The sequence below is a fragment of the Erigeron canadensis genome, chromosome 6, assembly GCF_010389155.1.
Source record: "Erigeron canadensis isolate Cc75 chromosome 6, C_canadensis_v1, whole genome shotgun sequence".
NCBI classification, from domain to species: Eukaryota; Viridiplantae; Streptophyta; class Magnoliopsida; order Asterales; family Asteraceae; genus Erigeron; species Erigeron canadensis.
In genome coordinates this window covers 10,979,934-11,052,022 of record NC_057766.1, presented here as the reverse complement: position 1 = coordinate 11,052,022, position 72,089 = coordinate 10,979,934, and the positions used below count along the sequence as shown (strand labels likewise).

The 72,089-nt window shown below is 34.4% G+C and overlaps 1 protein-coding gene across 1 annotated transcript; it reads left to right on the top strand.

The window, feature by feature from the left end:
• Positions 1 to 46,558: 46,558 nt before the first annotated feature.
• On the top strand, positions 46,559 to 51,854 carry LOC122603911 (zinc finger CCHC domain-containing protein 7-like). The gene is made up of 7 exons (XM_043776765.1): positions 46,559 to 47,044; positions 47,626 to 47,784; positions 47,884 to 48,042; positions 49,092 to 49,253; positions 49,418 to 49,534; positions 50,317 to 50,433; positions 50,883 to 51,854. Exons 1-7 carry the CDS (start codon positions 46,679 to 46,681, stop codon positions 51,471 to 51,473), a joined length of 1,671 nt encoding a protein of 556 aa, XP_043632700.1. The 5' UTR covers positions 46,559 to 46,678; the 3' UTR covers positions 51,474 to 51,854.
• The last annotated feature ends 20,235 nt before the right edge of the window (positions 51,855 to 72,089 follow it).

Sequence of the window (72,089 nt, the reverse complement as noted above, 5' to 3'; positions counted from 1 at the left end):
AAGGATAGTTGTAAGATAATTTTTTGCATGAAAAGATGAACATGTTTATGTAATCTATATACTCATAATTTCTGGAAATTTTCATAAAAATATGTTTTTATGTTGATGGATTATAGATGGATAAAGATTTATTGTTAAATTGTTGAGATAATTTCATGAATGCTAGATTTAAAAAGGTTGGATTTGTTGTTGGATTATGATATGGATATGGACTTGTCATAACTGAAAAATATGTTAGTATTGATGTTAATAGTCTGGAAAAATTGATAAAATATCAAGGAAATAAAGCTTGGATCAAAACATGTTAAAATATGTTTGAAATCGTAAACAGAAAGCTTGTAAAAATGCATATTGAGCACACACATGCACCACAATCTTTTGAACATGAAAATATGATAAACCTACTGGAAATATGATGTATCCAAAGTATAGAACACAAGTCACTTGATGCATGGCAAGAATAAGCTAAAAAATCATTATTTCGGGTCAATTTATCACTAACTAAAAGCACAAAATTGCACATTTCACACTACCACCACTATCACGACTTGAAACACCATAATATGATGGACTTACTGTAAATATTGAAATAAGGATGAAAACCCATTTTGAAGTACTCAAATTGCTTGAGAAATGAGGTTTAAAACGCGTTTTCGATAAACGATTTTTGATCAAAAAATCCTCAAACAAGCAAGGCACAAGAGAAGTTAAGTTGATATGAAATTTTTTTGTTAAAAAAGTTGCCTAGAAAGGCCTGAAATTTTTGGACAAATGGTTGTGTGGTAATTTCCAAGTATTTTTATGATTTAATGGATTAAAATGGTAATTAAAAGATATATAAATTAATTAATAAATCATATAAATCATAAACTTAATCAAATTTATATAACTAATGGTGAAAGTAACTAAAACCTACTGTAGAAAAATAGTTACAAGTGAAGAATCAAGTTTTATACAATTTAAAGGTAATTTATTAAGTAAAAATCACTAATTAATCACTATTATTAAATAAATAGAAATAATGCATAAATAAATGTATAAAGCATAATGTTATAAATTAAAAAGAATAAAAATCAATAAATCATCCATGTATAATTATCTATGAATGTTAAAGATAATTTAAGGACTTAAAAATAATTATAAGGAATTATTTAATTAATAAATCAATAAAATAAATAAATAATTAATTAAATAATAGTAAATTAAATAAATGAATAAGAATCAGAGTTATATATATTATAAGATCACAAATTTCAAATATTATTATTAAACAAAGTATGCAAAGGAAATTATATATAAAACAAAGTCAAACTACCGAAATTCCAATAAACGTACAAAATCGTATAATGAGAAATAACTTTCACCACCAAATATCTTCCAACCAAATGATGTGAACAATATAATGCACTTGGATTTCATAATTAAAAAACAACCAAAGATGGGCAAGTCTACTAGCATACATCTCATTATTAGCTTACTAGTTCATGCAACACACACTTACGTTATGTATATTTAAATACCATGGTTTAGACTTGCTTGAGGGGCGACACCACTAGGCGAAGTTCACAAATTTGATCAGCCCTCTTTAACTCTCGAAACAAGTGAGTCATAGCCCCCTTTCAACTCTTTTATGTGTTATATTTTCGGGGTGAAAAGCATGATAAATAAAATTGCTTTCTATATATGAAATGATTCCTGAAAGAATGTTTATGATATGGGATTATGTTGTATGTTCAAAGTGATAAATGTTATATGATGAGCTTGAGTACTGTCAAACGGTAGTCCCCAGTACACTACTATTAACTCATTGAGGCCTATAGTTAGAAGGTTGCTCAACCAGGATTCGTCCCTCACTCACGGAGATGGTCACAGGTTGATTGGTCGCCTTTGTGGCCACCCTCGGAAGCTGTCGACCTAGGGGTGCTCTAGTCTACTTTATATTCTAATGGTCGTCTCCATGGCACGACCCAATTATGGTTAACACACACATGATTGACAGCATGTGCGATTATATGAGGTTTTATGTTGGTTTGGACATGAAAGGGTCTTAGTAGTGGCTCAAGTTAAACTCATCGGAAATGTTGAATATGAAAGTCTTAAATAAATGATGTGGGACATAATATGGATTGTTATTATGGTTGTTGAACATACAGTTTGGGTGTACATATTATGACGGAAATACTTGGAAACTTTTGATTAAACTCGTAAATTAAAGTGGTTGTATGTATATGTAGTAGTATATACCTATGAACTCACTCAACCTTCGTAGTGACACTTTTTCTTCATGCTTTTTAGGTCTAGAGAAGTAAGTTAGCCTTATGCACCGCCTCATGGATTGTATTTGCTTGTTGCTTGAAGGACTTGTAATGCAAACAAATTAACCTTTTGATTACGACTTTGGTTATGTAATGATATTTAAACGTCAACTTGAACTTATTATCTTTTGAATTTGAATGGCATTTGAAACTTTATGTTGATTTTTTATCTTTAAATCTTTTGTACCATGTCGTTCTGTAGCACTTCATGTTTCTGCCTTAGTCGGGGTGTTACAATAAGTCCATGGCAACATTGTGATAAAGGCAACATTGTGACAAGGCAACATTGAGTATACATGAAATGCATCATGTTAACCTCATAACAAAATCCTACGAACTCACCAACCATTGTATTGACGCTTTTAAGTATCCTTTCAGGTGCACAGGTTAGAGGTGGCTCAGGAGAGTAGCATGGAGCCTTTATAGCAGACTTTGGACTATAGGATTCCTTGTTGCTGCTATGTTATCTTATGTTCTCTTTCATGTTAGTATGGCATTATGCCTAACCTTTGATCCCCTGCGTGGGAGTTGGATTATGTTCTATTTGTGTTTGGATTCATGTTATTTATTTGTGTTAATATATGCTAAAACTTTCCATATCTATGGAATCATTTAGTCTTCCTATGTAATATCCATGACGCGTGTACTATGCATCATATCCCGAGATTTCCGCCTTAGTCGGGGTGTGACAGCCAGTATACTTTTCTTGCTGCCAAAGTCGATATCTTCGTAATAAGGGAAATGATGATCTTCATTCTGATCCCATAGTCTAACAGATAGTTGTAAACTTGAGATGATATAAATTGATTTTTATGAGAGAGGAAAAGTTGATATATAAAGTTGTAAACTTGAGATGATATAAACTAATGGTTATATATGATAGAGGAAAAGTTGATATATAATTAAGTTTTGTAATTTTTCTATGTCCAAGTCAATTCAATTTATTACGCCTATGCAAGCCGCGAAACATCATGCATGTGTTGTTTTATAAGTGTTAGAAATATTATTTGTAGTAGCTGATTTGTATTAATAATACCTTCGTACTTATATTGTAATATTCATAAGTATGGAAGGGGGATAAGTGTAAATTGTATAGAAGTATATAAACCCCCTTCATAGGTTTGTTTTGTAACCTTTTACCCATAATACAATCTAATCTTTCCCTTACACTCTAACTTTCTCTCTCGACACACACACACTCTTACACACACTAAACCACCATTAACACACACTAAAACACACACACAAGCTCAATTACACATCATTACGGTAAGCTAGGCTCGCTTGAGTTGATAAAAGGGTTTTGTTTTGAGATTTTGAGATAGTTTCAAGGGTTTTCAGATTTTGAGATAGATTGAAGAAAAGTTGATAGTTTTTTTTTTTTTTTTGTGTTTCATTCGAGTAATAATTTTTTTTAATTGAAGTTTTATATGAACTTAAATCTGTACACCACTGCGTAATGCGTACCTTGTTCATATTGGTTATAACCGGTTATAAGTTTTTAGAATACATTCATGGATTTTAATACAAACTTTTGTAGTGCATAACTGCATATCCTTAAAAATTATTATAAGGAAACAAAAAAAAAGGTTTAGAAAGGAAAGAAAATAAAATAAAAGAAAAAAAATAGTAAACATAAAAAACATTATTGATTTGAAGCTAAATATAAAAATAAAATAATAAATAGTTAATTACATTCTCGACATACAAGGAAGTGAGAACAAAAGAAAAACATATATATAATTTGACAAGTATGTTATTAATAAATAATTATGAACATAATTAGGTTCACGGATAGATTAGTAATATCTTAGAAGCTCATAATGTTTTCCTTCCCAATCAATCCATATTTGAAAGGGTAACTGTTTACATTCTCGATTTTGAAGTAGCAAAAGAATACATTGAAAAAAAATATATTTTAAGTTAAAGAAAGTTAAAAAAAAAAGGAGAGGATTAAACTCATACAACTTTATGGTTGTTTTTTTTTTTTATTATTATTTACTGCGTAGAGTTAAAATAACAAATTAATAAATATACTAGTTTTTACATCTTAATCACTCTATATTTGGAAGGAAATTTTTTGGGATAAAAATCATGACTTTCCCTTTCTTTCCCATTTTTTTTCCTTTTAAATAGAACTCAAAAATGTTTTTCGTTTTTTTTTTCCTTTTCTTCATTTCCTATAAAAACCAACTCAAAAATGCAACTTAAGACATGAGATAACACACCGTCTAGTGTTTATGAGTTCGAACAAAAAAATGGTCTCCAAAATATTATTAAACTTTGCATCATTGCATACCTTGTTATACTTTTCTAGATTTGCTGGCTAGCTTGTTATCATAATATAAGACTTTGATACATATATAATTTTGCTACATCAATTAGCATTTGGTTTCACAAAGGTGATATCCCTACTCATAAAAAAAACTAGACTAATACCCGGTCGGTGACCGGGTTATCAAATAACTTAAAAACCCGAAAATAAAAATTAATATTGAATCGAGCCTAATGTTAAAATAAAATCTTAAATTTTGTATAGTTATAGATGTAACTTATATAGAGTTGGTTTAATATGTATTAAATTTGTCAATACTTGACCTCACCCGAAATTTGAGTTGAAACCAACCTAAAAATCTGGGATAGGGATGTGAATTCTCGACCCGGTTACCCGCCAACTGTAGATGCAGATTCGTTGTCACAATTGCAACATAGATTTGATTATCGTTTATGTTTTAGGAACTATGATTGTAATCATTTAAATAAGAACTTGTGTTGATATTTAATGATTACCTTTGAACTTCAATATTATATTTGTTTATGTTTTGGTTTGTGTTTGTGTGTTATATATTGTTTTGCAGGTACAAGAACATAGAACCAAGGTTTATAAGTGTCGTAGAATACTTAAACGATGGTTGGATGTTATGTACATGTCAAACGAAGTCAAACAAGACACCAAAGGGTCGAACCTCGTGCTGACGTCAGCACGAGGCAGATCGGTTGGTTGTTGAATCGGGCCTAATTCATCAATTAAGGCCTAAGCCCACACGAACCAAAACCCTATTAGTATATATACAAACCTAAATCACGAAATTAGGTAACGTTTTTGAATCAATTATTCACAATTTACGAATTCGGTTGACTTGTTGCTCGTGTGACCTCATACACGAACCACAAGCTTCGTGCATCTCCTTAGGTTGATTACTTACTCATTAATCAGCAAAAGGCAATAGCAATCTAGTTATCTCAAGAGGATTCCACACTCTTGACATAACGAATCGCGTCTTATTATGATCCACGCAACAATAGGGTACCTTACACCAACTTGATTTTTTTTTGTCCAACTCGGGTTAGCATTTTGGTTAAAAGATCAGCCCACCAACCCAAAAAGATTTATATTTATATAACATTTTTAATAGGTCGAATCCAACTCATTTGATTTGACAACTCGCAACCCATTTGACGTAAGATCAACCCGTCAACCCAACAACTCATATGAGTATATGACTTGAGAAAAACCCACAAACCCATTTAGTGCGTCAACCTGCCAACTCGATCACCAACCAATGTGACTTGAAATCAACCCACCAACCTATTCAACTTGCCAAGTCGATTTCTTTTGGGTTGGTGGTTGGGTTCAGGTTGACAGGTTGACGGATTTTGTGACATTTCCATGTTGACTTTGATATCATGGCCGGTTAGATATTTTCAACACGCCAACCAGAATCCGTTATAATTATGCTATAATTATACTTACTTAAATTTTATTTATTGTTTTATATAATGTTATTACCCGTGTAATATGAATTTTAAAGTCAACGTTTGGTGAAGTACACCGTTGTCACCCTTATCCGTTTTCGTAAGTAAATTTTAGTAGGTTGAGTTAGGTTCAAAGTTTTTTTACCTGCAAACCCAAAACCACCAACCCGAACCCATTGACAGCCCTATACAAAAATAATAATAATTAGATAATTTAGATGCCTCGACCATATTAAAGTATATCCCTTATTTATTAGAATATTTTCTTTAATAGGGTGTTATGAGATTGTTTATCAAACAAATGACCAAAGAGGTGTTTGGGATGTCGTTCATAAAGTAAATTATGCGTTTAAAAATTGCGTTTATAATCAACTTATTTCGCCTAACGCATTTTTTCAAAAACTACATTATTCAAACGCAATACCCTTAGATGTTTGAAATTGGAAACTTTTGGTTCTAAACTTTCCAAATGCATACTTGAGAGTAACAGCAACAATGTATGACCAAATCATTTATGTATCGTGTAAAATTTAAGGATCATGGCATGTATACATGAAAATGTTTTGCCTTCTTTTCAAGGAGTTATGCTTCTATTTTGCCATGTTTCTTTTTAAATGTAGTCTACAAGTTGTACCATATATTTTGAATGTATTTAAAGAGTTACCATGTTTATGATATGTAAACTTTGACTTTTTATTTAAATAGTTAAGATTATTTTGTGATTCATTTTCAATGGTTTGAATCAAAACTTAAAATTAATTTTTTCTTTTAGCTCTACCAACAATATATATATATATATAATATTTGTTATTATCATTTTACCTCATTTACATTTACAAGCCTAATTAACTCCTCTCTTATTTCATTCTTAAATCTACTTTTTACTATTAATGGAAAAAAAAATTCTCTCAACATAAAAGATTAAGTTTTAATTTTTTCAAATAGTATTTTGAATGGTAGGCAGTATAGACAAACATGACATTTATTAGACAAACTAAGCTAAATATAGATTTGCTTTAATCAATTTGTTTGTAAATCATTTCATCTTTGCAAATATGGGAAAAGAAGGACAAAAGAAGAAGCAAGCTTCCAATGAACGGGCCGGAGAGAGTGCCATGAAGACTGAGCTGCACTGGGCCCTTTTTGGTCGTGAAGATAGCCCAATGACGTCCTCCCCTGACACCCCCAAGATCACTTCACCACCACTGCAACACATTGGTAGTAGTAGTACTGGTACATCGCATAAGTTCCAGAACTCCAACGCATTCATTAAATTAGAAGAAAAAGAGTACCACCACTAATGATCCACTAAAGTATATCAGGGGCGGATTTAGCTTGGGGGCATTGGGGTGCCCCCACTTTGATTTTGGTACTATGTAAAATTTTTAAATTTATTTTATATATATACTTGGAATTTTGCCACTAAAAATGAAAAGATACTATATAAATAATAATGGAAACATATTTTATGTAGGTAAAAGCTTATTGTATAAGTGATAATGGATTTATTAATTTATTTTTTAATGGTGGTTGTGTTTAAAGGTAAAGTTGCAAAGAGATAGAGAAGAAGATGATCTACTTTTAAAACATAGGGCAAATAGGTTTAAAAGATATCATACTCATCGACTTTTGCTATGTAAAGTATCATCCCTAAAAACCTCTTAATGTAAGCCAACTGTTTGTAAACAGGATCTATTATGGATATCAAAACCACTATCCGGTTTTATTTGACCGGCTTTGTGCTTGTTTTCGTTTGACTATTGACTTTGACTGACATGTAGACATGTTGACCATTTATGGCAACAAAACCTATAACTTACCTCTGCAATCTATAATATAAATAATCTTTCTATATCTATATACCAACTTTATAAAGCTTTTCCAATCGTATATAACAATCGAAGCGCGTAACCCGACCAGGGAAAAAGTAGTAACCTGACCACCCACTATTAGCAGCGACGTCGCCGCAAATAGTGGGTCCCCCCACTACGGACCCATCGTCGATATAAACAAGGCAGCACTCTTGATCTTCTTCTTCATTCGTCTTCTCCATTTTACTCCTCCGTAAAAACTTTTAATTTCTCCAAAAAATCCATTCTTCTCCATTGCTATAACTCACAAATCCGACCATCTATCCCCTCATCATCATTATCAACGTTCTTTTTTACACCACCTACGTTTTCCGGCCTCCCGGAGTCCTTTTTCAGGCGTATTTTTAGCGGCGACATTTTTCCGGCGATTATATTTTCCGGCGTATCAGTTTTGCGGGGAACCTATTTTCCACCATTGATATACGGGAAAACAGATTTGAAACTTTTCCGGTTTACTCCGGCGATATTGTTTTCCGGCGACTAATATTTTTGCCGGCCAGCCATCCGTTATTTGTTCTACTCTTTTTTCCGGTAAACCATTTTTTAGACGAGGTAACACTCATTTACCTTTTTATATATAATAATGTTATCAAATTTTTATTTCTTATAGAAATTATTAGTTATAGAATTGTTATATTTTTTTGTTAGAAAATATATGTTGAAAAAAAAAGTTAGAAAAAATATGTGTTAGAAAATATGTGTTATAAAATATTAGTTATATAAATGTTATAGTTTAATGTTATATAAAATATATGTTAGGAACAAGTGTTAGTAAATATATGTTAGAAAGTATTAGTTATAGAAATGTTATAGTTTTATAGTTAGGAAAGATTACTTATGTTATTATAGTTAGGAATGATATGATTTTTAGAAATTCATAAATATTTAAGAAAACATTTGTAGTTATAATTATTGTTTATTATAGTTCAAAGTATGATTCTTAGTTAGAAAACACTTTTTAGTATGATTGTAATTGTTAATATAGTTGTTATTAGGTTAGTATTAATGTTATAAACGAAGGTTTGAAAAAAAGTTGCAAAAAAGTGGTCATTTTAGGTATAATAATTTTGGAAAACAAATTTGTGTCCAAAATATGTTAATTTAGGTCGCACCTTTTTTATGACTTTTATGTTTGTTTATGTTATTTTATAAATTGGGACGGCTGATGTAGGTTAAAATTGCTGCACTTCACGGAGGAGATGGTGGCAACGACCCTCCAAACTGGGGGTGGAATCCCGAATGGGGTTGTAGGCGTACGGGTGGTAAGTATATATTAATGTACGATGCATATAAATATATGGTACATATGTATATATATATATATTTGTTATTTTATTTTGTTTTGCAGGTAAGTATATATTTTATCGTTGTTAGCTGCTGCTGCTAACAACGATCTGGAGCGCGAGTTTCAGAATTCGGGACGCCGAATCTCGCTTATGTTGAATAACGATCTAAGTAGGTGGCAGGCAATCGGGGACCACGCCAACTGGTACAAGAGCTATTTGGGAACCTATGTCGCTACCGTCCCACATAGTTACGAGTCGTGGGATCAGGTGCCCCAGCCCATCAAGGATGGACTTACTGACTGGCTTATGGTATAAAACTAATTTTTTTTACTTTTTAAATACTTTATTTAAAAAAAATGGTAGATGCTAACTATTACTTGGTACTATTGCAGAGACGGTTCTACACTTAGAACCATATCTAGGTCACCCAGAAAATCACCCGTTACGAGAGGCCGTGACCAGGATGATACGTCAGGATGCCCTGAAGATCTACAGGGATAAAAAAGCAAAATTCAAGAAGACTTGGTTCACTGACAGGGGTGGGTCCCAGAGGCTGGCAGAACTGGAGGGTCAACCTCCGTATGGGATGCCTCCACAGGCGTGGAGTTATCTACTGGGTTACTGGACCAGCGAGCCCCGGATGATTGCTGCCCAAAGAAACACGACAAACAGGCAGCAACAAAATAATTTTGTCAGTACTCACGGTCGGCAGTCATACGCTCAGCGTGAATGGCGTTATGTTGTAAGTTATACGTAATTATTTATATCCACGTACTTAAACATATATCTATACAGAGATACACATACAAATATATAACTTTGATTAATGTATATACAGGAAGATAATGACGGGCGACGTGAGGAGCCGCCCGAGTTTTATTTGCGGGCCCACACGAGACGAGATGGGATGGTGCAGGACGCAGTTATGCCCATTTATGTAAGATCTTGCACAAATCCTGGAGAAAGAATTTTTTTGGTATATTTATATTAAGTATAACTAATTTTTAGTAATTATTAACTTAATTTTCATGTGCTACAGGAGCGGCTTCTTGATACCCACCAAAGACTTTCCCAAGTGCCCAATACACCGCCTACGCAGACATATGTGGACGCTTTAGGGACACGATCGGGACATACTCGTGTGGTTGGGCGTGTAGTTAGGGGAACACGTGGACTGAATGTCCCCCTCCCAGAGGATATAGAGCAACCCTTCCCAGCCCAGCAGTCACCGTCCTTTAACATCAATGATATGTTCGCCAAGGGTAGCCCTTGGACCCAGTCATCATTCGAAGCCGGACCTAGAACGTCATCATCCCATGCTGGGCCTAGCACATCACGGGCCCCCACACAGCGGTTGGGTAGTGATAGTGATAGTGATAGTGATGATGAAAGTGATTAGTTTTCCCTTTTTTTATTGTTTGTATTCATCGTTCAACTGAAGTGTGATTTCCTTTTGTAATCTTGATTTCCGTGATATAATCATTTGTAATTTTTTATGTTTTTATACATTTGTTGATAAAAAAATGATTGGAATCAACTTTAGAAGAGTATTATAGAGTCAATGTATGTACAACAGAAAAGTATGAAAAATTATTGATTGAAACTTGTTTTGGAACAACAACTTAAATAAATAAAAAATATATACAATAAAAAAAGTATACATACAAACAACCTATATAAAACATTGAAAGAATTTAATCATTTATTATAATAGGAGGGCCTGGTGGTACTCTTGGCATGTTTGCGTACAACCAATTTTGATACGCATCTTCTTGATTTGCGTACGTTAATGCTAGTCGACGTGCAGGATCGGTTGCGTGAAATTCCCATTCCGGATTCTTGTAGGCCATTGGGTAGTCGCCTGCTAATTTCACTGCAACAAAATGGGTTTCGTTGTTTATCAGAGCAATACTTATCGGTTGTTTGAATAACAGCTGATCTAAGCCGTGATGCATCGGAAATACTGTGCGGGGGTCACGTAGGCTAACGCAGTTGACTATTATACCCAGCTTATTAGTCAGGAGGATATGGAACCACACTTTACTCATCCAATGATGTGTGGGCCGGCTTCGTCCATAATAAGATGTTCGCAGCGCCGACAACATTCGGTTGCCCTCTGTTTGCCCAAACATTTGCATGTACCCATCGAGGTCAGATTCAAACTCCGCGAGCATCTGCGTACGAACCCACTCTGTACCCATCTCCTCATCTAGCCCCAAAGCTACAGCGGTAGCTCGAAATCCACAGTTACCGTCTCCTTTGACATTTTGTGCGCCTACAACGTACGGCCTTAAGTACGATGGTATCTCACCTAGTACCCAATCGTAATTTTTGGAAAGACTGGAGCTATACGGTTCCGCAACATACCCAACCCAACTGGCCGATGACTGTGCCTCTGACTCCGGATCCGAAACCTGCGCCTGCCTTGATTCATATATGGGTGCATTTCTAGATTGTGTAGGTGGTGGCCCGAAGATGTCATCTACTAAGTTGGAATATGGTTGGTCATAAATGAGCCAATGGTCTTGGGACGTATCGCCGAATCCATATAATTTTTGTGTCACATATGGTGTATCTCCGACCACGTAGGATTGCGACGGGTCCCCCCACGTATATATATCATCAAGACCTGGATATGGGTGCAGGTTTCCGAAAATGTCAGGATTATCTTTGACCCATTCTGATTCAGGGTGGGATTGATCGTCGAACAATTTTCGGTTTTCGGGACAACGACAGGACTGGGACGGCTCGTACGTACTGTGTCTGGCGGGATGCGCAGGTGGGGGTTTATTCAAATCTGGCACCTTGTATTCCCCAGGTCGACTGGACTTGGATTTTCGTAGCCTAGGTGGGTTGGTGTTGAGATCCGGCACCTAGACCATTAGTAAGAATCAGTTTCCTTAACTGAGGTAGTTATATATACTTTATTTATTGAATAAGACAAATATTTTTTTAGATGTATTATGTATACCTTTGGCGGCTTTTGTTTCGAGCCGACTGGTCTTCCGCGTGTGGTCTTTTGACAAGAGGATCTTTCACTTGTGTCTTACCAGGCTTAAACATGTCTTTAATTTTTGACAACCAATGTTTCTTTTGAGCCTTGGGTTGCTGATCCAAGAAATTCGTAAGACCATCAACGACTTTATGGACATCATCTTCTTCGTCTTCGTCTTCTACGTATGTCCACGGTGTTAAGTCAAGCTTTTTCCAAAAAGGGTCTATGACATGAGGCTGTATACGAGTCCCTACATTTTTTTTATATAAATAAGTGTACGAAATTATGTCCTTTTGATGAAAAAATACAAGTAATAAATCGTACTAACCGTGCTGCATGTACTCGGCAATCTTACAGGCACATGGTAGCCCGCAACTGGACTGAACCTTGCACCCACATTTGTTAACCTGTCTTTTAAGGACTTTGTCTAAGCGTAAAATTTCATCAGCCATGATGTCCAAAGCTTTAAGTGAAACCTTTCCCAACAGGTCCTTCATACAGTTGTAATTATGTTTCCCCTTCCGGGTCCCGTTGCTATACCCCAGTTGGCCCCTTATTTCTGCTTCTTCACTGATCAAGACAGAATCAACACATTAGAGGATTCTAGTAAATGTGCATTTCCCCCTCAATTCTTCCTTTAGTAAATGGTGCTCGGCCTCCACTCTGTTTGTGGTGTGGTTTTGGTAGTTGAGGTGTTCATCGACCCAACAGGACACAAACTGCTCTCGGTATGGGGACAACCAATTATTGGTCAGGTACTTGTAGACGCCTGGAAAACCCCCAAGTTTTTCCTTTAACTCCTTCTCATTTGACTTAAACTCGTCAAAAGTCCGAGACTGATAGACTTTTTTCCACCAAACGTTAAGCCTGTCAATGCTAACATCTTTTTTCATCCGCAATGCCGGTTCGCAAGGCTTGATTATGTTTTGCCATATATGGTACCTACACAGCAGATGTTTCGCTTCCGGCATAACAACCTTCAAAGCTCTCATCAGCGCCAGCTCCCTGTCAGTAAGAACGACACGAACGGCAAAGCTATCAGCAAGGGTGGACCGAAGACATCGTAAAACCCATTGATAATTTGCCTCCCGCTCGTTTACGATAAACGCATACGCTAAACTGAAGGTCTTCCCCGTTGAAGTCACGCCGACGATCTCAATTAGCGGCATGTTGTAGATGTTAGTTTTGTACGTGGAGTCTATTTCAATAACCCAGGGAAATGCGCGCCATAGGGTCATTGATGTTGGATGAATGAAAAACAGGTTCTCCAAGCGTCCATTTTTGTTATTTGTGGTGAACTGGTAAAAGTACCTTTTCTCTTGCAACAGTGAAAACATAACCTGCGATTAATGACCAAGATAGAGTAAATAAGTCAATTCCAACAACGTAGTACAATAGAATATTTAATGTTTGTACCTGCATTGGAGTACGCCCTGCTTGCCCCGACCTTCTTCTCGCTTTTAGGAAGTTCGTAATGTCTCCTTTGCGAGTCAAGTTTCCTGGAAATTCAAGTTTGAGGTTTACCAGGATCTGATGTGGGTACAAACCGCGATCCGATTGGGTCCCCACAAATTCCTTTTCTTCATCCGTCATCCGTCTGGCATATGCATTCCCTTGCAGATTGGTAGTTGGATCATGATTGTGTCTCCAATCCTTGACAATTAACCTCCAACCACCATCACGCCCAAGGCGGCCTATTAAAGTGAAGGGACAACCTATCTTACTGGACCGTTTGGGTGGGCCAATTAACCTTGCATCGCGCACTCCACCGTGGTGACATATAAGTGTTACTTTATTCACCACCTCTTTTGAGTTTTTGTTCGTCCGCCGTATAACTAGAACATAACCCAAATCCATTGCTGTTCTTTGAGCCCACTCCGTTAATTCTTCAAAGGAACCGAACACCTCATTAGTTTCAAAGTCCCCAGCTTCGCATTCATATTCACCGTCTGCATCAGGTTGCTCAAACACATTATCTGGCACTTCAATACGTACGTTTTCTGGGTCTGCCCAAATATCCTCCAAACTATCCATCTGAAACAATTCAAGTAAACATCAAACTCATTAACTATTAATGGTGTCCATACTCTATATATATATATATATATATTTACATCTATACTCGATATATATATATATAAACCAAACGCTTGAAAAAGAAAGATACACAATACCATCAACTACAAATACTGTTAAAATATATATCTTGAAACGCTTGAAATAATACGCTTGAAAAAATACGCTTGAAAAAATATATATCTATACTGAAAATTTTTTTTTCAGAAACTTATATTGTTTCAATATAGTTCCGTACCATATATAGTATCCAAAAATGATGGGCTACCATCATTTTATCCAATCATTCTTTCGGTATGGCAAATTTTCATTCCCAAGGTCGACACAGTATGGCATGCATCACTGTTACTACATGACGACGACTGACTAAGCTAGTGGTGGATGAAAACGAGGTGACACGTCATCGCATTTGCGGCGACGTCGCCGCTAATGCAATGACGTGTCACCTCGTTTTCATCAACCACTAGCTTAGTCAGTAAGTGTTGTCAGCCTGGTCGGGGTCCCACTATTAGCGGCGACGTCGCCGCTAGTGGCGACGTCGCCGCTAATAACCTGGTGGGGTTGACCGTTGATCTGGTGGTGTTACCCAATGCTATAACAATTCACCATCATCTCCGACAACATCAAAACTTTTCCACTGTATCCATTGCATCTTAATTTTCACATCTCCTTATTAGGTATATATATAGCTAAGAAAAGAAATACCCATATCTTAATCCTTCCTTCATGTCGATGGGCACTGGTAGCGGCGACGGAACAACGGCAAAACACGGTGGCTACAACGGAGGAAGAACAAGGTGTATCTATATACCACTTCTCCTCCCCATCTAGCTGCTTGCAAAACTTCTTTCCAACCACCGGCTGTGGTGGTCGCGACGGTGAAATGGGTGTTTCAGATGGGGATTCGGATTTGGAGGAAATAGATGAAGAAATTGGGATAAAGATATGGATTTACAATTAAGTGAGAATAATCGAGAGATGGATTCTTCAAACGGCGTTTCAATAGGGTTTTAGATCTTGATTTGAATAATCAAGTGCTGGGTTCTCCAGATCCGACGGTTATTCCAGTCCGCCATCAATAATCGTCACTCACCAGATTTAGGGAGCAAAGCAATCATATCGTTCTAATGTATCACTACTTTTATATATATATCATCGGCGGTAAGCAGGTAAGGAAGAAGTAACTTGTTTTCCTATAATTTAATTTAGTTAGTTACTCGTAAATCTTGAAAAATTGGGGATTTTGAGACCATAAAGAAAGAAAGAAAAAGAGAGGGTGTGTTGTTGTTGTAGAAGTGATAGCGGCTGCCCCATTTTTTTTTTTGTTCAATTTTACTTATGCTCTATCCAGATTTAATACCGTGTTGCTGATAGATGGATTTTCAAAAAAAAAAGTAATTGGATGTGATAGGCATCATTTGTTGTATTATTTGAAGTTGTGGGTTTTCATGTTGATAATGATACTTGGCCGGAGAAGATGATGTTTGCCCGAAAAAATGGTGTTTGGTCGGAGAAGAAAGTGACGGCTCGAAGAAGATGATCTGGGTTGTGAGGTTGATGATGATTTTGGGCATGGTCATGAATTCTGGTATTTGGTCAAAGCTTTTAAGCCTATGTGGCAAGCCAACCAGGACAAAATAAGGGTTTTTTAATTTTTTGGGTAAATATAATTGGGTGTATATAGGGTTGACTGATGTAACACCCCAACTAAGGCGGAACAATGAGATGTACAGAAAGTCGAGTATTCAAAACAAAGGATTATAAATAACATTCACCATAGTTTTATTTGATAAAAGAATTTACAAATGAACAAGCATGTGAACCAATTTCCAAATACAAATGCGTCCACCGTACTTGAATATTAAGTTCACGAAACAAATAACAAGCACATGAAGTAGTATACTACAATGATCAAGGCGGATTTCATTGCCTATCACAAGGTTTGATCTTTGACTCCAAAGTGCAATGCAAACAATCATGATGCATATAAATCCTCAAAGCTTATGCTAATTCCTGAAAAGCATGAAGAAAAAGTGTCAACTACGAAAACGTAGTTGGTGAATGCATAGGTTTTTATATAAATCTTGGTACATCATCATTTTAATACTTAGAAAAACTGGTTACTATTACATTTCAAAATATCCAAACCATATGATCGACAAAATTTTCATTTCATGTTATCAAGTTTCCATATACCATAATGTCATATCAAGACTTGGAAAAATCCATAGTAAAATGTCAGGTTCTCATTTATCGGATCATCATGAGAGAAAAAGTATATAAATCGATTACTCGTATATCATACCAAAATCATTCGGTTACCAAATCATTTCAATATCACCAATTTTAACGTCTTTCAAGATATCATATGAGGGACGATACCCAATCCGTATGTTCAAACAATTTCCAATTATCAACAATATTAATATCAATTTCACTTAACCACAAGGCATAATTCAATATCAATTTCATTTAGCCACAAAGGCAAAACTTACATAATTTTGATGAGTAAATGCTTGAGCCACTACTACTACCATTTTATTCAAGTCCGATTATAATCCAATAATTCAATTCATAGCACAAGCTGTCAATCAAGTGCTATAATAATAATAACAATAATGATAATGGGTCGTGCCATGGAGACGCCCGATTATCTTAAGGTAGTTAGAACACCCGGGGGCCAGACTAGAAGTGGAGGTTGTCACGAAGGCAACCAACCTTCCAACGGTACGCTTTGGGTGGGCGGACGAAACCTAGTTGCGCAACTAACTAACTACAGGCCTCCACTTTCGGAGTAAATAGTAGTGTACCGAACGCCGCGGTTTGACAGAACTCAAGCTCATCACATAAATCCTTTATTATCATTTCATACTCATATATCAAGAATCATTTCATATAACAAACTCTCTTTCAAGAAACATTGCATATATAGAAAGTAGTTTCATTTATCATGCTTTTCACCCCGAAAGTAAAACACATAAAAGAGTTTGAAAGGGGGCTATGACTCACCTTGATATGCCGCATATTATACTCATCTATCCAAAATGGGTACTTCCCATCTATAGCTTCCTTGACCATATATCCATTATGTTCCTCCATCATATTTCAAGCCAAGACTATCCCTACGATAGGACTAATATACGTAAGTTCCTATCTTAAGCCATCACTTAGAAATGCCACTTTCATTATATTGCTATCAATTGTGGAATCCAAGTATATTGCCAACATTTGCATTGTTTTGGTTGTAGCGATTGATGGTGAAAAAGGTTACTTTAATGACATGCGTAGTTATAAGTTGTTAGATTTTTGGTAATTTGGCTTCATTTGTGGTTTCACTTGGCATCTTAGGTCATCATGTAGAAATATCCTATTAAGTTATGTTATCCTTATTCATCATTTGATGTGTAACCGATTTTAGCATGAATTAACATTTGTGATATCAATATATAGCTTGGTTAACATAATTACTCATGTCAATCTCACTTAATTATCTTTGTTTTATTTTGATTACACTTAGCTCATGAAATTCGTTTAAGTGTTATGGGCCATTATCAATTGGGTCAAAATGTGATGAGTTCTTAAGTGACTTGGGCTTAATTTAGTTATTGGGCTTAACCTTATTTGGGTTATGTGCTTAATGGGTTATATTGGTTATTGGACTTTATGGTTTGTTGGGCCAAGTGGGCCTACTGATTTATGGTTCTATGGGTTTGGTATTTGGGCCGGGTTAGCCCATTATGGTCTCTAGTGCATCTTTTAGCCCATTATACAAATGGTTAGTTTCCTTTCAAATTTTCTGTTTTTAATTCAGATTTTTATGAAATGTTGGCTACCAATTTGGGGTCAAGCCGAATTATTTGGACCTTCATGATTTTTACACAGTGACTTATACGTATCTAGTATTTTTGTGAATTTTTGGTGAATTTTTAGATGATGTTTGGTGTCTGTAAAAATTATCCAAACACAAACTGTCCCGAATGGGCACTGCTTGCGACATCAGAAGTTTTATTAAAGTTCTTGATTTTCTGATTGTTAGAAAAATCCCATGATTTTATTTTAAGTTCACAACTCATTGAAATTTCTTTCCACCAAGTATGACTTCCTGGAACTTTATGGATTAGGAGATAAAAATTGTTAAATTTATATAATATTCATACAAAATTACAGTTTTGACCAGTTTTAGTAGAAAAATCATATCTTTCGTTTGGTTTAGTATTTTTGAGTAATTCCAGTTGGAGGTTAATCTTAACTCATTTGTATACAACTTTTATTTTGATAGTTTTTCTTGAAAATGTCCTCACATGTTCAGTTTACCCGTTCTAAGACAGGAGATCAATTCTGTCAGAAAGTTTATTGGTTATATCAACTCACCAATGGTTTTGGTTGCTTGCTTTAACCTCTAGATTCCCACTAACAAGTTTATTACTTTATTTTGTATCTCTTAACATCAAATATATAGATTTTAATCAATTTCAAGTTCATCAATCATCCTTAAAAGATCCATCTCAAGTCCCATATCAAAACCAATTTAAACTAGTGCAAATCCAAGCATGCATGTAATCATCTCATCATATTAACAACAAATCTTTATCCATCTTTAATTCAACAACTTAAAAACATATTTTTTTGTGTGAAAAACTCCAGAAATATATTCATCAAAATATATAAAAATATGACCATATTTCAAAGGAAAAATCACTTTAAAAGTTATTTAATCTATAACAACACTTTTGGGTCTTAAACTTGTTGAATCCTTGAATCTTTTCTCTAGATCTTGACATCCAATAGCATGAAAGAAAAGATTCTATCAACTTGCCCTCATCAAGTGTATATTCAAAAGAAAACTTGAAGATTCATAAAGAAAACATGAGTTTTTGATAAAACCTTTAAGCATAAACATAAACAAGATTTACTCTAGTGAAAGGAGGGAAGATTATACCCTTGAAGAATCACTTTTTGAAGATGATAATAGGCAGATTTTCGTGACCCAAAAGCTCCAAATAACCCTTGTTTCAACCTTAAAACAACCTTTAATATGTAACTTAATCAAACCCTTATTTAATCTATCTAATCCCTTATTATTAATATAAGTTTAAGTTAATTTTTGCTTGCCTTTTTGCTCTCCTTTTGGGCTGCCAAAATCTTCAAGAAAAGGGGGTGGAAGAGAAGAGTTTTGAGAGAGAAATAACTAGTGTGTGTGAAGTGATGGTGTAGTGTGTGTTTAAGTGGTGATTTCCAAGACTAAATGTGCATGCAAAATTAAAAAAAAAAATGATGTATGTGTGTGTGTATGGGGCCGGCCATGGGGGGGGGGGGGTATTGAAGGGGTTTTTCCCCTCTTTTTTTTTTGTATATAATTAGTGTATATGTGGTAGTGTAAGTATAAGTTAAGTGGGTATTTGTTTTGTAAGTGTTATGTTAGTTAAATGTAAGTAATTGGTTGTTTTGTTTAGGAATATATAAATGTATGTATAAGTCATGTATATATATGTGTATGGATGTATTTTTGTATTTTTAGTTGGTTACGTAGGTCATTGGTTGTAAATATGTATTTTTTTTAAGCATATATACTTACTAATTAAGGTTTCGACGCTTTTACGCACATATAACTTCCAATTATATTTTTAGTTGGAAATTTTATTCACCAAGATTATATTTACTTGATTTGGTTTGGTGTTTAATTTGTTGGACGATTTATAGGAATTTTGATTGTTATCTCAACTTGTGAGTCTTACATTATTGTTTATGGCATTTCTAAGGCATTTCACCGTACTAGAGGGCAATTGTCAATATGCCTAAATGTCTAGAAGGTCAATTTCCCTAACGAACCTCTAGGGATCGATACCTAAACAAGTATAAGTAAATAGTCCTAATTGGAAAATGAGGGTTGTTACAACTGAGGAGTGGATTACTGATTTGGCATGCCACGGTGGACAAAACCGTCTCATTTTATAAGTGGTTTTTTATCCCCTAATTAAGAATAATTTATACTGTTTATCATTAGATTAGGAGTTTTTAGGGATGATACTTTACATAGCAAAAGTCGACGAGTATGATACATTTTAAACCTATTTGTCCTTAAAACATGTCTTACATTTTAGTATGTTTTTTCCTTTAAACCCCTATACTTGATGAAGTGGTTATATTGACTTTATGAATTGATAGACAACTTTTTTAACCCTTACATCTTTATAAACAACCACTTTGACCCATAAACTTTTTAAGTAGATTTTTTGTTTTAAAGAAAAATATTAAAAATTGAACGTCATTTTTTAAACTATTTAGTATATATTGACTTTTAAAATATTGACTTATTCTACTAGTTTTTCTTTATATAAAAAAAGATTTAACGTTTTTTCTATTAATGCAAAAGTGAACGAAGTAATAAGCTTTTAGTTTGAGTATGTCTTAAATTATTTGATATCTTTTACAAAATTTAATAGAGGCTACTTCGAGTGACTCATTTTAGGCGCAAAAGTTTCGAGATCGTCCTAAGTATGACATATGACTTTTAAATTTGACCCCATACAAAAAGTACTCTGGCTCCGTCCCTGAGTATATCATCATTTTGGGTGCTTGTTGATCAGATATATGTGTTGTTCAATACTTATATACTACTCGTACGTAACTAGTTTACTTAATATGCTTTGTGTACATTGTTACTGTGTTTATTTTTTGTGTACACGACGTTGTTACGGTGTTTAATATATCTATATCTATGTTATATCTAATAAAGCAAATGACTATTTTTTCCTTTGAACTTTCTCCCTTTGAAAAACCAAACATCCCCCTCTCATTTATTCACTAATTTAAATATAGGGTAAATTATAAAAATGGTACCTGAGGTATGTCAAAAACTACACTCATGGTACCTACAACTCAAAAATTACCCGAGACATACCCACAGTTTCCATTTTTTACACTGGCCATACCTAATCCTAACGGAAGCTAACTTGACGTTAAAAGGGCATCACATGCGTGTCACGTGCAAGGGTAGAAATGTCTTTAGCCACCTATATCTGACATGCGCCCTTTTGCTTCCCCTTTTATACCCACAACATAACTAAATTACACTTTTTATTCCCCTTTTTTTACAACTAAACGACCAAAAAACCTTTTAATCCAAAAACCACAAAGACGATCAACAATGTCGGGTTGGAAAATCCGACCCATTGATGCTGATGATTATGATCTCCCACTTTTATACAGTAAGAAATCAATCATCTTTTTTGTTCTTTTTTCCTTCTATTTATCTGAAACAACCATAAGTTGTTAATTTTTTATTTATTATTATTTTTTTTAATAATGGGTACAATACATATTATGGGTAAAAAATATATACATATATATACATATATATTTATGTTAATTAGTTTTTTTTTATATTTTTATTGTAGATGGAAACCCTAACTTGTTGTCACTGAAGTTTCATCATGGGGGTATGGTGAAAGCTGGTGATGGACGTAGTTGTTACAATGGTAAGAGAACTTATATTGATTATGTAGATTGCAAGACTTTTTCTTTACTTGAGCTTATCACCATTATCAGAGAATTAGGTTATCATGAGGATAGTGTTAAGACTTTTCAGTTTACTAGACCTTTTTGTTTCATGGAGTTAGGAGCTATTGATATTCGTTCTGATGAAGATGTGAAAACCTTGTCTAAATATACTCAAGGTAATTGTAAATTCGTAAATGTCATAGTTGAGCATTATCTTGATAAGTTGAAGTCCCATATGACCAAGAAAATTGCCAAGAAAAGTGTTAAACTGCCTAGCAAGAAAACTGCAAAAAGAATACTTGAAGTGGATGAGACAAAGAGTGACAGTGATGGTAATAAGGAAAAACAAGATAGTGTGCACAATGTAGGTAATGAGGACAATGTGAGGGAAGGTGTGCACAATGTAGGTAATGAGGACAATGTGAGGGATAGTGTGCACAATGTAGGAGTGGAGGACAATGTGAGGGATGGTGTGCACAATGTAGGTAATGAGGACAATGAGGATGTTTTCATAGACAATGATAATTTGATTGAGAATGTAGAAGTTGATATGAGAGGGTATGATGCAACAACATGGCCTAAGTCAGGTTGTACAACCACTTTGACACCTCCAATTCACCATAATCCAGTTGGTAGACCAAAGAAGAAGAAAGTGAGAGGTCAATATGAGGATGAACCATTGGTGAAAGGAGGGAAATCGGCAAGGAGGGTGACTGAAGGGAAATGTGGTCACTGTGGAAATAGGGGGCATAATGCAAGAACATGTAAAGGTCAAGGAGGTGAAAATACTCAAAGGAAATCATCTGCAAACATTCAAACAACTCAAGGTCAAGGTGGTGGTACTTTTACTCAAGTCATTCAAACTCAAGGTGGACCAAATTGTACTCAAACAAGTCAAGTTGGTGCTAACTCTACTCAAAACAGTCAAGGGGTCAACAATGTAGGTGGCAGCAGCAATGTAGGTGGAAGCAGTCAAGGTTGTGGTAGTAGCAGGGCAGCTGGTGGCATGACAACTGGTGGCAAGAAACTTTCCAAAGTTAGAGGAAAAAGTCAAAGAATCCTGAAGCAAAAGCTTTCCAAAGTTATACCTGGACCAGGACTCCACAAGGATGATGCTATCAACCTTGTTTAAAAATTGTATGTTTGATGTCTGTTGAACAATGTGTCTTCTATTTGTGTTTGAACAATGTTTGTAATGCTTTATGTCTTTTGATGCAACTTTGAACAATGTCTTTATGTCTTTTGATCCAAGTCTGTAATGTGTCTTTTGAACCAACTATGTAATGCTTTATGCTAGGTGAAAATGTAATGTGGTTTGTTTGTTGCTTACATTTGATTTCACACAATTGTGTTTTGTTGCTTACATTGTATTTGCAAGATGAAATGCCAAAAAAACATACCAACTATATTACATAATTTTTGATAATACATTCATATCCAAATCCGATTACATAGCCAGGTGAAATACCAAAATACAGAACCTTATATTACATAATTTTCCATAACCTACATTCTAACTAATTTACTAGTATCCAAGTAAAAACATCATCACCAGAAATGATATCCAACTAACTACCAAATACATCTTCAACCTTGAAACTTGTTTCTCATTTGCTTTTAGTTTGGCATCCACCACATTCTTCGAACGCAATAAACCATGTATGATTTCCACTGAACGGGGACACATGGCTGGATCAACCCAACCAATAAACCTTCAGTTGGACCCCTGTTAACAAAAAAATAAGAATTTGAAAATTTTAACAAAAGTTTTACCAATTTAACAAGAAAGTAGTAAACTTTTGCATTACAATTTTGAATTTGTAACTGAAGAAAAAATGTAAGAATAATTATGCATGATAACCCATTCAAAAAATGAAAAAAATGTAAGAATAATTAAATTACCTGTTGTGGACAACAATAAAAACGACGTCCAAGGTTAAGGTCGGTCCAAGATGTTCAAACGATTGCTTTTCTTCCACACCAACATATGACCATTTTCGATTTGGGGATTTAATTATGAACCCTAATTTTTAGTTGAAAGTAGTTTTATTATTTTGGGGAAAAACCTAATGGTTGTTGAATATATATAATGGGTGGCCACGCTTAAATTGGGGCAAAAGAGTCTTTTACTGTTGCACGTGACACGCATGTGATGCCCTTTTAACGTCAAGTTAGCTTCCGTTAAGGTTAGGTATGACCAGTGTAAAAAAATGGAAACTGTGGGTATGTCTCGGGTAATTTTTGAGTTGTAGGTACCATGAGTGTAGTTTTTGACATACCTCAGGTACCATTTTTGTAATTTACCCTTAAATATATCCAAATAATATACCTATAATACCGTTAATGAAATAATTTACAATATAGATACCATGGCGCAGATATAAGTCTAGTATATTTATGCAAAATAAAAAACTAAACTACCAGCTTAAACACCAATTACTTTTACATTTACCACCATTGTTCCCCCATCGCCGCCCCCACCACCGTTACTGCCACCGTACCGACACTACCGCACTTGTCGCCACCACCTCTGCCACACCACACTGTCGTCGCATTGCGTAGGTATAAGTCTGCTTATATATGCAAAATAAATCTTGATCTAACTTATACAATATTGTCGATATAGTAAACGTCGTCGTTGTCGTGGCCCATCATTTATGATGATGTAGATCACTATATATAGGCAACAATGCAAGTCTCCTTACAATTGGATGATAAAGACTTAAGTGTAAAGGTATAATTATTAAGAAAATTACATATATGTCATTTGTAAGTCACAAAATATCATATTTGCCTAATTAAATTTTGAAATATCATATATGTCATTTCTAATTTATCAATATATTAAATATGCCATTATTGAATAATAAAAAATCATATATGTCATTCATAATCTACCAATATATCAAAACGTCATAGTTAAGTAGAAAAAAAAATAGATATCTCCAAAAACAAATTTATACATTATATATTTTGCTTTTAATATTGAAATACATCAAATTTGTCATTGAAATATATCTAATATGTCCGATTGAACTAATTTAATCAAAATTAAAACATAAAAAATCTTTAAAGTTATTAATAAATCACAGTTACACACATTTTTTTCTCTTTGCTTTTATAATTCAATCCATGTTTTTTCCTCTAACCGTGTAAATTTAGTTCAATGTTACCGACATGATTAAGTTTATTGAGATTCTTAAATACGTTATTCTATTCAATTCATAGCATATAGCTAAGTGTTGTGATCTTGGTTTATAAGTGACTCAACTATTTGATGCTTTTATTTTTGCACAAGTAATTAGCTCTACGACATTTGATGCAAGAAAAACTCATGAATTAAAGAAATAAAGAATAAGTGCAATTTAATTTTTATTGATAAATGTGAAGTATTCAATATATATTAGTGATATGTTACGTATATCGAAAATAATGACCCCATATATAATATAACTACCTAATAAAGAGAAAGCCCTCTTTTTTATTTTAAGCAATTCTGTCTTTAAAATCTCATAAATATCCTTGGACTTTTTATAATAATCTATCTATACTTCTATACTACTATATAAAAATTATACCCCTATGTTTCACTATCCCTGAAAATCAAAAAAAATTACCAATATCACTTGACGACGACGCTACCACATCGCAACTAATGTCATTGTCGGCGCATTGTGCGGGTACCATGCTCGTATTTAATAATGTATTTGGGCACATATGATTTATTTTACTTAATAATGACATATTTGATATCTGAACGTATTAGAAATGACATAAAGTATTTCAAAATTTAATTAGGCAAATATGATATTTTGTAACTTAAGAGTGGCATATATGAAATATTGTGTATTTTAAATATGTACAAAGAGGCATGCGTTCATCTTGATATCATTGGTTTTAATAAAGATATATAAATCTTTCACTCAATTAAGTTATTATATTATTGTGCATCAAATGTCTCTTTTAATATACATAGCGCATGTATATGTACATAATACAAGCCGATAACAACCTAAATAAAGAGCAGCTAAGGACAATACACGACAAGAAAAATGTCGATTAGTGACGACTTTGTTTAATAAGGACTAAAATTTGGTCACTAGTAAACTTATTTAGTTACCATTAAGAAAAAGTAGTCACTAAACAAAATTTGTGGCCAAAAATAACATTTTTTGGTCTCTAAACAAAATTAGTGACGGACCTTTAGTGACGAAAAGTGACTACTAAAAATTTGATCACTAATTTATCATAATGACCAAATTTTTGTCACTTTTTGTCACTATAATTTTGTTTAGTGACCAAATTTTGGTCATTATGATTTTAAATGGTCACTTTTCGTCACTAAAGGTCCGTCACTAATTTTGTTTATAGACAAAAAATGTCATTTTTTTGCCACTAATTTTGTTTAGTGACCAAATTTAGTGACCACATTTTCTTAATGATAACTAAATAAGGTTCTTAGTGACCAAATTTTAGTTATCATTAAACAAAGTCGTCATTAATCGACATTTTTCTGTAGTTATATATACTTCCTCTAGCTTGTTTTGAATAAATCCAAAACAAGTCGGATCACGTACATCGAGCGACTCAATTGCGTAAGTTTCATAAAAGTAAATATATATCACACTATCACATAACACACAAAAGCTTATTGGAATTTCCAGCAAACTTCAGTCTTCAGGCACTGATTCGACAAGGATGGGGTCTTACCCAACCATAGCAGTAAAGTACAAAGTTGTAGCCCACCGAGTCTTGAAGTTGCAATAAAAATTTGAGGTTATAACTCTTTATGGTCGATTTATTATGAATATTTTAGTCAACAGGTCTCAAACTGTCAAAACACTAAAAATTTAATCTAACATACGTATAACAAGTTATAGTCATCGGTTTTGCATATAAAGTTATAAACTTATTAACAATTAATCAATAGAGTTATATCACCATATCAAGTACATGTATCCATGAAAAATTATGCATGTGTTCATCATGGATCAATCAAACAAGTAATTACGGTAATCAAATCAAATAACCATCGATTAAAGCAATTAACAAGTGTTATTTGTGTGTAAAAAATTGGAACATGACCTAAGACCTTTCTTTTACCAATTTTCAGACCTTTGTTGATCGACATTTTAACCAAAAAATCCCCTAAAAGGTTAACTAAAAGTTAAAGTAAAGAAATGCGAATTTTGCGTGTTTAGGTCTAACTTTACTTTTATTTATGTAATTAACTACACTATATGATAGCTCTGATATCGCTGATCGATGACAGATTTAGCATGGGGCAGTGAAGACACTCTACTACCCCATTTGCAGACTTGTAGAGACAAAAAAAAAAAAAAAAAAAGAGAGAGTTATTTTCAAAAATTACCTTACTTTAGTTATTTACGTATTTGTTAGAATATATGAACATAAACACATAACAAATCACGAGTACGCAGCGGAAAAGAAACGTTTATGCAATCATATTAATTAACAAAGTAATGAATAGAATATGTGTACCTTTATGCAAAGCTTCCAATAAAGTTGATAATAATAATAATTATTATTATAGGGTCTAAACTAAAACCCCTCTACGATCGAACACTTGACACCCTTATATCGTATGCTAGTACCCGATCACGAACTTACAAATCCGTTGTGTTTTTCCCCTTGATGTCGAACCCCAAAACCCAAAACCCTTTGGGTTTTTGCCCACGGCCGAACGAGAGAGAGAGAAGAGAGGATAGTGTTTAGGGTTTTCAAAACTAATTGTCTTGAATGAATGAATAAAACCCTTAACCCTTGATCTCTATTTAAAGGGATTAATTAGAGGGTTTTCTAACTTGGTGAACAAGTTAGAATGGGATTAGGAAACTCCCTAATGAATTTCGATCCCCCACCCTTTGTACAATTAGGAAACTTCTAATTTACAATTTAATCCTTCCTCTTTAATTAATTAAACACTATTAAACCTTTAACATAGTTTGATTAATAATTCAAGTGATCGTTTAATTAATATATTACTATAATATACTAATTAAGTATACAAAGTTAACGTGTCATTTTGTGTAACCCCGTAGGCTCAAATAAATACCGGATATGCGTTTATTATAACGTGATCATATTCCAACAGCTCCCACTTGAGCATGTTATTATAAAGGCAATAACATTGGTTAGCGTCTAGCAACACGCCAATGCTCCCGGAAATATTTAAGTATAGTTTCTTAAAGTATCATTTGAAATGATTTAGTCTTTAATATATCCCTTTGTTTCAGATACCCTTGTTAGTTATGGATATGGATCAATGTCATTCCGTAATGTAACGATTTTGTTTCTCATTTAGCAATTAACTTAAGATTACCAAATTCCGTCAAGACAACTTCTTGAGTTTATTTGGGTACGGCCGTACAAACATCTTAATTAATCAATGAGGGCGCCAAATGGTATCATTCTTCAGTTGCAAATTGAAGGAACAAATCCTATATTGACTACAAGTGTCAAGTCATGCTACTTCTCAACATTTCTGAAATAGCCCTTTATTACTACCTTGTTCAGGATAGCGTAGAACTAAATCAAGAAAATGTGATCCATACATTCTTAACCTACTTGTATCTCAAGTCTAAGGATAACTAAAGCAACCATTTCATGAATTTCACTTAATGACGCCGATCCATAAAATGATAACTCGTTAAGTGGGTTAAGTCCGATATGCACCTCTTTGGATATCATGTGAGTTTGGCAGGACCATCTTCATATATTCACCAGAATATTACCAATCTCTCACATATGTCTTAGTTTAACCATACTCCCATATAGTTAATCGACAATGGACATTTAGAATATTTAAAACATTCATGGATTTAAACATGCAAATATAGGACACAATTATTATGAAATGAAAACACTCATTTATTGAAATAACAATTGTTTAACATTCCTTATCCAAATACCAATCATAGATTTACATGACACAACCTATCAACTTAAGACCAATGCCTTCAGCATGCTTATTAAGTTTTCCTTTTGACAATGCCTTCGTAAAAGGATCTGCTAGGTTGCAATCCGTGTGAACTTTGAGTAGATTGATTTCACCCGATTCGATATGCTCTCGAACATAGTGATATCTTCTCTGGTAATGTCTGGCACCTTTCTGAACTCCAGGTTCATTGGCAATGACAATAGCTCCCGTATTGTCACAGTACAGATCCATAGGTGAGTTATTTGAGGACATCACGTCAAGTCTAGAAATAAACTTCTTGATCCAGACAACTTCCATAGCGGCCTCTGAAGCGGCAATGTACTCAAACTCTGTAGCAGACATAGCAACTGTGGTTTGCTTCTTGCTCTTCCAATCCACCGCGCCTCCATTTAAAACGAAGATGTATCCCGACTGAGACTTTGTATCATCTTTATCAGTCTAAAACCCCACATCACAGTATCCAGTCACTTTGAGTTCTGTGTCAGAATTTCCTCCATACACCAAAAATAAATCTTTAGTAGCTCGCCTGTACTTAAGAATATTCTTTACAGCAGTCCAATGATCCTCTCCAGGATTTTGCTGATAGCGGCTAACAATATTTTGCGCGAACGCAATGCCAGGTCTAGTGCATCTTACCGCATACATAATAGATCCCACAGCCGAAGCATAAGGAACTCTTTGCATACGCTCCACCTCTTCAGGCGTTGAAGCACCGTTCTTGCTAGATAAATTAAGTCCTTCTTGCATGGGAACAAGACCGTGCTTAGAATTCTCCATCTTGAATCGCTTCAAGATTTTATCTATATAAGCACTTTGACTTAATCCGATCAACCTTTTGCTTCTATCTCTATAGATCTTGATTCCAAGAATTAATGCTGCTTCTCCCAAGTATTTCATAGTAAAACACTTTCCAAGATAAGATTTAACGTCTTTCAACATTGGAATGTGATTTTCTATTATCAATATGTCATCTACATATAAGACAAGGAAAGTAACATTACTCCCACTAGCTTTGCGATATACACATGGCTCATCAAGATTTTGAGCAAAACCAAACTTATTGATTTCCTCATCAAACCTTTTATTCCAACTTCTTGATGCTTGCTTCAATCCATAAATGGACCTTTGAAGTTTGCACACTTTATCAGGATAATTTGGATCGACAAAACCTTCCGGTTGAACCATATAGACTTCCTCATCTAGAAAACCGTTTAAGAAGGCGGTTTTGACATCCATTTGCTATATCTCAAAGTCATAGAATGCAGCTATGGCTAAGATGATCCTAATAACTCTAATGTTCGCAACGGGAGAAAAGGTCTCCTCATAGTCAACTCCGTAAAGTTGAGTATAGCCTTTCACCACAAGACAAGCTGTTAGAAATCCAAAAATAGTGATAAATTGTAATTTAAGTTAGTGGAAGTTGTTTTTCTTAAGACATGGTGAAATGATTTCTAAGGTTGAGGGACTAGGAGTGTCAATTAGCTTAATTGTAGATTTAGACTATAAATACCCTCAACTCCTTAGAAATCATAAGCCTTTTATCCATTTTTACACATACAACATAAACAGATCTCTCTCTATAAAAATCACACACACTAAACACACCAAGAACACACACACTTGATCCGCCATTGTTGAGATCAAATCAAGAGCAGAAATCATGTTATTACATGTGGTATCAGAGAAAAACATCACTTTGATATCGATCCATAACTGGTTTTTTATCTCAATTTTCATTCAAAATCAATTCAAAACCATTTCCTCAAAAACCGTCCCTGTTTCATCATTATTTGTTGTTCAAATCGCATAAAATCATCAATTTTTGTTCACCAATCGATTCCTCATAGCTCAAAACGTATTCCTGTTGAATTTTACAATCCAATTCGATCTAAATCTCTAGATTGAATTTTTGGTTTTTGGCGCTAAATTTGGGTTTTGATTCTGTTGTGTTATAGGTTGAATTGTGTATTAGGATTTGTTGCGGACGTAATTACAAACGTTTGGAAAGTAATTTCACATTCTAACACTCAGTAAATCGAAAGTTATTGAAGCTTGAAAATTCATCAATGGAGTTTTTACTTTGTGTTCTGTTGGAGAAGACGACCTCAAACGATCTTCACTAGGACGATCCATCACAAGATTGTCTCAGTATTTGATTCTTCATACTTGATACATTCTGTGTTGTGGCTTGTAGGACGATCCTCACAAAATCGTTCTAGCAAGTGTGGTTGTTGAAAAGTGTTGTTTGTGGCTAACTGATCCATTTTGGATTGGTTTGGTCAAAATTCAAAGTGTTTAAACTTTGAAAAAGAGTTGGCAGAAACTAAGACGATCTTGCCAAGATCGTCTCAGTTACCTGACACTAAAACGATCTTGACCAAGATCGTCTCAGTGTTTGTTGTTTGTTGTGTTGGTGAGGTTGATCATTTGAAGTTGTTGTGATTGGGAATCACACACTTCCTAGGTAACTGATCATTATTGATTGGTTTTGATCAAATCTAATTCCTTCCAATTCAAAACAAATCTCTGTCCAAAAATTCTCAAAAACACTTAGAAAAATTTCCAAGTCTTCTAAAACGATCTTATCAAGACCGTTTCATTCCCTTGATCAAAATTCCAAGACGATCTCTTTTTAGATTGTTTCATTTTCAAAGTTCTTTATACTTCAATTTCTTTTTCAAATTCCTTTAATTCCTTTTTCGATTTCCATTTCCAAATCACAAAATCATTCCTCAATTTCGGTTTCATTTCATACTTAGCCAAATTTCATCAAATTTCATTCAAGACGATCTTCTCTAAATCGTCTTACTCTTCTCAATCCTAAAACGATTTTTTCCAAGTCATTCTTAAAATTCATTCAACTAGGATGATCTCTTCCAAGACGATCATATCCTAAGACGATCAAATCTCTTTCTAATGGCTTCTCGTGAAGCTTTGGCATTAGGTTCTGACACAAGACCTCTAGTTCTCTACCGTGGTTCTTATGGACTATGGAAGAAAAGATTCATGGATTATGTGGAATGTCAACCAAATGGTCACCTTCTTAAAGATTCCATTCTTAATGGACTTGCAGTTCATCGTCATCCCACAACTGGTGCAATACTCACTCTTGATCTTTTGAATGCTGAACAAAAACATCGAACAACTGCAGATAACAGAGCTAGATCATGCTTATACAAAGCACTGCCAGATGAAATCTATGGTTCTGTTGATTCTTATGATACAGCCAAGGAGATATGGAATGAGGTGGCAAGACAAATGGAAGGATCTGACCTAACTTCAACAATTATATTAACAAATGTATTGACTGAGTTTGACAACTTCAGCAAATTGCCAAATGAATCTCTAGAGGCTGTCTACTGTAGATTCTGCAATATCATAAATGAACTTAGGAAGAACAATGTCAAGAAATCAGAGATTGAGTTAAACATCAAATTCATCAAAGCTCTTGGTCCTGAGTGGGAAGATTATGGAACTCAAATTAAGCAACATCAAAATCTGGCCAAGTTCTCCATCCATAATCTTCATGAATCCTTCAAACTCAATGAACATCAAGTACTAAACAAAGCTTCATCGAACAAAATGCCAGAAGTTGTATCTTCTGATCCTTTGGCATTAATTGTTGAAAAGAAGGTTTCTGAAGCTCTTAAAAGGCAAATGGTAGTTGTTTCTTCGTCTGCTGAGGAGGGAGATGATATGTTGGCTCCAAGAAATGGTGTTTCTGACGAATTATATCAAGCTCTTGCCGCAGTTACCAAGCACTTCAAAAAAAAGTACTACAAAGCGAGGCCAACTAACAACAATTTCCGCACTTCTTCCACAAGTGCATTTCCCAAGAAGGAACACTATCATTCAAAGAATAATGGTCAAGGTGAATCAAGTGGATCCAAGCATGTGGAAAAGAAAGTTGAAGGTTATGACAAACAAGTTGTTGAGAAGGGGAAAGCTTCTGATAAAAAGTGCTACAATTGTGGTATTCCTGGTCATTTTGCAATTGATTGCAAGCAACCGCGCAAGAGAAACTATGAGTACTACAAGCAGAAGATGCTTTTAGCAAAGCGAGTGGAAGCTGGTCATGCGTTACTGGCTAAAGATGACAAGTGGCTTTTGCTATCAGATGATGAAGATGAAGATCTCTCTGCAAATGTGTGCTTCATGGCGAGATTGGCCAAGAACAAAGCATTTGAAGCTGAAAGCACTGATGAAGAGTACCCGGATGATGAGGTAAATCTACACTCTACTTTTTCTTTAGTTAAAGATAGAGAGTCGTTTGATTTAGCTTTATCTAACTTGACAACTCATATTACATCTTTAACCAACAAAAATAAAAAGTTGAAAAATAGTATTTCATTTTCTAAAAGTGAATTTTCAAAACTCTTTGAAGAACATTCGATATTACTTTTTGATTATGATTCTATTAAACAAGATTTTTAAACCTACAAAGATCAAATGTTGGTTAAAGAATGTGAGTTGAATGCCTCTCCTGATTCAAAGTTATTGCATAAGTGTTATAACCTTGAAAAGACCATTCATGATCTTGAAAAAGCCAATCAAGATCTTGAAATTCAAAAGACCAATGAGTGGCTTCGGGCCAATGCAAGACAAATGGATGTTGATATTCTTAACAAGAAACTTTTAGAATCCAAACCTAACAATATTGAACTTGAACGAAAGATTTCTGATTTAAATCATACTTGTTTTTTGAAAGGCGTTAAGATTGAAACTCTTCAAAACCAAATAGAGGAATTTAAAAAGAATATACTTTTCTATCAAGAAAAGTTATATAAAGTCGAACAAAACCCTCTTTTGGATTTTACCGCCTATTTCAACAAGTCAAAGATTGACAGATCGGAACTTCTTCATGGGTTGGGATTTGAGAATATCTCTCCATTACAAAAAGCCAAAGATCAAATTGAACCTCTGTATGATGAAAAATTTCTTCGCCTTGGTATGGTACAACAATTTATTCGTCCACTGGATGACGAATTTGAGACTGATGATGTTGAGAAAATACCTCAAAATGATTTTTTTTGGTTAAGTATGATGTTATTAATGCTTCAAATAACTCGAAAGAATCTTCAATTTTCAAATTGGAAGAAATAGCATCAAATTTCCAAAACCAAGAGTCAGTTGGTAATTCACCTAAACCTACTAAAATGTATGTTCCATCTACCATTTTGGAAAAACAAATAGAAGGTTTGCAACAAACAGTGAAATCTCAACAAAATGAAATTGAAAAACTTAAGTCTCAAAGTTTGAATTCGGAGGATAAATTAGTTGTTGTGGATACTAAGAAAGTTTGTATGGATGTTTCTACTCAAACTGACCTAAGTGCTTTAGTAGACCATTCCACTCAGACTACTTGTGTTTCATATATTGTTTCCTCCACCCAAACCTTGACTAATTCTCTTGAGTGTTCATGTCAAAAAGCTGCTACTGTTATAGCTGATGATTATGTGCAATCTGATTTAACTCATGACGAACTTGCGCATAGTTTAGTTTTGATATGGTACTACTTTAGGTTTTTCACATGTGAGTCTCTTGAAGAGTTAGTTGTTCACCCTAAGCTTAGTGCTAGTATAGGTGTTGATACTTCTACTTTAATTTCTTGTGAAACCAAAGATGTGTCAGTTCAAGTTGATTTCATTCCTGAGACTACCCATAGTGTAAAGTTGGATACCAAGATTCCTGATTTTTCAAAAATATCTCCGGTTGAACCTTTCACAAAAGATGATTTTGATAAATTCATGGAGGGAGAAAATGCTTTTGATTCTGAAACTGAGAAAAAGATTGAATCTACCAAAATCAAAGTTGAATCAAAAGAGGAATCTCCAAAATTGTTTTTGAAATATCCAACTTCACATTATTCTAAGAAACAAGTCATTCCAAAACTTGTCAAGACTGAACCAAAGACTGTCAAAAACCAAGAATCAATAAGTTAAAAACAAAGTGTCCTACCTCTGAAAAGCATGTCAAAAACAAACAAGTTGAGACCATTCCCAAAATCAAATACAACAAAGAGAAACTTCTGGAAATCAACTCAAATGTTTCTTCATCTAACTCTCATTCTAGTTCAATTTCTAAAGTGTCTAGGTCTAGCTCAGCTTTGCTAACTAGGGATGCTACAAATGGTGCAACTAGATATAGGGATAGATATGGATGGTTTTCTCATGATAAACCTAAGAAACAAGAAGTTTCTGCACCCTCAAAAGAGACTAAAAAGATAAAAGTTCTTCAAAATTCTCGTTCTAATCTTTTTAGTGTCAATCCCACAGGTGGAAAGAGCTTGATTAGTGAGTCTAAATGGGTAGCTAAGTCATTAGTACCTAAGATCACTAAAGTTGAGAAAAAAGAAAAGGCAAAGGAGAAAAGCGGTAGTAAGAAGAAGCTTGTTTCTGATGTTTCAAACAATTTATCTTTTAGTCATCTTTGAAAACAAATGTTAATGATGCTAAGGCAATGCCTTGTGATGTTGTAAACAATGTTAATTCTCGCTCTTATATGTATGGTTTGAATGGTGGTAGACATGTTACCTTTGATTCGTGTGTTAATATTCGTTTGTTTGATCCAAATGTGCTTGTTGATAATGTGCTTGTTAATAAGTATGTTGATTCGAAAGCATGTCTGTATGCATCACCTAAGTTATATACCCTGCTTGTGCTAACTAACCACAAAGGACTCGTCTTCAAGTGGGTACCTAAAGTCGGTTAATTCTATTTGATTGCAGGAATAACCATCTGTGTTTGGATACTCGACTCCGGGTGTTCAAAACACATGACTGGCAATAAAGCATTGCTCAAGAACTTTATTGAACGATTCATGGGAACTGTTCGGTTTGGTAACAACAATTTCGCTCCTATCTTAGGCTATGGCGACATTGAACGCAATGGAATTGTCATTAAGAAAGTTCACTATGTTGAAGGATTAAGTCATAACTTGTTCAGTTTGGACAATTCTGTGACAACAATCTTCAAGTTCTTTTTCGACAATCTCTCTGCAAGGTTCAAACTCTAGATGGAGTTGACATTTTGTGTGGCGACCGCGATGATAACCTCTTTACCGTCAATCTTGATGATAACCAACCAACCGATAATATTTGTCTCATTTCAAAGGCTACTTCAAAGAATTCTTGGTTGTGGCATAGAAGACTTTCTCACCTAAATTTTCCTACCATCAATACTTTAGTCAATAAGCATCTTGTTGAAGGCTTGCCAGACTATAAGTATGAAAGTGAGCATGTATGTCCTTCTTGTGCCATTGGGAAGATAAAACGAGCTTCTCATAAACCGAAGAAATCTCCAAATTCTTTAGCACCTCTTCATTTGCTTCACATGGATCTTTGTGGACCAATGAAAATTCAAAGCCGAAATGGGAAGAGATACATTTTGGTTATTGTTGATGATTATTCAAGATATACTTGGGTCAAGTTTCTTGCCTCCAAAGATGAAACAACTCAAACTTTGATCGATTTCATCACTTCTACTCAAGTAAATCTTCAACCTCCAGTCCGTTACATCCGTTCGGATAACGGAACTGAGTTCAAAAATGTCGTGTTCGATGAATTTTGTAAATCTAAAGGCATTACTCACCAATTCTCTGCGGTTCGTACCCCACAACAAAATGGTGTCGTTGAAAGGAGAAATCGAACGCTTGTGGAAGCTGCAAGAACCATGCTAGCTTATTCTAAGTTACCTTCCAATATGTGGGCTGAAGCTGTTGACACTGCTTGTCACACTCAGAATCGGTCCATTGTAAATCAGCGTTTTGAGAAGACTCCTTATGAGGTTGTTAACAAACGGAAACCCAACATCAACTATTTTCATATCTTTGGGTGTGTTTGTTATACTCTGAATGATCGGGAGAATCTTGGAAAGTTCGAGAAGAAAGGTGATGAAGGTTACTTTGTTGGTTATTCCAAGACATCAATTGCCTATCGAATCTACAATCGCCGAACAAATACGATTCAAGAAACAATGAATGTTTGGTTTGATGAGATGTCGGGCATGATTTTCGAGCAAGAAAGTTTGCTACCAACAAATAATGGTCCAAGTGATTCAAGTACTTCATCAAGGAATTCTACTTCAGCATCCAAATTAAAGAAGTTTCCAACTCGAACAAGTGATGAGTTAGACATTCTTTTTGAAGAATTCTACAATTCAAAACCGATTCATGATGAGGAACCTCAAGTCATCATTGAACCAATTCCAAACAATTATCCAGTTCCTGACAACCTTCATGAATCATCATCAAGTTCTGCTGAGCAAGTTGCTACTTCTTCAAGTAGTAGTTCTTCATCCTCGTCTAATGATTCTTCTTCTCAATCCTCTCCTGATAATTCTTCTCCAGTGAATGGTCAAGAACAACCTACCCAATTTACCCAGACTACCAACCCGATAAACACTCCAAATGTATATGTGCCTCTTGACTTCGATCATCCATCTTACGAGGAAGCTGTTCTACCAAGCTATGATTCCATCTCTTAGCAAAACTCTGGTTTTAATGATGATGATGTTGATGTCAATCAACAAGATCCTCTTCCTCATGATCGCAAATGGTCACGTATGCGAAAAGATCATTCTGTTGATAACATTATTGGAGATCCACAAGCCGGAGTAACTACTCGTACTTCAGTGAATGAGTGTCTTGTTGCACTTTCTCTTAGCAACATTGAACCCAAAACTGTTTCTGAAGCTCTTCGAGATCCAGAATGGGTTAAAGCTATGCAAGACGAACTCGCTCAGTTTGAAAGATTGAAAGTATGGAGATTAGTTCCAAATCCAAGGAAAAATGAACCTATTGGCACAAAGTGGATTTTCAAGAACAAGAAGGATGAGAATGGAGTGGTAGTAAGGAACAAGGCTCGATTAGTTGCAAAGGGTTATTGCCAACAACCTGGTGTTGATTTCGACGAAACTTTTGCTCCAGTTGCAAGAATGGAAGCCATTCGGATTTTCTTAGCTTATGCTGCATTCAGAAACTTCACAGTGTTTCAAATGGATGTGAAGACAACTTTCTTGAATGGTGATCTCAAAGAAGAAGTTTATGTTGAACATTAGAAGGTTTTGTTGATCCCAAAAGACCAAACCATGTCTACATGTTAGACAAGGCTCTCTACGGTCTTAAGCAAGCACCCCGAGCATGGTATGATTCCTTATCTACTTTCTTGATTAGAGGTGGCTTTACTAAAGGCACAATTGACCCTACCCTATTCATTCGCAAACAAGGTAAGCATGTTCTTCTTGTCCAAATATATGTTGATGACATTATCTTTGGGTCAACCAGTCAAACATTTTGTCGAAACTTTTCATCTCTAATGGTTAATCATTTTGAAATGGGCATGATTGGGGAAATGAACTACTTTTTGGGTCTTCAAATCAAACAACTACCAAATGGTATTTTCATATCACAAGGTAAGTATATTCATGACATATTGAAAAAGTTTGATATGACTACTTGTTCTTCAATTTCAACTCCAATGGCTGCTCGTACAAGAATTAATGCTGATAAAAATGGGAAACCATTTGACCAAAAGAGATATAGAAGTATGATTGGTTCATTGTTGTATCTTACAGCATCTCGCCCAGATATAATGTTTGCAACATGTATGTGTGCTAGATATCAAGCTGCTCCAACTGATTTACATTTTCAAGCTGTGAAACGAATATTTCGTTATCTGAAGGGTACACCCAATTTAGGTCTCTGGTATCCAAGGGATACTGGATTCAATTTAACTGCCTATTCAGATGCAGATTATGCAGGTTGTAAGCTTGATCGCAAGAGCACTTCTGGTACTTTACAATTTTTGGGTGATAAAATTGTGAGTTGGTTTTCCAAGAAACAAAATTGTGTGTCACTATCAACAGCTGAAGCTAAATATGTGGCTGCGGCCAGTTGTTGTGCTCAAGTGTTATGGATGAAGACTCAACTTACAGATTATGGTCTAAAATATGATCATATTCCCATCTATTGTGACTCTCAAAGTGCCATTGCTATTGCAGTCAACTCAGTAAACCACTCTCGATCAAAGCATATTGATGTGAGATATCATTTTCTCAAGGATCATATTGAGAAAGGTGATATCGAGCTCTACTTTGTGGGAACTGACTATCAGCTTGCAGATTTGTTCACTAAACCATTGGATGAGAAAAGGTTTAACTTTCTTATCTCTAAGCTTGACATGTTAAATCTTGAACCTTAACTTATTTTGTTCTTGATACATTCTTGAAAAACAAAATACAAAATTTGAAAAGACAAAAATCAAATACAAAAATATAAAATTTTGAAAAATAACAAAAAGATTTTCTTAATTTTTTTTTCTTTATCTTGGTGGCTTACATATACTATGTATGTAACCCGTGCTTTAACGATTTATTTATTTCAAAATAGCTTGCATATATTCTGTATGCAACCCGTTCTTCATTGAGCTATTTATTTCAAAATGGCTTATGCATACTCAGTGCATAATCCGTTTTTATTTGAAATTATTTATATATAAAAGTTGGTATAAAATGTATTGTTATACATATAGATTGATATAAGTTAAAGCGGAATTGAACGCCTATGTGTACTTCCAAGTGGTCTTATATGAATATGTATGTATAATGACAATTTTTCATTTGTTTAAATTGAAAACAATTCTCTTCAAGAGTCTTGATTTTGTTGCAAACAACTTCAAATTTTTCAAATGAATTTCATGTTTCAAAAAAACTCTCAATTGTTGATATGAGAAGCAAAGGATTGAACGTCTTTGTGTACTCCTGAGTTGTCTCATCTTGAACAATTGATTGAGTAAAATTTGTGCTTAAATGTTTTATTTGCATCCAACTTGTTGATGTAAGATGCAAAGGATTAAACGCCTTTGTGTACTCCCAAGTAGTCTTACTATGAACATTGTTGTTGACGCAAAAATTTGTGTTCCTTAAAATCTTGTTCACTTTTAGACTCTTATTGACTTCACAAAAACCAATTTTTTCTCTACCTTTCTATGAAAACTTTTGCATAGATTAAGGGGGAGTTTGTGATTTCAAAAATTTCAAAACTTCAAATGTGTTTTCAAATCATTTTCTTACACACATTTGATGATTTTCAAATGATTTTCATCAATTGAAGTTCGGTGTTTAGTTTGCACTAGAGCGATTTGTTCACTCCATGAACTTCATCATCACTGATAAGTTCTAACCCTGGAGTATTCAATTCTCTCTTTAGATTGTAAGGGTATTTTGAGTGATGATGGTTTTGTGCAAATAGGATGGAGGGAGTAAAGTTGAAAAGTGAGAGGTTATGGTGATATGTTGTGAGAAAAGGGTTAAAAGAAATGATACCCTTCCCTAAAACTCTCAAACCGCCGGGTAAAACACATTTATATCAGATGTCATCTGTTGATATCTTGATTAAGACTTCATAGACCCAATGAAGCGATGCACATCTTTACCTAACCACTCAAGTGTTTCTTAACAAATACTTGTTTTATTTCTCACGGAGATTTTCACATTTCTATTGACTCTTCATTTGGAAGATGTTGATATTGAATAAGGGCGAAACTCTGCTCCGGTCCCCGACTTCATTTAATCACGTTGTGTCCAGAGCTATCTTGCTTGATCATTAATTTGATCCTTATTCATTTTCTTAAGACACATTTGAGTCATATCTTTGTGATATTATTGCATATCTATGTGATATAGCCGGAACATTTGTAGTGATATCTTAAATGATATTCCACAATGATCAAATGGAAATCCTACCAATGCTAACATATTTTCCAACATTGAACGTAGGTCTCATAATCACATTTATGTGATTATTGAGTGAACGAGAAGTCTATCAGTGACCTCGGATGTTTCCTAACAAGTCTTTAAGGATAATAGATTGTGGTTATAGAAACGCCTTAGGTGACACTGACCATGATTTCTATTCTTTGAAGCGATCTCGTAGTTAAAAAGCTACAAGACCGAACTATGTTAGAAAATTGCTTTGTGCATAATTCAATGATACATAGGAAATCCGAAAAATGTCATACATTTCTTTCGGTCATTTCATTAATCCTTTTGATTTTTGAACATGTTAACGAATCATCCTTATCCGGTCTTTCATTTCTTATCTCACAAACACAAAAACCACCATGCAAGAGGTTTCTTTTCGCATTTTATCAATCAATGTTTACATAATGACATTGGTTTCCAACTTTGTCATTATGAGGGGGAGAAAAAGATTATGATTGATTGAGAAAGAAAAAGATTATTTGATGGAGTAAAGGTGGAATGAAATGAAATGTAATTGTGATTGAAAAAGAAGTGATTTTGCCGCCGAAATATGTTCTCTTGAAAGTTTTTTTTAAGGATGAGATCGAAAATAAGGATATTGTTCAAAGATGCTCCAAAATGCTTACACTCATAAATTGAGGGGGAGCATGATTAATTCAAAGTTTTGTTCAAAAGTTTACTCTCCAAAGTGTTTATGTCAAAATGACAAAGATCAAAGCTACAAAAGTTGAAAAGATTGATTGGAAGATTCAAGACAAAGAAGTTAAACTTCGAAAGAGTCTTCATCAACACATTTCATTCAAGATCTTCAAAGTCATAAATAATACTTGATCAAAAAGATTCAAGGCATATATCAAGGGGGAGAGTTTAAGTTTTTGATACTTCATTCCAAGGAAACAAATTTTCATTCAAGAATCGAAGATTGAAGAACCAAAGCCAAATTTATACCTTCCGCACTTCAAAAGACAACTCTGATTCACGGTTCAACAATTTTCAAAGATTCTAGACTCATTCATTTTATTCTCTGTTCAAAAAGAACATTGAGAATTTCATCATGTTTTAACTACAAGAAGTCCAAGACCAAGATTGATTCAAGTTCTCCAGAGACAATGAGAAAGCTTTGAAGACTTGTTTCATCACATCAATTGTCTTCACCAACGGGCTCATCAACTTAATTCCTACAAGATAAAATAACATGTACTTCATTCATTACACTATATCACTAAGGGGGAGAATGTTAGAAATCCAAAAATAGTGATAAATTGTAATTTAAGTTAGTGGATGTTGTTGTTGTTAAGACATGGTGAAATGATTTCTAAGGTTGAGGGACTAGGAGTGTCAATTAGCTTAATTGTAGATTTAGACTATAAATACCCTCAACTCCTTAGAAATCATAAGCCTTTTATCCATTTTTACACATACAACATAAACAGATCTCTCTCTATAAAAATCACACACACTAAACACACCAAGAACACACACACTTGATCCGCCATTGTTGAGATCAAATCAAGAGCAGAAATCGTGTTATTACAATTTAGAAATTGGCATTGCCCAAGAAAGAAAAGTTGATCCCTCCAAAGTAATGAATGAAGACTACAATGATCTAGAAAATTGGGTTGACATTAGAGCAAGAGGATTTATAAAAATCCTAAATAATCCACAAGGATTAAAATGATGGTAACCACCACCGCCAGCGAGACTGTCGCTGCTAGCCACCACTGCCTTCTTCTCCGGCGAGACAACCACCAACCACCATCATCTCCGACCACCCTAACCACAGCGCCGGTGCCAACAACAAGGACTTCGCCGGTACCGTAGCAAACCGTCACCATCTCTTGGATCGCTGCCCATCAAATCCATATGATTCCCATATGAGTCCCTTGACGGTCCGTTTTCAACGGATGAGGGCAACGCCCGTACTGTATCCACCCGAAAACGAACCTGATTCTCGCCGGAGGTGGTGGCGGTGGTTGTTCACCGGAGAAGAAGGAAGAAGGAGGAGGTGTGGCGGTCGCCAGAGAAGAAGGAAGAAAGTTGTACTTTTTGTACTTTTTTTTTCCTCCATTGTACTCAAAATAACCCACCCATATATATATATATATATTTGAAAGGTGTTAATTACTCGCCAATATCAAAATAATCTAACATATGTTTTTGAAAGGACTAGCTCGATAGGTCGAAAATACTGAATTTTTTTTTTATAGCAACTCCCCACTGCGCTGCAGTGGGGTTGGACACCACCCACTGCACCGCAGTGGGAATCCACGGCCCTGAAGTGAAAACCTCCCCCCCCCACTGCGCTGCAGTGGGTTTGGACAACTCCCACTGTGCCGTAGTGGGATTTTTCTGAACCCAGACCTGAGCAAAATCAGCAAAATTTACACCTGATCAAACTTCAAACTATACAATTCACTTGACCAACTTTCATAAACTCATTTTCATAAATTCCAACAACTATATTGACACATTTTAAAACTTAATTACAACATGAACTTGTTTAAAATCTCGTAAACACCATCAATGGGTCATTTACCCATTTTGACACCATTTTCATCCAATATGCAACTATCCAAACTTCCTAAAGCTTTACACTTGATCGTTTACGGAAATTTACCAAAAGTACAACCTTCAAAACTAAATGTACCAAGAGCCATGAGGGGAGGGATTACTAAGCCTCTAACCAAAAGATTGTCATTCATCCGTGAATGACCTAAATACCTTCAAGTCTTGCAAAACGCTTTACTTCTAATACTTCAAGCTTTAATCAACAACTAGTTCCTTCATCCAGAACTACCTATAAAAGATAAACAACTAAAATATAAGCAAAGGCTTAGTGAATATGCTTGCATACATTTCTTAACACGAAGGAGGGCAACGTACAAAGGACTATTACATGTAATCTATGACATCGTCATGTCACATCTACATACTCACCTTTGCACACTAAACACTTTACATGGATCCATATAAGCAAACAACATGAACATGATCAACTATCGGGGTTCTTAGGCCTCACTAGATCAACTATCGGGGTTCTTAGGCCCCAGAGGTTCTTAGGCTTCATAAACTATGCCCCACATGGGCCTATGCCAAATCAATCATCACACATGGATAAACAAACTTCAACATAATGTGGTCGATGGACCCAACGTATTCATGAAGGTATGAAAATATACTCACCTCCTCCACAACAAGGACAATAACGCTAAAACGATAATGCACAAACAAGCTTCAACCTATTATCATAACATAAAAGTGCATAAGCTTATATTCACAACATGACTAGCTCAACCTAGCCATTCTCAATCACTAGCCTTTTTAAAACCCAAAACCCAACAATTTGTCATTGAGTTACTTTCATCTTTAACAATAACATTAGGTAGTTCAACCTACCATTTTCATCCACATTTCAATAATTAGCAAAAACTCATCTTTTCTCATTAACTAAAATTTTCTCATGAACTTAACAATTTCATAATCAAACACATCACTTAACTCAATGACAATTAGGTTATCTAAGGAATTGGAGAAAATTAACCATAAATCATATTCTAGCAAAAATCCCCAAATTGGTTCACGCTATGAACCCTAATTTCAAAAGAAAGATGAAGACTAAATCAGGGGAAATCAATACCTCAACAATGGAAGACAATATATTAGGGTTTTTAGTTCACAAATTCTTCCTCTTTTTCTCTTAAATTTTCGGCCACCACCACAACCCACAAACCCTAACTTTTTAATTCTTGAATGAAGATTATTTGATGGTGATGATTATTATGGATGTTCTTATCCTTGAATTTGAAGGAATTTAGCTTTGATTTTGAGAGAATGAGATGGAGTGCATGTAGAAAATGAAGAAGAAGAAGATAATGGGTGGAGGAGTGAGTCATAAGCCAAAATAGATGGCTGGCACTCTTTGGAGATGCCACGCCTCATCTCTCAATTTTTGTGGGTATTTTACCCGCTATCCGCCTAAAGTTCCAACTAAATTAACCCCAAATCTAAAAATAAAATACTAGAAAATTAATTAAATGTCAAAACTACAAAAAAGGGTTAATTTCTTTTACCTTAAAATCTTTGGGGTGTTACAGTTTTATTAATCAGGTTCATGCTAGATAACTCACCCGTTGAAAGGAAATATTTAACCAAGCCTAGCTAAATAAAAATAAAATATATGCAACATTAACTCCAATCCCATCTTTTACGAGTTTTGGTCCCAATACCTTTTTCGATGATGTATGGGGAGGTTGAGATGTAGACCGTCTTACCCTTACCAAATATAGAGAAGTTGCTTTAAGATTTTACCAAAGAGAGAATTAGACCTCTAGCTTTACTAGACATGAGATCAAACCTTTACTTCGGTTTCCATAGACAAAAAACTCTACACCTACTCCAACGGTTAAAAATTAAATACATGTGACGAGCTCGATTAAATATATGTGATGAGTTCAAATATGGCTCGAATTATAGAAGTTTTATTATGAGCTATAAGTACGGATATGGTTTGACCCGAATCATATTAGCCATCCTGGGAAGTGGGAACCTCTTACAAATCGTAAAATAAAACTTGAAAATTTGGTAAAAACCAGTTACCTTTAATTAACTCATAATCTCATGAATATTGTTAGGATTATGAGATGTTTTGGTCTTATTTCTGGTCTACAAATGAATGTGAAAAAATCATTATTATTTGGACTTGGAATCAATCAGATGGAGGTGGAGCATGTCGCTAATCAGATGGGTATAAAACAAGGTACATTCCCTCCCTCTTACTTGGGTTTCCCTCTTGGCGTGAACATGGGAATCTGCTGTTATTGGCAACAAGTTATTGATATCTTTCAAAAACGTCTTTCTAAATGGAAGGTAAAAACTATATTAATTGGCGGCAGATTAACTTTGGTGCAATCAGTTTTATCAAGTCCCCCTTTATATATTTTTTCTCATTGTTTAAAGCCCCTAACAAAATAATAGACCAATTGGAACGAACTCGAAGGTGGTTTTTTTGGGCAGGCAAAGGCGACATAAACTCCATTAGTTGGATCGCTTGGAATGATGTTGTGGCACCAAAAATGTTAGGTGGTCTTGGATTGGGATCTTTGAAAGGTGCTAATGCTGCATTACTATTGAAATGGTGGCGGCGTTATAAACATGAGCCGAATAGACTTTGGAGGCGTGTGTGGTCGCTTTACATGGAAGTGGATCTTGATATACTAGTCAACAAGAAACAGGGGGGTTATGGAAATCAATTTTCAAAGCTAAATTAGTGTTTTCCATAAGAGATGTGGACTTACAGCCACACATAAATGCAAATGAGTTCATAATTTCATATTTGAAGATAAAGTTCGACTCGGCTATTGTTCACAATTCACATCCCAACTATCATTGGAACAATTGGGTTCCAAAGAAGGTGAGTATAATAAATTGGAGAGCAAATCGAGACAGACTTCCGACTCTAATTCAACTCAATAAAAGGAGGATTACAATGAGGTCTTTATCTTGTGTTAGGTGTAATCTTGCCGATAAATCTCTTGATCATATTCTCATGACATGTCCCTTTTCCATGGAGGTTTGGGATTTAATTGGATCTTGGTGTAAGGTAAACCCTTTTTATGCTTTTCATGTCCATGACTTATACACCTTTCATTATTCTCGAGCTGGGGATAAAAATTAGAAGAAAATGCTCAATGCTATTATTTTTATTGCTATTTGGAGCCTCTGGAAATTGAGGAATGATGCGGTGCATAATATGGTATTTTCTACCGCTCATATGATCTTTGAAGAGATTAGATCCATGACGTTTTTATGGATTCCGAATAGAGCTAAAAAATGGAGTTAAATTGGAATAATTGGTGTAGTAAGCCATGTATTTCTTAATTGGTTTTACGTTTATTCTCTTGTTTGTTTATGTCCTTATCTTTATGCGGTTTGAGTTATTAATAATATTTCACTTTTGCCTTAAAAAAAAAAAGTTACCTTTAATTAACAAACTTAAAATAAACTCACTCTTCGAAAAGAGAGGCGGCAAGACAAGTGAGAAAAAAAAAAAAAAAAGAAACAGCGAAGGGAAGGCTTATTTAGGGTTTATATCATATTCCATTCCACCGCCTGCCTGCCTGCCTGCACTTTCATTCATTCAATTCATCAAAAACATTAAAAATGGGTGATACTTATAATAATAATAATAATAATATTAAAGCAACAACTACAAAGAAGAATAAGAAAAAGCCCAGAATCCGAAAATCAAACCACCCAAAATCCCAACAAGAATCACCTCATAATAATCCAATTATTCATGTTGTTAGCAGTGATGATGAAGCTAATGATGATTTAAGTTTGAAGATTGTACAAAAATCAATCCTAAGAACTTGTAGTAGTAAATCTTCTGCTGCTAATGCCCCTCCTTTATCAGCATCACAACCTCCTTCTAAACAAGTCAAGAAGAAAAAAGTCAAAAAGAAGAAAACTAACACCCTTACTCCAATTTCAACTAAACAAGATGCTGCTGCTGCTGATTCTCTTTTGGTATATATATAAAGCTTCTTTCTTTCTGGGTTTCTAATTATTTTAATTCTCTTTTGGTGTATATATATATATATGTTTATGTTTATGTATATGTTTATTTTCTTTTGTTTTTCTTTTGTCTGCTTATACATTTTAATGGTGTAACTTAATGTTTCTTTTTTCCATTTTAGATAATTCAAATCAGGGTATTGTTTGATTAATTGCCAAAATACGGAAAGTCGATGAATTTGATGTTTTCTTGACACTACCTTTAAGATGTAAATAGGGTGTTTGGGAGTGTGTATTTATAAGTGTGAGTGTGTAGATAATTGCCTTTTATGAAATATTTTCAAGTGTTTGGCTATTAGGTTTGTTTTAGCTTCTATTTGTTAGGGGAAGAATATAAGACATGCGAGTATCGACTTTCGTGACAAGGCATTAGCTAAGCTGCCTTATGTTGAACGAAAACCACACAACTCAAATGTTATGCTTTTTTTTTTTAAATAAGCTATCCGAAAAACAATTGATTGATTTAGTAAGAAAATAACCTGCTACATTAAAGATGTTATGACTTTATAGCCTTTTTCTTCTTATCGTGTTAGGTTAAAGACGGGGAGACAAAAGAGGAGGTTGATGCACCGAAAGAGACGGATATGACAGTGGAGACAAAAGAGGAGGTTGATGCACCGAAAGAGACAGATATGACAGTGGAGGTGGATCCATCGGACAAATCTGATAATATTGTTCTGCGACAGCTTCTTGTGAGTAGAATCAAATATGCTAACAAAAAATCAAAATTTGTTGCAATTGTATAAATGAATGTCATATCTGATGTCTGTTAACAAGTTACTTATCTTCAGAGAGGACCTAGGTATTTTGATCCTCCTGATAACAGCTGGGGAAATTGCTATAATTGTGGTGAAGGTGGTCATGCAGCTGCAAATTGTACATCAGCTAAGCGAAAGAAGCCTTGTTTTGTTTGCGGGAGTTTGGAGCACAACGTGAAGGAGTGCACCAAGGTTAGGATGCTTTAATATCTTTTCATCTGGTTCTTTGTTTATTTAATGTCATCTGTGTACAAATATTATTTTACACTGTAGGTCTGTAGTAACAAATGACTCTCTTGGGGCTTGTTAGTTATAGGCGATTAACAATGTAAATGAATTTGTATATAAGGTACCTCAGTGTGTATACATGTTACTGGATCAAATATCTGGCAGACTGTAACTTTGTGAAGTCTAGCATGCTCAGCAGCCTTTGTGGCTCATTATTTTTGCTCAAAAATTCGATTTTTATTCAGCCTAACCTGCATGTTGATGCCTTAGATCTATATGACAGACTGAACAATTGAAAAGCATCCTGCGCAGCAGCCGAGCTAGTTACTTTTTTTAGGCCGTGTTTGGTTCACAGATTTTGATAGAATCTGATGGAATTGGAATTGAATTTCATTTCTTTGTGTGTTTGGTTGTTGTTCAAAAATAGAGGAATGTCATTCTGTTGGAATGTAAACTTCCCACATTTGATGGAATCTCCATTCCTTAGGGGTGGGTGAAGGAATTGTCCGTCACTTGAATCTTCAAAAAATACAAAACATTCCGTCAAATTTCATTTCTTCAAATTTCAATCCTTTGACAGATTCCATTCTGTCCAAAAACATTCTATGAACCAAACGCGCCCTCAAACTTTTACTCAAGATCTGGAATCACTTTGCGCTTTAGTTTATTTTGCATTAACTGAGAATATTTTAGTCTGACTATATACTACATACACCTCAACAAAAAGTTTTGTGGAACATATAGAGCACTTTAAACAATGCTCTTACTAGATGCGACATAAGGAACATATTATATAGGGTGTATTGGGTTTGAGACTAAGTGTGTTCAGGTATGCAAACAATAGATGTAGTAAGGACTTCTGTGCCTCCTCTTTAAGGATTTGGGTTATCTGATACCATAGTCCTTCCCAACAACAAACCAAATGCCACCTTATTTCTATGGGTGGTTCCTATATGTTTTTTTTTTTTCAGTAGATTTTACTAAAATTCTATACAATCTTCCATCTTTGGCAGGGGAAAGACTGCTTCATCTGCAAGAAGACTGGACATCGTGCTAAGGATTGCCCAGAGAAATCCAATTGGAGATCTCAAAATGCTAAAATATGTTTGAAATGTGGTAATTCAGGGCATGAAATGTTCTCATGCAAGAACGAGTATTCTCCGGATGACCTCAAGGTTTGTATAGTCTCATAATATGTTTGGCTTTTCATCCATCTACATTGTGTTTCTGTAAATTTCATTTTAGTTAACTTGATGAATGTTTCTTTATACTTTAAAGTATAAACATAGATGTTTTCCTAAGATAGAGCAACTTTTGACACTTATATGGCCTTTATCAGGAAATACAATGTTATGTATGCAAGTGCTTTGGCCATCTTTGTTGCATAGACTATGGTGATGAAGGTCCACGAGAAGTTTCCTGTTACAGATGTGGTCAGTTGGGCCATTTTGGTTGGGTATGTTCTCAAGACCCTTGGTAATCTTATGTATTCCAAGTATCTGCTTATTCATTTTTAGATATACGCGTTAAGGTTTACATATTATATTATGTCCAGAGATGTGATACCATGATGCATCATATACATATAGGCATGCATTGTTATTTTTCATAGTGATGTATGACCTTATGTTTAATTATAGCCAAATAAACCATTCATTGATCAATAGTTGGGCCAAAAACATTAGAAAGTACAATTCAGAGTCTTGTTTGCAAATTAGTTGCTCATGATTGAATTTTAGGGCTTCAACTTTCAGTGACTAAAACAAAGTTAAGCACCAGTTTAATCTATATATAGTTTTGAAAATGGAAAAGAGAATGACTCCTATTATTTATCTAAACAATGTAAAAGAATTAACAAGGTGCATGGTGGCATAAGAGTCTTAGTTGGATGTGCTCAAATCCTAGTTATTTATTACACAGTTATTGTTGGCCTTGTTTCTCTTTTACTTTTTTTTAGACTGACATTGTTTTTTTTTACTTAATAGATTTAATAATTAAGAGCTTGATATATTCAGTCAAATTTCATGTTTTTTTTTAACTTAATAAACAAAAATAACCGTCAATTACCTAGTTTCTACTTAATACATACATTCAGTCACTTAATATGCTCAGCACTTAATGGTTTAAAAAAGAAACGGGCAGTATAGATATTGGTAAGATTGTTTAGTCAATTTGTTTATGAAGCGCTTTTACAATTTACATGCTTTATTTAGTCTTTCATGTGATTTTTTTTTCTAGGAATGTGCAAGCCTGTATGCAGAAACAAGCCAAGCAACCAACACCGAGACACCTAGCTCATGCTACAGGTGTGGTGAGGGAGGCCATATAGCACGTAAATGCACTAGTTCTGCTAAGGTAACTGGACTTCAACTGGTTGTAGTAGTGTGTCAAAATGGGTAGATTTATGAGTAGGTTGTAACAGGCCTGGCTGGGTTGATTTAAAACAGGTTTTCCAAATATATTATAAATAACTCGTCTTAAAGATAATCTACAAATATTCTGTTCTTTGATCTTTTTTATCTCATTTTATCATCCAGTTTTTTTACGTTTATTATCCTTACATGACCCATTGAAGATAATAAAAGAACATAATCTTTGTCGACCCATATGTAGGAAAGTGGGTTGGGGTTGTCACGTCCTCTGTTTCGTGTCATTGCAACAGTTTTTAACTTGACCAAACTTTCCATATATATTGTTTTACTCATTTGACCATCAAATATAACATAACTCCCTCAAATTGGCCTACTCTGCTATTTCTAATCCTTGCAACGATCTTTAAGAGGGTTGTTTCTTTAATTTATCAGAAGGAAAAGAGGAAAAGAGAAGACCCGAGCCCTGGGAAGAAGAATACATATGGAAATCATATAGGAGTGAGGTCCGTGCCTCCTGATTTTGGTAAAACTCGTAAAAGGAATAAACCACTATATGGACAAGCAAGTCCGTCTCAACCAAAACCAAGGGGTAGAGGTGGTTGGATAACTGAAGATCCTGGTGACTATAGTAACAACCATGATTGGGGATCTCCTAAAACGCCATCGAGGTATAGATCTAATGATAGATTCCATGGCGATAATGGTTATAGATCTAATGATAGATACCATGGTGGTAGTGATTATAGATTTAATGATGGATTTCATGGTGGTAATGGTTATAGATCTAATGATGGATTTCATGGTGGCAATGGTTATAAATCTAATGATGGAGTTCATGTTGGTAATGCTTACAAACCTTATGATAGATACCATGGTGGTATTAGTTATAATTCCGGCTACCATAGCAATGGGAGAAGGTTTGACTATGATTATGTAGTAGGTTCTAGTGGATACCAACAACCGTTTTCAGCATCCAGATATGGAAACTCAAGTAGTTACGTAAAAAGAGAGAATGGTAGGTAGGACTAGTTATGTACGTACACCTTTGCAAATCAAGTGAGCATCTGTTGGTGTACTTTTAGCAACAATGTTGTGTTAGTTTTTAGTTTACATTGATAGAATTTTTGCAGGTATTCTTTTAGATACTAAAAAAGTGCAAAATCCTTATATTTTATTTGTAGTTCTGGGAAAGATCCAATCATATGGAAGCCCCTTACCGTATGCACAATCCTGGAGGGTTCTAATCAGCTTTAGATGACTTCCTTCTCATGACTTCATGTTATCAAATGCTCGTATTTTACCTTTAATTTTATCGCGGCAGAAAAATGTTGAACTTTGTTATTGTCAAAGTGAGCGGTAAAACTTACCTGTACAACATATATATGAAGGGAGCTGATTCTTACACATCATTTTGATTTTTACACAGAATTTGAACATGAAATTACCGTACCACCTTCAATTTTGTTTACTTAATGTTTTTCATGTAGTACTGACAGACAACATGTTTTCTTTTTGGTTTCTCCGATCTCTCACCATAGCCTTTTACGTATTTACTATTTAAAGATTTATAATATATATATATATATATATATTGCATCTTAGGAGGTGCCTGATGTAGTTCGGTCCCCCTCCTTGGTGCTTCAGTCATTCAAGGACGAGTGAACACCATTGGGTTTGACTTGTTTTTGGACTTGTCCTTGTGTCACTAGTTTCAATAGGGATGAGTTGTAAAAATTTGTGGGTGTAAAATTAAATAAGTGATGGGTCTAAGATTAGTTTTTAGTATTTAGTTGGTTTGAGAGGATTAGTCTTTGGATAGTGTTTTGCTAGTATAACGTTGGATAGATAGAGAAAGAAAAGATAGGATAAAAATTATTTTTCTCATTCTTGAGTTTTTCTTACATAAGAAAAGAAAAGGAATGGTAAGGAATGGTAAGAAAACTTAAGAGGTTTTTTATTTCAAAATTTTTCAGGTTTGGATGAAAAAGTTTACTAAGTATAAAAGTACTGATCTAACCCTTCATTTTATTATTGCTGCTGCAACTGTTGTGAGTTTGATAAAGATCGGCCTGTCTTTATGGGCAACAGTTGAAATCAAAGTGGACTGCAGGAGAAGAGGAGAAGATGGTGGGGTTTTTTAATGTGTTCAAAAAAATTAATAACAAGATAGTTTATATATACCACTAAATAATTAATGTTAATTGAACAAGTAAAAATGATTGTTCAAAATCAATATATGGATCGGTCGGTGTTAACTTTTTATAAATATGTATAATTTAATGTTCGAAAAAAAATATGTATGATTTTTAATTATATATTTATAATAATAAAACTAAAAAAAGGAGGTTAGGTACTTTACATTCTAATTTCCCTCCTTTAGTCTAATACCCTCTCCTTATTAATCTTTTATTATTTTAATATTTATTTAATAAATGGCGGATTTTTAATAAAAAATCTTATAATAAATAAAACCTACGATCGACTATTAAAAATGTTTTTTTACTTATATAGTTTGTTCATATTTAATTATTATTATTATTATTATTATTATTATTATTATTATTATTATTATTTAACATTGAATTCTTAGGTTATTGTTATTATTATCTCTTTTAATTTAGTTTATCTTATGGATATTAAGTCAACACATGTCAAGTACCATCTACGACTCCGTGATGTGCATGTATGGACTGTTTTGGAGTGGAACAACCCGTTAAAAATCAAAACGTTCGAGATGGTCTTTGTTGATGAATTGGTATGTATTTTTTAAATTATATACTATACACTTTTTGTTGAACGTTTTGTTTATTTTTTTATTGAGTTTAACTCTAAATCGTTTAGTCAAAAATTGTTGTTTGTGTTTATAATAAGTTTAGATATAACAAATTGTAAATTTTTATTTAACTAAAATTGAAAAAAAAAGGTAGACTGGAATTAATATTTATATGGAGTTAATTTTCATATGTTTCTTCTTTAGCTTTCGTATTGATTAAGTTGTGATATTGGTCATATTAATGGTGGCTGGAATCATATCGTTACGGTGTAAATTTTTAAATCGTCTATATTTGATGGAAACAAAAAAAAAATTAGTGTTTGCTCGCTAGCTTTTCGTTGCATAAGAAAAACATTCTTGAATTACCTTTGACTAAAAGAACATCAAAAGTTGTCATCAAGAATCAATTTAACAAGAATATATATAGAGATTTATGAAACAGAAACTTACCTTTCCCCGAAAGATTAATTTATTATGCATTAATTCTTTAATTTTTTCCCTTATTTGAATCGTTTTATGTTTTATTTTCAAGTATTTTAATTTAATTCAATATCTATTTAATATACTTGAACTCCAATTTTTTAGCATTGATTAAAATATTTTGAGATTACCCGTCCATTAGACGGGCCTGAACACTAGTGTGTGTATATATATATATGGATGAAAATATAAGGCTGTTAGGTACCTAAGCTTAGATATCGGATACTCACATATTAATTTTTTAAACCATCAAAATCATGGGGACCCAGACATTTATTCATTAAACAATAAATAATAAAATATTAGGATGTGAGGAGTTCCATACCTAAAATTAGGTGTCAGACAACCTTATATTCCCTTTTCCCATATATATATATATATATATAAGGAGGGTTTTATTGTAAAATTATATATCTTTACCTTTTCTTTTCCTATCCATATTATTTAGGGATTATGTCATCAAAGTATAAGAAAGGTATATACAAAAATGACCCTCATCTTCACCCACTTTTTTTATCCCCCTCTCTCTAAAACGTAGGGTTTAGAGTCAGCAATGTGGATCAACTCAAATAAAAAAAATGGGGATCCCGGTTCCTGATCCGAGTCAACTCAGTGCATCAACCACCCGATTTCGATGAGTTTGAAGAGCAAGCTTCATTGATGACGACGTGGACACTATTATGGATTGTATCACTTGAGCAAACCTTGATAAAAAATCAGATACTATCAAATCTAAAATCCAAACACTCGAATCTGTAAGCAACGCGTCTCTAGACGTCCTCCAACACCGCGAATCCACCATCGAGAAGTCCGTTTCTCTCGCAATGTGAAAAGTGGAAGACGCGTTACAAGCTGCTACCGTTATAGAAGCCGTCGCCACTTAAAAAGTCAGTAAAGACGGCGGCTGTAATGATGATAAGAATGAGGAAGATGAAGAAGAACTGAAAAGGCTGTGTGTGAAATTGGATTGGGTTGGACATTAAGGGTTTATATGTGGAAAGAAGAAGGAAATGGATGTAATGAAGGTGAAAGTGCCAACGGCGTTGAGCGAATGTGTGGATCCTGCAATGTTTGTATCAGAGGCGATATCAGAGGTTTTTTCGGTGGATAAGAGGGAAGTGAAGAATGGGAATGATTTGGGATGGGCTTGCATTTTGATGCTTGAAAGTTTGGTGTCGCTGATGGTGGATCCGGTCGGGTAATCGAGGGTGTTTGTGACACCGAAAGTGTGTGTTTATATGTGTATATATGTATTAATATAAGGTAAAATGAATATATAAATAACTAATATATTTAGTCAATGCCACGTCAGAGTTTTTAAAACAAAAATGCAATTGATAACGGGCTAAGTTTGAAATTGGTAATCGCTTACATGCTTTTGACCTAAGTAATAAGTTTCTTACTACTTTCTTACATGACATAGACGAATGTATATTAGACAACATAACATAAACAAAATGGAATAGTTTTTTACACCTTAATGCCATAATCCCTTTTATTTAACTCATGAATGCCTTTTGTAAATAAATATTTATTGTTTTTCTTTTTTTATCTACTTTTTTTTCTTCTTTTCTTATATATTAAACTCGGGAATACAGTGTTAGGGCCTAATCTTTAGTATAAGTTTGCCCCTTAAATGATCAACATGATAGAAAATAGATATAACAATATGATATGACCTTTTCCTTTTTTCTATAATCAACACAAATTCATCAAGACACCACATCGAATTTTTATAGTTTTTCGACAATACAAAGACGGAAGCCTTGGATTTTGCGGTTACATTTTCGGGTTTCGGGTCTTGGGGATTGTTGGTATTTATGAATGTTTTGATACCTATGATTACCAAGGGGAGATGATATGTGGAAGTGTCTTAACTTTTAAAGCTTATGAAAACATCAAATTTGGTGTTGTGATGGTAATGATGTGTGGAACGGATTGTATTAGAGGATGATAAAAAAGAAACCGCCATGAGATTTTCAAATTTTCAAAGGATTATGGATATTTAATTGGGATTAATCACGGGAAGACCAACGTACTTTCCCATTTGTACACAGTTGCCCATTATACTTTTTTATTGATGAGGTTTACCCACATATTTTTTTTTATACACGGTTGACCAATATTACCGACTATCACAGGTAAACCGGTCAACTTTGGGTCAACCGTGTACAAAAAAAAGTATGTGGGTAAACCTTATCAATAAAAATAGTATAATGGGCAACCATGTGCAAATGGGAAAGTACGCCGGTCTTCTCGTGATTAATCCAATTTTAATCAACGTTCGTAAACATGTACTTTTTAATCAACACAACTATATATTATATTGTCAATTGTTTCCTTACATTCTATCTTCATAATTATGTCCATATTATAATTATACTCTTACACACAACTCAACATTGTTCTAATATAGATCATTTTTAAACCACACGTTAAAAATGAAAATAATATAATTCATCTCGGACGTACAACGCAAGGGTCTTTAAGACCTCGTTACAAAGAAAAAACAAGTTTGAGGTCGGGCACCAACATTCATTATTATTGGGTTACAATGATATGCAACATCCACAACGTCAAAATGTTCAAAAATTTGGAATTTTGGGTTTCGTATGAAATATTTGGTTGTTATTCCTTTTTAGTAAGAAAGTTTCGCATGTATTAAGTATGCAGGGTCATCCATAAGATATTTTTTTTTAGCCATACATTACTACTTATTATTTTTGATTAATCACGAAAAGACCAACGTACTTTTCCATTTGTACACGGTTGCCCATCATACTTTTTTATTGATGAGGTTTACCCACATACTTTTTTTTTTTTTGTAAACGGTTGACCCAAAGTTGACCGGTTTACCTGTGATAGTCGGTAATATTGGTCAACCGTGTACAAAAAAGAAAAGTATGTGGGTAACCTCATCAATAAAAAAGTATAATGGACAACCGTGTACAAATGAGAAAGTACGTTGGTGTTCCCGTGATTAATCCCAATTTAATTTAGGGGTGGGTGGGGTGTTATCTTACAATTAATTACGGATGAGTGAATACTAAACAACAATCACAGAGATAACTGATGGGGGAGATGTGCGTCAGGGGAGGAATTGGGTGTGTATGAAATTGAGTCAAACATAGAAAGGAATAAAGACGTGGGGGTATACTTGTAATTTTACTTTATATTTCCTCGAATGAATAGACATTTTATGTGAAAAAATCACCATCTATATTTGAAAGGCAATATTATCTATATCTATATATAATTAAAAGTTGTATCATGGTAGTGGAAAAATTAACGCAATCTTGACGCTTTATTGATATGTATTTAATAGGGTTTATTAGGGTACTTAATAAGGTTAATGACTTAATAGGATTATTAGGGTATTGAATGCTTATCTATTTATTTAATATATATATATATATATAGTTTAGTGTAGGTGTATATTGGTATTGATAATTTGGTACCCCAAATTAAATATCTAAATAATATAAATTAGAAGTATTAATATGGGCTAAGTATATATATATATGTATGTATATATATAGATAGCTTAAGTCGTAAAATAAAAAATGACACTAATGGATTAAGAGAATGATATAATACTAATTAAATGGTTTGTTATAACGCGTATGCTAATTAAAACGATATCACTAACATCCTTATTTTTGATAATTAAATTATTAGTGTCATAGAACAAGAAATTTAAAAACTAACGTGAATCTGTATAACGTTGGTTAAGAAAGATATTAAACAACATGTAAGTAATTTAGAATCATTGACTTTAAAAACAAATGAAGTAATGTCAAACAAATATGGAATGAATTGAATCAAAAGTTACTAAGGAATATGTATGTATGAATCAATAACTGTTAAGATAATAATAATTATTATTAGTGAAAGAAGGAATTCAAATCGATTGGGTGTAGGTTACGACTACATGTATTCCAAATTTATGAAGCCAAATAAATATACTTTGTAACTACAATCATAAGTTCTATATAAATATTAAATCTTCTTTTAGTTTTTCTCATCTTGCACGGCTTGCGGCGGTAGACAAATTGAGCACAAAAGCAATTTGTGTTAATTAAGTGAAAGTAAATATTTGATCAAATTTGGAGAAACTTGGTCATATAAATCAAAGAGACGATCAAATTAGATAAAATCAAATTAGATAAAATTAAATCAAAGAGACGATCTATTTTATTGGGTCAGATTTTGTTCCCTTTTATACATCCATCAAACCCAACCTTAAGATATGTATATATATACTAGCCTTGTACCCGCGCGATGCAGCGGGACATTGGAAAAAACGTTGGTTAAGTAGCGGTACCGTGTTATTATGTGAATTTATGATTTAACTAAAGTGTTTCTTAGTCCGGCTGAAAGTACAAACCGTCGTCGTTGTTTTAGAGTGAACGTTTTTTTTATGTTGATTGATTATTAAATTCAGTAACGTATGTGTGTTATTTTGGTATACTATGTGAGCAACTTCAGGGAAGGGAAGGACACGCGTAAGATTTTTTTTTAAGGGTAGTTTTGAAATTTCAGGGATGAAGTGTTTGATGGTAGTATAAATTAAAAGGGTAAATTAGAGATTTTAAAGGTAGAGTGTTAAATTTTTAGAGGGTAGTTTGTTTATATAGATAGTATAAAAATACACATCGATCATAAGTTTTCAGCATATCTTCACCATTCGAAACAGAAACTACACCATCGTACGTCCCACTCTTCCGCTGACCGCAAATCCTTGATATATTGATCAGAAAGTTAGAAACGAGAGTCTATGTTTAGATCGTGGGTCAGAAAGTTCGTAGCTATATCTGCTTCGGGTTAAGCTATTACCCTTGAATTGTTTCTTGTTCGTTTCGAGATCTATTCGAGTTCGTTTGCGAGGCCCATCTTTCATCCGTAGAGGTATATCGATATCAACTCATTTAAATATCTACCTTGTGTTTATATAATAGATATAAAAAGTATACTAATAATTTACGTACATATTTTTGGTAATCGATCTATAATATTGATTCAAGCTCGCGAAACAAAAAACAAAAGCTTCTCGGTGATGGCATAAAACAAAATTTCTTCTTTCGGTTTAAGTATAATAAGATACGAGACGTTATATAGAAATGGATCGAGAAAAACTTGATCAATAGCTAAAAGATTAATCATATTACTGTTAGTTTTGTATGTTGCAAAATAATGACAACCTTTGTAACGAGTTTTCCGCATACGTACGTACGAGGAAGAAAGCCAGTCAGCTATACGACAAACTTTATCATTTTAATATATGTTTTAAACATGTTATGGTTATTAACCATATTAAAGAAAATAAAACTTGTAAATCTAAATAACTAATTCTTATAGAAATTCTTAAAGTATTTTGATTTTAGTTAAAATTATGTTAATGTAGATTTTGTTTGCTAATCTTGGTGGAGTACACCGGCTTTTGAAAGTTTAGACCTTTATTAAGGTACCGATATTCTAAAGGTTATTAGGAGCTTTTCGGTCCAATCTTTTCTTTCAAGACTTTTATTTGTTATATATGTATATATTATTGTACGGATATTGTAGTTGGTCTTAGGATCCTTCCGGTAAAATCTTTTCTCTCAAAACTTTACTTGATTAAATGTGTATTTCTTTTTATAAAAGTTGCGTGTTATTTGAAAAATTAGTTGTTTGTTATCCTTTGTATAAATATTGTGATATCACTGACTTTTGATAACTAACGAGGTTGCCTTCAGAATTATTTATTTGGGAATCATAATATTTTATTCTTTATAGTTGTGTCAAAACCATCTATTGAAACCCGATTTGAGTATGGTCCCGAAAAGATGCGTTTGGTATATTACATTTGATGCGATTGTTTGTACACTAATATGTCCCTTCAATATTCGTTGGCCGAAATGATAATGAATCATATTAATTGGCCCCAAAAGATTAATATTTTGTGATTTATAATTGTAGTATGATAAATAATTCGTGTTTTAATGCGGAAGTAAGGTGATCAACAATGGTGGAAGTGTGTGTTCTTTAGAGAGAAAGGTGTGTGTGTGGAAAGCTTGATTGATTGATCAGGGAAAAGTGTTACAAGCTTACAAAATGTTAAGGCTTGAGGGGTATTTATACTCTAAGTATATTTACAAAAACTCCCCCTCAACCTTAGAATAACTACATAAAATACAAAGTTTTTAAATACAACTAAGCACTATTTTGTATTTCTAACATTGTCCCCCTTAGTGCTTGGTTGTATGCTTGGTTGTCCATCATCTCTTCCTTTGTTGTCTTCTTCTTTTGCTAGCTCGCCTTTGTTTGTTCTTTCTCTTCATGTATCTTTGAGCAGCATTTGATGTTGTAGGCTTGTCAATCTTTGAACTCCAGAAGGCTCTTTTCTTGTAACTACTCCATGTGTCTTTCCAATACTTCTTGGGAATGAAACCAGTTATCACCTTCAGGACGTTCATCTGGCAACCTGATGTTATCTTGGAAGTTCACATGTGGAATGTTATGAGGACCATGTTTATGACTAGGATTCCAAAGAACCTATGAACCTGTCTCAGTATGAATTATTCCTTCTTGAGCCTTGGGAGTTCTTGCAACAATGAGATCTCTTATTCTTTGACGCATTTCAAGAACAGCTTTGATACGTCTTATATGATCTCCTCTCTGAGACTTGATGTTATCATCTTCTTCATCATCAGAATCTTCATCTAATGAACTTAGAATGGATAGATAGTAATTCAAAGTACCATCAGAATACTTGGGAAAATCTGAGACATGAATGAAGATCTTTCTCTTTAGTCGATTAATGAAGACAAACCCATCCAAGTCTTCAATTGTATCTCCAATCTAAAAAGAATCTAGCACATAACCTCTGGCTCTTTGATTTGGTCTTGTAAGATTAATCCCGCTAGTTCTCCTTTCTAAGCCAATCTGAAAGTCATTAAATTCATAAAATCTGATCAAGGCTTGAATATGGCTTTTCAATGCTTCATATGCTTGGAGTTGATCTGGAGTCTTGATTATCAGGTAAGCATATCGATTGTAGAGGAAGAGAATGTCTGAGATCTTCATATGTTGAAATGATTCTTCTCGAACAACATAAATCTTGCCATCAGCACGGCGAACTTTGAATCTAACCAGCCTGAGATTGTTGTTTATAAGAGGAACAATCAACTCAATAACTTCAGTGATCGGTCTTTCAAATTGCTGATACCACCACGCTCTCACAGTGTTGTCTGCATTCATCAACTCCATATATGCATCTCTTTGACCTTGATGCCTGAACATAAAGAATGCTCTTAATCGGTTCAGGTTCATATTGAGTCTTTCATCTAGTGAGCAATAAATTTGAAAAGCTCTTTCTTCAAGGTATCTTGCTTTGCATACAATCTCTTCAGGTTTGGTACTCAAATCCAAAATCTGCTCATAGTTCTCAGCAATATAACCCTCATTGATCTGCCAAATTCTATTTCTTGAGACTCTTGGGTGTCTAACTCCATATGCAAGCTCACTGGGAGTCTCAAGATTATCAGTGTCTCTCAAATGATAGACAATTTCTTCAAAAATGTCTTTTCCATATTTTTCTTGCTGAGATTGTGGAGTGGCTTCACTTGTTGGAGCATTATCAGGATCATCAGAATCAGATGAATCAGATGAATCATTATTAGCATCTTCTGGTTGAAATGGATCAGGATCACTTGTCTCATCAGAACTTGACGTTGTGGAATAATAATGTGAAATGTTTCTGACAAGCGGGGGTAAGTCATCCGAATCTGATTCATGAACTTGAGATGATGAAGCTTGAGCTTGAGTTTGATCTTGATTGGTTTGATCTTGAATCACATCTTGAACAGTTTCTTCTTGACCAACTTGATCTTGAGTTTCATGACCCTCTCTGATATCTCTAATATTCTCCCCCTCGGGTTGATCATCAGGATCTTGATCATCCCGACTCCTGGAGATATCAGCCAGTCGACATTGTTGGTCAAGTTCTTGGATTCTTTTCTAAAGAGCTTCAACTTCAGCTCGATTCTCTTGTTGAGTACCTTGAAATGACATATATGCTAGAAGTGATTGAAAGATTGATCTTTTGTGAGAAGTGATATGTGGTTCTTCAGATCTCAACCGATGCATGAGTGCAACAATAAGAGTGTCGGTTGATAAACCACTGGTGGCAATTCTTTTTGGTGAACAATCACTTAAGTATTCGGCTGAATCGGATAATTTGGAAGGGGAAGAACTGGAAGAATGATGTGGTGAACTTGGATCGGGGAATGATTGAGTTATTGGTGTTGGTGTTGTTGTTGGTGGAACAGTTGGAATTATTGTTGTTTGAATTGTTGTTGATGGAATTGTTGTTGTTGTTTGAATGGTTGGAGTTCTTGGTGTTACTCGAGATGGTATTGAAGATGCTATTGGAGTACCAATGCGTGAAGTACCTCCAGTACGCAATCTTAGTGATGGTGAACTTGTTTCAGTGGCAGGAAGTTTACCGGTTATAATATTTCTTGATACAAGCAATTCACTCCTTTGCCCTTCTACAACTCCTTCAACAAATTGAGATAACAACCTTTGAGCTTCAAGAGGTAACGGAATAGCAGAATCTGGCACATCAGTAGTCTCAAGTGATTCTACTGAGTGACCCGAAGACATCATTACTGTCTCAGGATTTCCTGTTGTTTCAAGAGTATGAACAACAGTTGATGATTCGGCTTCACAACCAGAATCCTTAGGGAAATGAAGGTAAATAACACCGGAGTCACTTAGATTTACCGTTAAGCCTAAAGCACGAAGAGCTGAAGCAACAGATTGAGCTCGTAAGAACTCAGACTGTCGCACAACTGATCTAGCTACCAAGGCGCCTTCGTTCAAAGCTGGCGTGATGTTAGCAATGGAAGGACTTCCAAACAATCCTCGAGAGGGCATAATAGCCAATCTCTCTATGTTTGTTCCAGCAGCATCACGTAGATGTGCAAAAGGTATCACGATCGGTGTCCTAAGGGGGGGTACTAGACACACGTGCAGAAATGAAGTTCAAGAGAGGGGCAAGTGTCTCTTTTGATTCAACATTCACAGACTCTAAAGGAGAATGGAATGGAGTACGTGGATTTTGCCCATGCGAAAATGAGACGTCAGTCTGTTGAGAGACTTCTGAATGGCTTGCGAAGGTTTGAGCATGCGAGAGTTGGGAGCTCTCGGCTTCTACCCTACGGCGAACCCGGCGTTTAAAGATGTTTGAAACTACTTGGAGGCCAACGTTTTCTTTTTGCCTTTTACCTAGCCCTGACCTCTCAACCTCTCTAACATTTTCAACCCCTCCCTCATTTCCTCCTTGTCCCTCTGGGATGTCCATGACATCATCAGCAAACTTATTTTCATCATCAGAATCAGATTCATCAACACTTGAATCATTCACATCTTCTTGTTTTGTTGTTTGAAATCGATCATATTCAAAACGAGATCTCTTGAATGTTTTGCGAATATTAACAGGAATCGATTTCTTTCGACCTTGAAGATATGTTGGTGGAGGAGATCGAGGAAATGATGATGATCCATAACTGAATTCAGTCTTTCAAACTGTGCGAGTTCTTCTTGCATAGCCTTAACCCACTCTGGATCACGAAGAGCTTTAGAGAAAGTTTTGGGTTCGATGTTGCTGAGAGAAAGTGCAACAAGACACTCGTTTACTGAAGTACAAGTAGTTACTTCGGCTTGTGGATCTTCAATAATTTGATCAGTAGGATGATCTTTCAACATACGTGACCATTTGCGATCATGAGGAAGAGGATCTTGTTGTTGAATATCAACATCATCATCATTAAAACCTGAGTTATGTTGAGAGATGGAATTATGGCTTGGTAGAACTGCTTCCTCATAGGATGGATGATCAAAATCAAGTGGCACATACACATTTGGAGTGTTCAATGGATTTGTTGTTTGAGTAAAGCGGGTAGGTTGTTCTTGAACATTCACTTGAGAAGAATTATTAGGAGAGGATGGTGAAGAAGAATCATTAGAAGAGGATGAAGAACTACTACTAGAAGATGTAGCACCTTGCTCAGAAGAACTTGACGATGATTCACGATTGTTGTCAAGAACTGGATTATTGTTTGGAATTGGTTCAATGATGACTTGAGGTTCATTATCATGAATCGGTTTGGAATTGTAGAATTCTTCAAAAAGAATATCTAATTCATCACTTGTTGGAGTTGGAAACTTCTTGAATTTAGATGCTAAAGTAGAAGTCCTTGTTGAAGTACTTGAAGCACTTGGATCATTACTTGTTGGTAGCAAACTTTCTTGTTCAAAAATCATGCCCGACATCTCATCAAACCAAACATTCATTGTTTCTTGAATTGTGTTTGTTCGGCGATTGTAGATTCGATAGGCAATCGATGTCTTGGAATAACCAACAAAGTAACCTTCATCACCTTTCTTCTCGAATTTTCCAAGATTCTCCCGATAATTCAAAGTATAACAAACACACCCAAATATATGAAAATAGTTGATAGGGTTTTCGTTTGTTAACAACCTCATAAGGAGTCTTTTCGAAACGCTGATTAACGATGGACCGATTCTGAGTGTGACAAGCAGTGTCAACCGCTTCAGCCCACATATTGGATGGCAACTTGGAATAAGCAAGCATTGTCCTTGCTGCTTCCACTAGCGTTCGATTTCTCCTTTCAACGACACCGTTTTGTTGTGGGGTACGAACAACTGAAAATTGGTGAGCAATGCCCTTGGATTTACAAAAATCATCAAATACGGCATTCTTGAACTCAGTTCCATTATCCGAACGGATGTAACGAACTGGAAGTTGAAGATTTACTTGAGTAGAAGTGATGAAATCAATCAAAACTTGAGTTGTTTCATCTTTGGATGCAAGAAATTTGACCCAAGTATATCTTGAATAATCATCAATGTATCTTTTCCCATTTCGGCTTTGTACTTTCATCGGCCCACAAAGATCCATGTGAAGCAAAAGAAGAGGTGCTAAAGAATTTGGAGATTTCTTCGGTTTATGAGAAGCTCGCTTAATCTTCCCAACAGCACAAGAAGGACAAACATACTCACTTTCATACTTATAGTCCGACAAGCCTTCAACAAGATGCTTGTTGACCAAAGTATTGATTGTTTGGAAATTCAGATGAGAAAGCCTTCTATGCCATAACCAAGAATTCTTTGACGTAGCCTTTGAAATAAGACAAATATTATCGGTTGGTTTGTTATCATCAAGATTGACGGTAAAAAGATTATCATCGCGGTCACCACAAAGAATGTCAACTCCATCTAGAGTTTGAACTTTGCAAAGAGATTGTCGAAAAAGAACTTGAAGATTGTTGTCACAGAATTGTCCAATACTGAACAAGTTATGACTTAACCCTTCAACATAGTGAATTTTCTTGATGACAATTCCATTGTGTTCAATGTCTCCATAACCAAAAATTGATGCGAAATTGTTGTTTCCAAATCGAACTGTTCTCATGAATCGTTCGATAAAGTTCTTGAGTAATGCTTTATTTCCAGTCATGTGTTTTGAACACCCGGAATCGAGTATCCAAACACAGATGGTTATTTCCTGCAATCAAAGAAATTTAACCGACTTTAGGTACCCACTTGAATACGGGTCCTTTGTGGTTAGTTAACACAAGCAGGGTATATAACTTAGGAATTGCATTCAAACATGCTTTAGAATCAATATAAGCATTAACAAGCACATCATCAATAAGCACATTTGGATAAAAAGTACGAACATTCACACATGAATTAAAAGTAACATGTCTACAAGCATTCAAACCAATCACACGTGAACAGGAATTAACATTGTTTACAAACACACAAGGCCTTGCCTTGGCACCATTAACATTGTCTAACAAAGATGACTTAAAAGATGAATTGTTTGAATTAACAGAAACATTCTTCTTCTTACTACCAACCTTTCTCCTTCGCCTTTTCTTCTTTTTCTCAACATTAGTGAACTTAGGTTCTAATGACTTAGCTACCCATTTAGTATTACTAATTATGCTTTTTCCACCTATTGAATTGACACTAAGAAGATTAGAATAAGGAGTTTTGAACACTTTCATCTTTTTAGAGTCTTTTGGAGATGAGGAAACTTCTTGTTTCTTTGGTTTATCATGAGAAAACCATCCATATCTATCCCTATATCTAGTTGCACCATTAGATATATCCCTAGTTAGCAAAACTGAGCTAGACTTAGATACCTTAGGTAAAGAACTAGTTTGAGAGTTAGATGAAGAAACATTAGGATTGTCTTTCGAAAGTTTCACTTTGGTGTACTTTGTTCTGGGAGTGGTCTCAGCTTGTTCCTTTTTGATATGTTTAACCGGGGTAGGAGTCTTTGTCTCTATCTTAACTGTCTTTGGTCCAGTCTTGACGAGTTTGGTCTTAACTCTTTTCTTTGAATAATATGAAGTTGGAGCTTTGGACAAAAGATTTTGAGATTCCTCTTTTCTTTCAACTTTGATTTTGGTAGATTCAATCTTTTTCTCAGTTTCTGAATTAAAAACATATTCTCCCTCCATGAATTTATCAAAATCAGCTTTAGTGAAAGATTTCAATGAAGGTTGATTAGTTTTAAATTCTTCTTTTGAGAAATTAGGAATCTCGGTGTCCAACTTCACATTATGGGTAGTCTCAAAAATTAGTTCAATTTGAACTGACACATCTTTGGTCTCTTCCCTTTATATTTGAAAGTATTAGTTTTGAGCAAAACCGATCTCTTACGAGTTCAGTTACCCATCCAATTTGAATTTAAAGAAAATTCTACATCTACACAGTGAAGAGACCCTAGGACGATCCTGACAAGATCGTCTTGGTCTTGGTCTCAGGGGTTTTAAAGGGAACACAAGAGTGGTACTAAGACGGTCTTGGCAAGATCGTCTTATTTCCAAGTCGTTTTGGAACCAAGACGATCTTGGAGAAGATCGTCTAAGAACTAAACAACTTGAATCTAAAACGAATTTGCCAGAATCGTCCTATTTCCAACTGATTACCACAAATCATACACATAAACACAGAACGATTCATATCAAACTTCAAAGCTTAAAACACTAATCTGAAACATTGTAAGCAAGTTTTCACTACTTAAATCTCATGAATCAACAAAAATAACCTAGACAAAATTCGAAGATCGTCCTAGGTCATCTTCTTAACAAGAACAGAGGTTGAAATTTTTGAATTTCCTAAATCACAAATTTAAGCATTTAAACATGTAAAAATCATACACACATAACCTAAACATGCTTCTAAATCATTCCAACAACACAGATTTATCAACAGACGCAAGAATTTCGAGAAATAAAGAAAAAATGAGATCTATATTCAAGTTCAAAATCTTACTAGAAGAAAAGATTAGACGACAAAGTTGATATGGAATGAAATACTCAGCTCAAAAATGGCAACAAAACCCTTATCTTGGTTCAATGATCAACACGATTGAGATTGGAAGTGATTTTTGAGTGAGAGTGCCTGTGTGTTTGTGTGTTTTTATGGGAAAAAGAAATGGGATAAAATAGTTTTCCCTCCACTTTACTGAAGAAGACACATATCGGAATGGATTGGATCCTATGGATCTTGACCCGATTTGAAAAGTTTGGGCTCAAATATTAGAAAATGGGCTTCTTGACATGGGCTTCTTGAAATTGGCTCGAAATTGGGCTTGAGGTTTTTAGAAAAGAAGATGGGTAAAAAATAACAAAACACATAATAAAACAACTATCAAAACAAATTTTATTAAGAAAACACATATTTTTGTTGATGGTTTTTGATTTTATCATTTTTATGAATTTTTTTATTTTTCAAATTTTTATTTGTTTTTCTAAAATTTACAATAAGTGTCTCTTCAAATAGTGCAAATACACAAACTCCCCCTAGATTCATAAATTATCCTTTTTCTCCCTCTCAAACATTGCATGATATTTAAGCACATTGCACATAAGCATAGCATCAATGTTTGACAAATAATGAATGAAAGAGAAAGAGATGAAGGAATTATACAAAACATGTAGAGGCAAGTAAGTGCATTGGTAATGAGCACTTATTCGAGATTGTTTCTTTGAAAAGAAACTTATTCCAGGATCATGGATTGGAATGTTAAACACAGACCTTTATTACCTGCAAAAACACAATCAAGTCTTTTTAGGTACCCACTTTTGAATGGGTCCTTTTGGGTTAGTGGAATGAACAAAGGTATACAAATGAGGTTTTCGAACAAGAGGTTTATTCTTAAAACTCATCACAATCCCATTAGAATCAACAATCAAAGGTTTAGAAATCTCATGTAGAAGATTTAGAATTTATTACAGACCATGGTTTAGCTAAATTACTCAAGTTTGAAACAAATTTCCTATTAGGATCTTTATTCTTGTAATCATTAGCTATCCAACTTTTTCTAACTGGTGATTTAGCAGACACTTGTGTTTTAGCATAGCTAGTAGATTTTATCAATGATGATTTAGGAATCCACTTATGCTTACTAGCTAAGCTCTTCTCTCCTGTTACAGATAAATTCTTAGAATTAGTTCGAGGAGTTAAAAACACATTCTTTTTTTTGTTTTGTTTGGTGGAAGATTTGATATATTGTTTCTTTGGTGTAGCAACAGTGAACCAACCATACTGATCTCTATAACTAGTTATACCATTAGATGTATCTTTTCTTAGCAAGGCTTGACTAGACTTAGACATCTTAGGTAAAAAGCTAGATTGAGAGATAGATTTAGAAGCAGAGGTTCTAGAAACAGATGAACTATCTACCTTGAGCTTTGAGTTAGTAGGAATGGTCTTCTTACCTTTGGTAGCTGAAGCAGGCTGACCTTTGGGAGAATAAAATGAAGTCGGAGCAATTTTAGATTTAGATTCCTTCTTTGATTCAACTTTAGACTTTTTGGGTGAAAGTTTTTCAAGTTCTTTTTCAACTTCAGGTGCAAAAACATGATCAGTTTCCAAAAACTTATCAAATTCTTCAACAGAAAGATCTGGATAAGTAAACTTTAAATCTTTTGTTTGAACTTCAGGTTTTAAAACGGTTTTGTTAGTTAACTTTTCAATCAATGCTTTTGCTTTAGCCTTAAGATCAATAGGAATCTCAATCTTTTGCTCTAATTTCACTTTATTTTGGTCAACAGAGGTAGTCATAGGGGTATCAAAAGAAAGTATCTTCTTGACAGAAGCAAGATGTTTAGCTTTCAAAGCTTGAACTTTCTCTTCAATTTGGAAGAATGATGATAGCAATGAAGTGGACATATCATGAATCTCTTGATGAGAGATGCTATCACCCTGCATATCTTTGTTTGAATTCTCACACCCATTAGATGGTGTGGAGCAATCAACAGAAGTTAGATCATGTAACATTTGGGTAGGGGTGGTCTCACTTACCTTTGGAGAATGATCTTGAGTTTTCAGATGTTCAATGACTTTTTGCTGAGACTCAATCTTTTGTTTTAAACTTTCAATTTCTTTTTCCAATATGGTAGTTGGAATATAAGCTTTTTGTGAAACTGGTTTTAAACAAACTTTTTGAGAATCATTTTCAGGAATTGAAATGCTGTCTATTTCTTCTAACTCATAGATGGATCTTTTATGAGTTTTCTTGTATGTGTCATTAATAGCAACATAATCAATCTGAATTGGTTTTGGTCTTTCAACATCATCTGACTCAAAGTCATCCTCAGATGGTCTGATGAATTCTTGAATCATGCCAAGTCTAAGGCATTTTTCATCATATAGTGCACCAAGGTCTTCTTTTTGGATTTTTTCTAAGTGTGCTGGATTCTCATAACCCAAACCAAGAAGAGGTTCTGATCTATCAATCTTTGATTTATTGTAATAAGCAGTGAAATTCAGAAGAGGATTTTGTTCAATTTTATAGATTTTTTCTTGATAAAACAAAACATTTGCTTTTAAATCCTCAACTTGTTTTTGAAGAGTCTCAATTTCAACTCCTTTGAGAAAATAAATACTGTTTAGATTAGAAATTTGTCTTTTATGTTTTTCACAGTTGGGTCTAAAATCTTTCATTTTATTTGTGAGAAACTCAACATCAGCTTGTCTTGCATTTGCTCTTATCCATTCATTGGTTTTCTCAAGCTTTAAAGTCTCAATGATTTGCTTGAGTGAATGGACAGTCTCTTCAAGATCTTGACATTTGTTAGTCAAATGAGCATTGGGAGAAACAACTTGAGAACTGTTACTTGACAAATGCATTTCTTTTAAAGAATCATAATTCACTTTGAGAGCTTCATGAGCTATTGAGAGTTCTGAAAAATTTTCATTGATTTTATCAAACTCTTGTTTAGCCATTTTCAGATTGTTTTTCAAAGTTAGATTTTGCTTTGTCAAAGTATCAACAGTTGGTTGTACATACAAGAAAGCATCTTTGGAAATGAAATCTACCACACTTGTTGTTGCTTGTGAGGTAGTTTGTGAAGAAGTGGTTGTTGATGTCATCAAGCATGTGAAATCTTCAGAATCAGCAAACTTTGTTAAATCATCCCATATCTCTTTGGCATTATGATCATGATTAACAGCAGAGAAAATCTCATCAGGAAGAGATTGATAGATATAGGATTTAGCTTGCTTGGATTCTTGCTTTTTGAACATTAGTCATTTGCTCAGTTAGAAGAAGAACTCCATTGGGATCTTTGAACTGAATTGGACCTTCAAGAATTGATTCTCTAATGAAGACACCATTTGGTTTGGTATCAAGAAAATCCATGAATTCATTTTGCCACTTGACAAAAGAATTTTATGAAGAATTGGAGGTCTGATGATTGACATCATTGGATCAATGTTGATTGTTGTCATTCAAGTGAATTATCAAATGATTTGGAAATTGTTTTTGATGTTTTTGGAATTTGGAAGACAAAACGATCTTGAGAAGATCGTTTTAAGAGAAAGAAAAACGATTTTGAACTTTGTGGAACTAGAATGATCTTGCGGAGATCGTACTAAAGAAAGAAAGGTAAGACGGTCTTGGAGAGGATCGTCTTAACAAATGACTTGAAATTTTCTAAGTATAAGAAAAGAAAGGTAAGACGATCTTGGAGGAGATCGTCTTAGAACAACTTTAGAGTGAAAATTTTTCTAAGTATAGAAAATCTAGGAAATTTGGTCAGAATAACGGAATGAATTCAGAATTGTTGAGCAAAACCAATCTCAAAGAGATTAGTTACCCAAGGAAGTGTGTGATTCCCAATCACAACAACTTCAAATGATCAAATCACCACACACATTTCACACAGAACCAGAATGCTAGGACGATCTTGAACAAGATCGTCTTAACAAAAATGCCAGAAAAACACTAGGACGATCTTAAAACGAGATCGTCTTAGAGTCAATTTTGTGAAACGATCTTTTGGAGATCGTCTTAGGGTAAAAACTGATTTTTGGAGAACGTCTCAAGGGAAAACTGCATGAACAACAGAAAAGACAAAATAGTCAATTAGATCACTATTTTGCTTGTATCTCTCTCAATTTTGAGAGTTAGAACTTGATCCAAACACAAAAATTATCAGTATTCAATTGCGCACAACCCTAGCAACAAAGTTATAGCTCAAATCAACTCAAACTGAAAATTCAAAATCTCATCAACTTTCCAAAAATTTCGGATTATGATCAAAACAAAGAATTGGATTCTGAAATTTGACAGGATGATTTTTGAGATCATTTAGAATGTATCTGTGAACAAAAACAGAATAATTGAGTGAAAATTGATGGTGAATTTGTGAAGAACAGGAACAGTTTTCATGAAGAACACAAAATTGAAAATTTGATCAATATTAGCTCAAATCCGTATGAAATTTCACAAATGATATATCACTAGAATCGTAATCAAAATCCTGAAGGATCTGTAACACCCCACCATTGGCGAAAACATGAGGTGTCATGAAAAGTACAGCACGACATGGAATTACATAGATATTGCTAAATGAAACAGAATGTAGTAAATATATTCCTAAAAAACATGAGTTCAAAGTCAAAACAATGCTAAAATAGCTTATTTCAACCAAGTCCATAAAAAAATAATCCAACGCATGTAGCCTTAAAGTCTGACAATAAATAAAGGAGCACTAATCTTTTTCAAGCCTAGCATACCAGTCTTTTATCCCTGATTAGCCTGAGTACCTGAAAAATATACTAAAATGTGTCAACACAAAGGTTGGTGAGTTCGTAGGTTTTAGTTAAAAAAATACAGTAATAAATAAGTCTTATGTCGATTCTTTAGAAACAAAATAGGTAGATGTTCAATATATAGTGAGCAGAGCTACGCCATAGTCCAAGTACTCAAAGTGTGGCCTTACGGTACCTACCTTAAATAATGATATGTGGCCTTACAGTTCAACAACTTGCCTTGGTGGCCTTACAGTTAAACA

Coding starts and splice junctions, on each gene's coding strand:
- LOC122603911 (XM_043776765.1), top strand. CDS start 46,679: ATGGGTGATACTTATAATAATAATAATAATAATATTAAAGCAACAACT. Junction 47,045..47,625: donor CTGCTGCTGATTCTCTTTTG/GTATATATATAA, acceptor TTATCGTGTTAG/GTTAAAGACGGGGAGACAAA. Junction 47,785..47,883: donor TTGTTCTGCGACAGCTTCTT/GTGAGTAGAATC, acceptor ACTTATCTTCAG/AGAGGACCTAGGTATTTTGA.